This window comes from Anopheles merus, chromosome 2R (genome assembly GCF_017562075.2).
Source record: "Anopheles merus strain MAF chromosome 2R, AmerM5.1, whole genome shotgun sequence".
Taxonomy (NCBI): Eukaryota; Metazoa; Arthropoda; class Insecta; order Diptera; family Culicidae; genus Anopheles; species Anopheles merus.
The window spans coordinates 1,950,925-2,020,429 of record NC_054082.1 but is presented as its reverse complement, the minus strand read 5'-3'; the positions used below and the strand labels follow the sequence as shown (position 1 = coordinate 2,020,429).

The 69,505-nt window shown below is 48.1% G+C and overlaps 4 protein-coding genes and 1 long non-coding RNA gene across 20 annotated transcripts; 1 reads left to right on the top strand and 4 right to left on the bottom strand.

Moving 5' to 3' along the window:
* Positions 1-14,519: 14,519 nt before the first annotated feature.
* LOC121589167 lies at positions 14,520-18,844 on the bottom strand. 2 transcript variants are annotated; one of them, XM_041907850.1, is made up of 7 exons: positions 18,678-18,844; positions 18,421-18,615; positions 16,394-18,097; positions 16,168-16,295; positions 15,689-15,798; positions 15,014-15,052; positions 14,520-14,945 (listed from the first exon to the last, which is right to left on the bottom strand). In XM_041907850.1, exons 3-7 carry the CDS (start codon positions 17,814-17,816, stop codon positions 14,738-14,740), a joined length of 1,908 nt encoding a protein of 635 aa, XP_041763784.1. In that variant the 5' UTR covers positions 17,817-18,097; positions 18,421-18,615; positions 18,678-18,844; the 3' UTR covers positions 14,520-14,737. The 2 variants fall into 2 exon arrangements, with proteins under 2 accessions (XP_041763784.1, XP_041763783.1); XM_041907849.1 differs by having other exon boundaries at positions 18,421-18,844.
* A 2,285-nt stretch (positions 18,845-21,129) lies between these two features.
* Positions 21,130-24,776, bottom strand: LOC121589166 (transient receptor potential cation channel protein painless-like). Of its 4 annotated transcripts, none has more exons than XM_041907846.1 (6): positions 24,281-24,776; positions 22,397-24,101; positions 22,177-22,304; positions 21,985-22,100; positions 21,713-21,773; positions 21,130-21,657 (listed from the first exon to the last, which is right to left on the bottom strand). In XM_041907846.1, exons 1-6 carry the CDS (start codon positions 24,503-24,505, stop codon positions 21,637-21,639), a joined length of 2,256 nt encoding a protein of 751 aa, XP_041763780.1. In that variant the 5' UTR covers positions 24,506-24,776; the 3' UTR covers positions 21,130-21,636. The 4 variants fall into 4 exon arrangements, 3 of the variants coding, with proteins under 3 accessions (XP_041763780.1, XP_041763781.1, XP_041763779.1); XR_006004270.1 differs by having other exon boundaries at positions 21,131-21,657; positions 21,729-21,773; positions 22,177-22,299; XM_041907845.1 differs by having other exon boundaries at positions 21,132-21,657; positions 21,729-21,773.
* Positions 24,777-25,482: 706 nt separating this feature from the next.
* Positions 25,483-29,174, top strand: LOC121589948. Of its 3 annotated transcripts, none has more exons than XR_006004365.1 (3): positions 25,483-25,616; positions 26,437-27,542; positions 27,662-29,174. It is a non-coding gene; the product is annotated as an uncharacterized LOC121589948 (long non-coding RNA). The 3 variants fall into 3 exon arrangements; XR_006004364.1 differs by having other exon boundaries at positions 26,437-27,588; XR_006004363.1 differs by having other exon boundaries at positions 26,437-27,600.
* Positions 29,175-29,427: 253 nt separating this feature from the next.
* LOC121588682 (hemicentin-1-like) lies at positions 29,428-54,048 on the bottom strand. Of its 10 annotated transcripts, none has more exons than XM_041906897.1 (8): positions 53,816-54,048; positions 37,633-38,548; positions 36,980-37,125; positions 36,685-36,895; positions 36,334-36,591; positions 34,346-34,443; positions 33,881-33,985; positions 29,428-32,445 (listed from the first exon to the last, which is right to left on the bottom strand). In XM_041906897.1, the coding sequence occupies exons 2-7, from the start codon at positions 37,742-37,744 to the stop codon at positions 33,881-33,883; spliced, it is 930 nt and encodes a 309-aa protein (XP_041762831.1). In that variant the 5' UTR covers positions 37,745-38,548; positions 53,816-54,048; the 3' UTR covers positions 29,428-32,445. The 10 variants fall into 10 exon arrangements, with proteins under 10 accessions (XP_041762831.1, XP_041762832.1, XP_041762835.1 ...); XM_041906898.1 differs by having other exon boundaries at positions 37,633-38,545; XM_041906901.1 differs by having other exon boundaries at positions 53,919-54,048.
* Positions 54,049-59,933: 5,885 nt separating this feature from the next.
* LOC121590199 lies at positions 59,934-66,714 on the bottom strand. Its single transcript, XM_041909657.1, has 8 exons — positions 66,573-66,714; positions 66,440-66,477; positions 66,194-66,327; positions 65,628-66,093; positions 65,447-65,545; positions 63,333-65,357; positions 62,681-63,233; positions 59,934-62,581 (listed from the first exon to the last, which is right to left on the bottom strand). The coding sequence occupies exons 1-8, from the start codon at positions 66,579-66,581 to the stop codon at positions 62,444-62,446; spliced, it is 3,462 nt and encodes a 1,153-aa protein (XP_041765591.1). The 5' UTR covers positions 66,582-66,714; the 3' UTR covers positions 59,934-62,443.
* Between the last annotated feature and the right edge of the window lie 2,791 nt (positions 66,715-69,505).

The following is a 69,505-nucleotide window of genomic DNA, read 5'->3' as shown; positions in this document are numbered from 1 at the left end:
AGGCCAATGAACGTCAGGGTAGGACGTTTTTCGGCCCAGGCACAGTATCGATTCGAGGGTGAAATGTTTGGTAAATCCTGGGGAAACCGCTCGGAACGGCAGCATTTGGCCGCATCGGGCCGAATGGATGTTCAAAATTCATGAATATATTGGATAATTTTACATTCGGCCAGCATCTCCCGGGGGGAGATGGGAGGAATCGGTTTTATGTTGTTATGTTTGCAGTGGAGCTTGTTGGCCCAGTGTGTGTTTGGGGGAAAGGGTCGTGAAAGTTCAAATCCAGCCACAAGCATGATAAAGTGTCGGTGGTGAGATGGTGAGAATGTATGTACTAGTGAACCCCCCTCGAAACAACGAGCGCTGCTGCACAGGCTCCTTTCCACGCTCGTCCAATATTCATCAATAGCGCAAACGGTGCTGTAGTCGAGCTTTGGTCGCTTTTGTTGACACACGAACGAAACGGCGGCCAGGCTAAGTCGACTGAGAAATTTAATTAAAATTCAATTAACCACTCGCTGTCCCTCCCTGTATAGGCGTTCTCGCGTGTAACTTTCTTAAGAGGAGAGGATTTGGTTTCACAACATTCGTTTCGTAATGAACAGCGCGCCGAAAATAGTCGTTATTGGGCCGGTGGTCGCAAGAAAAGCGCAGGAAAAGCAGGACAAAACGACAACGAAACGGAAAGTGTCAATTGTTAAATAAGTTTTGGGGTGGAATCAAACGAACGGAATGTAATTACTGCTGGGTTTGATTATGTTTGAAATCCGTGAAATATGGTGCCGAAATAAGAGCTTCAATATCACGCGTTCTAGTTGCAGAAGTTAAAGAAAATACTACAACGGTGGTTTAAGGTGCACAAATGTCGACTGCTGTTGACTTCAAAGTGAGCAAAATGAACGATGCGAGTGTAATAAAAATCGTAAAATCTTTAACATTTTTGTTTCACATTGAATCGGTAATTTTAAACATGAACTCAAAAGCTGCTGCATCTGCACAGCAATTCAGCAAGATTTGATCAACCCTGGGAGTTCGTTGGGGGTTTTTGGAAGTGCAATCAATTTTCCGCTTTAATGCAATAAAAATTATGATCGGTTTCGTTACACGCTACAAGCCAAGCCGTAAAACGTGGGGAAGGGTTCCATCTGATTTCGTTTCCAGCTCTTCGAATTTAGAATTCGGTTTCGGTACAATATGGCGCCGCACACACACCGGGACCGTCGGCTGTGATTTGTCCTGCAAAGTGTTTCCTGCCAGCGAAGCCACCAACTGGTGAGCGAGAAAACGGTGTTACACTTGTTGCTTTTACCGCAAATCATCACACAAAAAGGCGTACAGTGGGAAGGGCTTGGTCGATGGTGGCCCGAGAACTGCTGCTCCGTGTACGTGTGGTTCGATCGGAACCCCGTTTCCCCCCACTCCGCCGCTTTCCGCCGGCCATCCCGGACAATGGCGTTATAATCAAACCGTCTGTGGTTACGTGCACTATCGGCACACACTTGCTCGGTTCAGTAGCACCCATCGGTCGGAGACCGATCGAGAAGATGTGGCTGACACAGTTCCGCCCGCTGCTCGTTAGTGGGTTGAAGAATGCGGTACCGCTTGCGAGAAATGGCGTCTCCACTGACTGATAGATCGTCGTCATATGCTTCGCATAGCTCGCACAGCTCTTTGGGCGGTTTTTTTTACGTAATATGCTTCCGCGAGCCTGTGCAAAATCGTGCCAGTTTCATAAGGCTTTACGTAGTTGGTATGAATTTTACACGAGATTGCTTTCCTTGCAGACCCTGTAGAACGCCAGCGAAGTGCGAAAAGCCACAGTTTTGAGCTATGTTTTCGTGCAGTCCTGTTTTCGAGGGTGTAGCGAGAGCGGAGGCGGCTCCTCCATTGGTCTAGATTACATGGCTAATGGGTTTCGGTGTGGTTTTACGGTGGCGCAGCGGTTTTTCGGTGCGAGTGTGGTACCGTGCCTCTCGAGGTGTGATTCCATTGAAAACGGTTCAGCTACGGTGGACCATTTCGCTGCCGGTAAGACATTCGAGACATTTTTCGATTTACCGAGATTGATTGTGGTTGTCGGGGCGTTCCGGGCCGGCGTGGGAAGGAATCGGGGGGGGGGGGGGGGGGAACCCCCATCCGGCGAATCGGTTGAGCAGACGCAACAGCGTGTGCGCACGTGTATACAGCCACAGCCCATCCGTTCCGACTGGTTGTAGTTTTACAGCCCGGATAATCGAGCACGTGACGAATTAGAGGCACATCTTCTAAGGAAGTTTGTCAATTTATCCGAACAACTAACTCAACACACACACACACACACACACCGCCGGGTGCGGCTTTGGAAACATTTGGAGAATGAATATTCAGCGGTTCGAACGAATCCATCGTCAGCTACACCAGCGACTGCCGGCCGGCGCCTTCCGCCAAACCGCAAGAATTCGATTACACAAGCCCGATGCCGCGTTGTTTGTTGCTCGCGCGTGTTGAAAGTGGTTGCGAACAGTGGTGGTGCTGCTGCGCTGTGTAGTGCCGAACGCGAGGAAGATAAAGTTCGCTGCTGCTGCTGTTGATGTGAATAAGATGGCAGTCATTGGCAGTAAAACTTTGCCCGTGCCCCAATCGGCGGCGTATTAATTGAGCATTTTTGTAAGCGCACAATCGTATTGTGCCTTTGTACTGGGGATGGTTGTTCCGGGCAAGAGGAGAGGAACAGGATCGTATTGATGGTTATCTTATGGCTGTTTTCCCCTTTCTTAACTGTCGGGCGTGTTATTGGTTTAGCGCGCGCGCCCCGTCTTGGAATGGGGCGCACGCTCTCGATGTGTGTTATGGGGCAATATGCTAACGGTAATCAAATTGATAAGATTGATCATCGTAAATGAGTCTTTATGAGGCAGGGGTGGAGCTTGGAACCTCCTTTTTTTGTTGTTTGAAACGGGAATGTGAATGTGTGTGTCGTACGCCTCGATATGTACGACAACATGTGGCCCATAGTTTGGGAGTTAAGCTCGGTTTTATAGTTTAAGGGGCTTAAATGTAGGAGCCCATTCCGTAGGAGATTGACACTTCGCAAAGCAATCCAGTAAAATCCTAATCCTTCGAAAGGCTCGTCACAAGCTTGCGGTATGTTTTTCTTCGCTTACAAACTTCCCATTTTCTGTATTGAGCAAGCAAGAGCCTTACAATGGTACCGCCCGTTGCCCATCGATGATTGCAATGTCTCAGCTTCAATCGAAAATGCACTCACAATCGAGTTACGGTGATCAGCGACTGCAGCAGAAAAGGCACTGATTGAAAGAATCAAAGAGTTTGGCAAGCGGAACACACCGAAAACCCTTTACGCAAACAGCGTGCAGTGCAAGGGATGGGCAGTAAGGGGGGGGGGGAAACCTCGCAGCACGTACCATCGAGGACACTGGAAGTGAAACATTTGAATACAATCCCCTTCACTTTCATGTTTCGTATCGCATCTCATGTCCACGGCGTCGTTTGTGCAGCGTGGAATCCTTGACCGTTGCGCCCGCCGGGAAGGAAGTTATGCGCAAGCAAAGGAAAAACGAAAGAAAAAAATGCCACTCGTTACAGTTGAGTGGCAATCCGGCAAGCTTGAGAGCCGCTCGAACGCAGAAAGCTCACTGGACCGGGGCGAAATCGAACGGTGGATGGACACGGTCTCGGTCTGTTCAAAACTGCAGTACGTACGCTTGCGGATTTACTCGGGAATGCAATTGGGGAAATAGGGCAAACGGGATACGGGGTTCATCGGGGGCTCGGATGGGGGGCATAACTTCTCATTCAATAGAAAAGTCCAAAATTTGATTTACTTGAGCAAAGATGGAAAGGCAGCTTTTTTTGTTGTTGGTTAGGCGTACCATTTTTTGACGTAGTGGAAAAGTTTTGCCTGCTGGGCGTACAAGATGGACCCAACACACACAAACAAAAAATAGCCAAAGTGGTATATAATCTATAGCGCTGTGCTGGTCCACGAGCCACCGAGCCGGTTGGTGGTTGGTGGAGTGCCGTAATGGAAGATTGTTGACGGTGAAGGGAACACTTCTGCATACACGGGACCGGTTGCATTATTCCTCCGACGAGTCTGCAAAACCTGAAAAGCTACAAAATCATTTGAATGGTATCCTTGATTAAGCTTTCGAGTTGACCACCGAGATCCGAGATGGCCGGGAAAGTTGGCGAACGGTACGGAACGGAATGAACACAAAGTTTGCATACGTGCATGCCACTCGTACTCGGGAATATGCATGTAATATAAGGGTTTACGAGGAGGTAAGGTCATTTCTTACAAAGTACCACCAGGTACTGGTGCAAACTTGCGATTGAAATAACTTCGGTAAGGAACGCAGTACAGCGTGCTGAGCTTACGGAGCCGTAAAGTTTCGTCGTTTAAAACCTGTCATTTGATAAAGTTCCACAAAACGTCAATTAGACCATTAAGCAACAGTAGTGTTCCCGGAAGGCGACTGCCTACAATCGGAAAAATACTTCATTTTCTCCCCCCAAAAAGTAGCACATTACCGGGAGCCGGTGAAAAATAAACTTTTGCTACAAAAGGTTTTTGGGGTGTTTTTTTTGTTGTTCTTGTTCAGTCTGAGGTTTTGCGGTGAAAATTGAAGGTGTGCGATTTCACCACACCACCCCTCCCCGCTACAACCGGTTGGGAAAAGTTTCCTAATTAAAAGAAAACAGTTTCGGATCGGAGTGGCAAAAAAAAAACAAGAAACCCCATCGACACGAACGTTTTGCCACACGTCACCATTTTTCCGAAGAATCTCAGGTGGGAAAGTATCTTCAGCGGCCGCGTGTCTCTTCTGCTGGTCAAATTGCTGACACTTTGCCGTCTTTAATCGCACCAAGGTCCTGCAAACGCACGCCACTGCCGCTGGCTTTTCTAATCAAGGCGCTTTCCCGGGAAAGCTTCTGCCGCCTTTTGCGGTGTGTTAAGTTGTCGCTCGCTTGGAAATCACTTTTCGATTGACACTTTTTCCTGTCGCTTTTGCTGCTTTGCTGCCGCCGGCGGGAGGATAGTGCGTTCGCACGAATCGCATGCGAATCGATAGCAATGATACGACTTTAATGAGAAAAGTTTTGTCTTTCGGTGTGTTTTATTCTTCTGCGCTCCACCACTTCGGAGCTGTTTCCTTTCATCGCCGTTGACGCTCGGTACCCGTGATTGATTGGGTGGATCGATGTCGGGTACTTATAATTTACCGGTATCCTCACCGGATATCCGGATATTCTCTGCTCCGACCGATGCAATGCCGTTCCGGTAGTGCCCCGGGACTATCCAGTCATTTATCGCTGTCAGCGTACTGGGTACAGAAGTTGTCTGTCTGCGAAGTGTGGGTACGACAAGATGCGACGCTGCGTGGTCAGGCGATTGGTTGAGTGTTGGATACTCGTTGCGCTTTGCCGGTGCTCCCACTTGCAGAAGGAGAAAGTTTCCCATTAAAACACGATTATGGAGGCTTGATATCGGTTCGTGGAATGTGCGGACAAATTATGCAAATGCCCGCACCACCCTGGTCCACCTATGCACGAGCTTGTTTAATTTGTGTAAAACAGTGTCTGCAGCTGCAGTCTGGGCTAGAAGAAGGGGCTTCTCGGGATATGTCGGTGCATTTACGAGCTAATGAATGCTAAAGCGGCCAGTGGGATGTTCAGTGTCATTGTGCGCTTGTTAAGAACTCGAACTACATCGTGTATGCTTTTTTTTCCTCCTGGGAGCAAATCTCATTAAGTTCGTTAACAAGTAGCAGTAGAAAGAAGCAATCATTTCACTGTAAAACACTCATACGATTCTTTGAAAGCTTAACAACATTGCACCTGCAGATAGAAAAGTGCTTTCGCCGTAGATTTCTGTTTTGTGCAATGTAGATTGCATACTTTTAGGAGGAATTCGTCGCCCGTGGTGGCACAGTTGCGCATAACAGCGTTGTATTTTTAGCATCCTTCCAATAGCTTGTTTGTTGACAGTGTGGAGGTTCTCATCGCCTAGTAACGCCTAGTAGTTTGCAAAAGGGCTTTTATGTTTAGCTGTTCGTATAATTTGTTCCATGTTGTGCCAGATTTAGCGCTTCCTTTCCGAGTGTGGCTGCCACATGGTTTCCGGCACGAAGCTCTCCTATCATTAGCCTAGTTAGTGTGGATAGGGGAAAAAGGGTTGCACAAAAGCACTCCGGATGGGGTTTTACATTAGACGCAGCCTACGCAAGAAAAACCGTACCAACCCCGTCCCCGATTGAGTTTCGTTAACGAAGAAGCATCGCTGGAAAGGATGCATAAAATATGGCGCAGTTGTTCAGACAGCAGGTGCACTGCTGCTTCGCCTGGTTGGTGCGCCTTGCTCGCGCTCGGTACATGAAGTGAGGAAGGGAAGGAGACAGGGTGAGTATATCTTCCCTGCCCGACCACCCAGGTGATGGTATCGAATTAGCGCGTCCGCGTGCTGAAACTTGAGCAGGAAAAAGAACATTAAAATACAAATTGAATAGATAACAGGCGGTGGCGGTATCGTGCCACCTGGGCAAGGGGTGAGCCTTGCGGGAGCGTGGGCAGGCAGAGCACGACTTACGACGGCCCCCCTTATGTTCACGGCAAAGTGTTTGGGTGGTAGAAAATTAAAATTTAAAACATGCCCTGACTGAAAGTAATTAAAAATGTGCCTCCATTTTGTCAGCCGGGCTGGGGTCGGAACGGGTTTCGAATCCTCGTCGGTACGTTTCGTGTTTGCGGCAAAAAAGCTGTTCGGCCAGGTACGGTGGCAAAGCCATTTCCACCCATACCGTTGGGCGGTACTGGGCGGACCCTCCCTGTGTCGTTTTTCGTTTGGGATCGGCCCCGTCCACCCATCTTTTCCCAGGGTGTGATTTGTGTAACGAGCTTAACGAATGGCAAAATGGCGATGAAATACCTCCGCCACCTTCGAAGGCAGCCTGACTTGTGTGTCCACAGGATCGCGCTTAATTACGGCTCCCGGAGCGTCCGTGCCACGGAACGGAGCAAGGGGAGATGGCTGGATGGCTGTAGGAATGTAATATTGTCCGTTCGCAAGTAAAAGAAATGGTGAACAGAAATGGTGCGCTGGCGGAACAACATTGTGCGGCAGAAAGGTGTAGCGCATTTGTCTACGTCTCCCGGCAATACAGCTGTAACTGTCGCTCCTGGGCATGGCCTGGGTGTCTTATTGCTCGCGCGGGTGTTAACGCGCTTTCTGGTTGGGCCTCCCAACCACCAAACCAAACACGACAAATGGGGCAACAGCAGCACGGTTTGCAAATCGCGGCGCTGGGAATGTGTATTCGTACAGGGCGGCGTAGATTTTTATTGCACCAAACCCAAAAGTGATGACGGGTCATAAATTTCGTAATGAAGAGATTAGCCGGCACAGGACGTTGTTTATGCTTCGTTTGCTTTTGTGCGTGCCATTATGCCATGGCATTGATGTAAGCATTTGTTGCGCGGGAGCACTCCCAACAGTTTACCACAAGTTGCCCAAGGATAGTTTATTTGCCTTTAAGCAATGGCTCTTCTAAACTCATCATTATCCAATCATTCTGTATTATTCCGGCTATTCTACGGCGAAGTAAAGAGTGACTTTGTTCGCGAATAATCGAAGATTCCGTTAATACAATCTGCGTGATGGAAACGGTGTGTATCGCTTACAGTACGCCGTACGCTCGTGGCGGTCCGCGTGCATTTTCCCGTGTTTAAACTTCTGCCTCGGGTGGATTTAAGTAGATCATGCATACTTCATTAGTCCGTTTAGTGTAAAAGTGTGCTTAGTGTGCTGCGTCGTTACGTATTTCGATGACAGCCGCTGCTTTCCTGCGCTGCTGGGCTGCAGCAAACACAATGGAATCATGCCCGGGTTTGCAGCAGCAGCAGCACACCCAGCACATTGGCCCGGCCATACACACACATACAAAGGGAAACATGATGGTGGTTTCATCGATACCGAAACGACCATTAGGTGGTGTGAGCTTTCCCGCAATGCCACGTGGTACACGCTTTTATGTTCCCGCTCGGTGGCATTTTCCTAATCTGCCGTTATGCAACTCGAGCGGTGCGGGAATTCGGGACGGTGATAATGGAGAAGTTTAAAGTCCATTGAGGGCAAAATAGATAGAATGGTCTCGTTCCCCCCCTCTACTGCTGCTACTACGAACGTGAGGCGGGAAGTGGTACCGGAGTGCGGAGATGGGAGCTGTAAATTGATTGTCACGCTGTTCACGGGAGCTGCACGAGTTTCAACTTAATTTGCTAAACTTTCCAAAACCCGGGCTACACCTCTCTCCCGGGATGGATTCATCGGATCGGAAAAGTGGCACTTTAAGTTCTCCCACTGCAGCGTCAACCCTGGCAGTGTCCTGCGTTTTTCGCTTGTAACGTATCGAAAAATGGTGCGAGAGTCGAAGCGATCATGGGACGGCGCTGGTCCGTGGACACTGGGAAAGGGAGTATCTCCAAGTTTTCCACCATTCAATCTCTTTCGAATCCTTTCAAATCGTAACAAGGGAGAGGGAGAGTGAGGGTGAACTGAAGCGATTGATAGCAGGGAAATGGAGCGAAGAGGACCGAGGCTAAAGCGCATTTGACAATTTCCTTTCGGTCGTGGTAAGCTTATCCATTTGCACCGTGCCCTCGCTGCGTCGCGTTCGCTTGTGACAGTTGTCAAAAGTTTGTCCTTACCACAAAATAGTTAATCCGCTGGCATTTAACGAATTGATCCTGCTGTCGGGTTTTTGTTTCCCCGGCTTGCACTTGCACGATTGGTTTTGCAGTGTTCGGTGTTTTTTGTTGTTTGTGTCGGTGCATTCGGATTGTTTTTCAACAAATTCCCGGAAGTGAATCTTCGAGATGGATGAGGACTCTTTGGTTGGTCCAGTATTTTTTGTGTGCGTTTAAAGTACACTTCCTGACAAGCGCACCGTGTTGTGGTTATGGTAAGGATGGCTGTTAGTTTTTGTGTTTTGCCTTTTTTCATCATTTTTATTTCACGCTTTTTTATGGGGACCACCAGCCAGCCCACGGTGCACTTGTTGTGTCGTGCGCAACCGTGAGCCCTTGGAAACGAAGGCTAGAAAAGAAAGACTGGAGGAGCGCGACCAAAGGACAAGTTGAGCTTCTTACATGTTCCCGGCAGAGTGAAAGATACTGTTGCCATTATCCTTGCGCCAGGGAGACGCGTCAAGGTTTCCGAAGGCCTTCGCGTGACGTTTCTGTACGGCGATTATCGAGGAGTCTATTTTCCGGTTGAGCAAATTTTTATGCCACCACTATCACCTTGGCTAAGAGCGAAACAATGTTTACGTACGTCGATGGGGAGGTGTGAAGGCGTGTGTATTTGTGTGTTTATGTGTGGGTCGTTACGCGTGGGAAAGATTTTTCATTTCGTCCCAAAAAAGTAGAAAGTATGTGAAATTGGTTTTCCTCTTTCGAAAGCAAAGCACTGGCTGTACAAAAAGTGTAGTGAGATTGTTTCAAACATTTTTCGAAAAAAATGATCAAATAAACAACCCTAATGCTTTACGCGTGGCCTTCCATTTTCCCGTCCCCCTTTACGTGAGTGAGCTATGAGCTTGAGCTTTTGATGAAGCTTTTTGAGCCGCGTGCCTGATTATAAGATTACGTGCGGTGGGACAACTGCTGGAGCGTCTTTTATGGAAAAGTTTGATTTATTTACAACGCTCACGAATGGCGCCCTCTGCTACGCCGGCCGATATGAGTGCAGAAGATAAACTTCAATCAAGATTATTCAATAAGAACAAAGTTAGTCTTGCATGCTTTCCCCAGCTCATATCTTAGGGGTGGAAGGGAAGGGGGGGGGGGTTGGTTTGCCGTCCCGACGGAATTCTTTTCGTTCCACTTGCTTAACAGCAGAAGCTTTCTTTTTTACTTCCCAAATGAAATGAAATGAACCTTGTGGCTTTCAGACAGCTTTTTTTTGCTGGTGAGCGTTAGTCTGCTGCTTAGCGAACAAGAGTGTTACATACACAATTTCTTCGGTAATTTTCGGCCCTTAAAACCCCTTCATTCTATTCATTCCCCTTATCGTCACTTTCACCCGTTTGGGAGACAAATTTTGTCTCATATTCATGTTCGCTCAGCCGATGATGAGCCGTAGCTTGGCTTATGGTGGTGGAGTGGCCGCGGTTAAAACTAAAAAAATGAACGCGTTTAGCACAAGTACAAGTAAAAGTTAAGAGGGGAGGGGGTGGTTCATACAGTCTCCGACCGAGCGTCAGATTGGCTGCGATATGCGATACACAAGGGAATGATGCAGAAGGGCCGAAAGAAAAGCAGCGCAACCGGGAAGCGAACGAACCCGAGCAAGTAGCGATTTGACGATAGTTCTTTAGACGCCGTTCCCTGGAGGGTGGCCACTGCGACAGCGCTTCTTGGGAAGCAGCGCTGGAGGACGGCTGTGCGGCTGCGACTGTTCTTTTGATAAAAATCGTCTAAAGTTTTTCAATTCATTACGTGTTATCTTGCCTCTTTTAGTCGTTTTTGTTGTTGGTGCTGTTGGCGTCTGGCTGCAGAGCGTTTGGTAGCTCGGTACGTGTTATATGTTGTGTAAGGTAATATGAACCATGTTTCAAAAGGTTGGTGTAGATTGAGACGTGGGCAAGGTAAAGCGAAAGAGAAAGTAACATACATTAAGCTAAGCATATTAGTAGCATAGTTAAGCTAAGCTCTCTCTCTCTCTCTCTCCGAGCACACGGCACAGGGAATGAAGTGATTGCTGCAAAAAGATAAGAACGATCGAGATTTCGAGGCATCGAGTGTGAAGGTGAGTATGAAGTGTACGCGTGTTAAGGTAGGAGGCAGTGCAGCAAGTTTATAAACGCCTCGTACAATATCACAAACCATAGCTGAAAAATGGCTCTTCCCCATTTTTGCATGGGGAAACTCATCCGTTACATCCATCGCCGTGCTGCGTGGTGGTGCGAGTGTGATCCAACGCGTCCCAGCAAACCATCCGAGCCAGCTGGCCGCGAGTACCAAAGTTTCCCTTGTTTTGCTAATAACGCCAACAACCATTTAAACAAATGTCTGATTAAGCATAAAAAGCATCCACAACAAAACCACATCATTCCATTCCCGCACACGACTCTTTGGCGCAACTTTTTACCGATAAAAAGGAACGAAACGAAACCGTTTAGCGCTGCCAGTTGTCGAAGGGCGGCCGTGCTGATACGCCGATAGGGTGAAAGGAAATGTTGCGCTCGAATGAAAGCCTAGGGAGAGAGAGGGTGAGAGGCTGTGCGGCACGGCGAGCGAGCAAGTGGCGCATCAAAGTCGAAAGAAAGTTGCCTTCGCACAATGGCGAGAAGAAGAATCTCATTTCCGCTTTCTCGGGTATGGCCACAAAGGCGGAACTACAAAGGCGGCTGTTTGTTTCGATCGGATCGGCGGTTGGTTGAACGGATGGATGGAGCCGGATGGTTTCTTTTTAGCTTTAGCCCCACATTCTTCTGATATTGACGTGTGTGTGTGTGTGTATTTGTTGGTTCTTTCTGCCACTGGCACTGTATAGAGTGTAGTCAGCCGGAACGCATAACCTTGGCGAGTTGAGTTGGAAGTTGAATTTCGAAGATAGTTTACGACAGCTGGCGAGAGTATCGAGTGCGCTGAGTTGACTTAAGTAGCGTCGTTGGCGCGTGTTGTGGCAGTCGTTTCCATGTCTGGTCACGGCTCTACGGATTACAATGCTCGGCTGGATCGTTGTGCTGGATGGAGACACGCGGCATATGCGCTGGGGGCTACGGGGGTACGATTATACGGGAAGCTTTATTTTATTAACTTTCTTTCATTGTCGGTGTTTTGTATTTTTCTCCACCAAAGATGCCATTTTATGAGCAATTTCTTAAACCATGTCCTCTGAGTTAAATCCTCCGGTAAATTTACAATTTTGATACCAAATGCGTTTTGCAAATGTAATACTAAGTATGCAAGAAAGAGACAAAATAGACGATGTTTGTGAAAAGGTCTCATTCATCTGTTTATACTCAGTTGAATAATATTAGACAGGGGAACTTGCCATAGCATTAGCGTAACTTTAGTTCAAGTCGAACATGAATGAGCGAGTTTTAACGCAATCGATTGTGCCATGGAGGAAAGGTAGGAAGTAAATCGATTTCTATTAAGGCAAACTTCCAGTTGACAAAAGTCCAACCCAAACTCCTTCCTCGTGGGATGAGTCCGTCTGATTAAAACCTCCGTTTCGTTCGTTCGAAGCAACCCACAATCAGTTGCGAGTGGAACTGTTCAGAGTTGCTTCGAGTTTGCGCTTCTACGGTCGACTTTGAACGACGTTCGCTACACGGCTCAGACTAGGCCAGCAGGGGTTTGGGCGAGTGTGCTGCAATTCCCTAATTTAACCATTTTTACGATTTCACTCCCCCACTAACAAGGCGAGTTTTACGAGCTTTAAGAAAACTTCTGCTCCAAGCGGCCCGTCCCCGTTGGGAGCATTCGCACCGCAACCTCACCGTTCGCACCGGGGAAGCGATCTTTTTGATGAACATGAAATTAGTCGATTAATCTTGGCAATCTTCTTCGAGCATTATTACCATGGATGGGAAACAGCTTTACGGAAAACCCCAACCGATCTAGTCCCGTTCCCTTCGTTGTCTCCTCTTAGAGAGTGTGCGGGTTTTCGAGACAGCTGGCGGATTGGAGAGCCAGCCTAAGCTGGCTGGACCGAAACGAACATCGCTCGGATCATTGGGTGCATTGCTTATGACAATGAGATCGTAAAAATTCATCCTCGGCCAGGATGTCGTGGTGGGGTGCGGACTATTTTACGCTTCTAGCCTTTGGCTTTCCGGCCACCCAGGCTACCCGGGCGTCTCAGTGATAGGAAGCTAAAACCGATATTCTAAAGCTGTTATTTCTAAGCACAGGCCAGCACGGGTTGGGGAAGAAATCGCTGCAAGCTGTACGGTACCGGAAGGGCCCGAGCGGAAATGCCTTTGTTTGTCACAGCCATTCTCCGCTTTCCCATTCCCGCCGCCCAGGCCATAATCTGGGCACGATGAGGTGAGGCTCATCGCGATCATCACCGACCGTTCTTACCGGTAGCGAGACCGTGAAGTGCCATCTGCAGCCCTGGAAGCAGGCCACACGGATACACATGCATTATTTATGACCTTGCGAGCATTGGAAAATTTTATGCTAATACAAACACACACACACACACACACACACACACACACACACACACACACACACACACATGCAAAGGTGGTGGATTCCTTGCCTTGGAAGCTTACTGTTGGAGATGTGATGCAAGAGACGGTGAAAGGCTGGCAGCTATCAAACGATCGTTTGCCATCGAGACGACCGGGTTTGGTGATATTATACTCTTTACCCTATACAATATACTCCCTTCCCTTCCCGTTTTCCTCTACAAACACTCGTAGTGGGGTGTGCTTACGCTCACATTGTACGATACCATATCCGGTGAAAGGTAAATTTTCCATCCCGAGCGCAATGAGTATTGATTTCAGCTTCACTTTGACCGGTGCAGGGTGGAGGACGTTTTCCTCCCGCTTCAACGCTGGCTAGGAGAATGAAAAGAAAGCATTCCTGCATATTTGTAATGTGTTCCATCTTTAGCAGCCAGTATTGAGCGCTTTTGTCTTACGGTATATGCACGTACCCGTGCACAGCTTAGAGGAAGGGCAATTTTTCTAGCGGCAAAGCCATTGTTGCTACAATACGACCAACGGGATGCTTTGTTCCGGTGCTTTCTGCAGGCAGTTGGGCGGTCCCCGTTTAATATTGTGTGCGATTATTCCGCTGTACAATCATAGTTCAAGCAATACGGCCTTTTTGGACCGTTCCTCCTGAATAAAAAAATCATAGTTCGCGTTTGTGAAGTTCTCACATCACTCTTTGACATTGATGTTCTCAGCACATCTTTTCCGTTTGCTAATGAACATAAAGATTTCCTCTTTTACCAACTATCAATGCAACTGTTTCATTATTATTACAACGCGGACTCGGGCAATGAGAAGAGTTGTAGTGTGGTTCTAAGGCACAACGGCCAGCACGAGCCAGTTTTTTTGTCATGTGTCCATCACGACTGCTGATATGATGATGCATTCCTCTTGTAATATAAAAGCGACATAGCCGTTCTTTTAGATGTGAAATGACTTCATCACCAGCGAAGTCATTAATATGATTCATAATGGACGTTAGTTGCTGTTGCAGTTTTTAAGAAGGGGTTTGGCTTAGCAAGGCTTATCGTTTTGAGTATATGGTGAGGGCTAAATTGTATTAAAAACAAATTAATAATTTGTTTTTGTAATTAATAAGAGAACACATTGTTGCGAACTAATCGTCTACCTTATTTGCCTTAAATTATAATAATAATAATAATATTGCGGAATGTAGCACTGCTGGCAGAGTTTGGCACTGAGAGCGCGGAGCATGGAAATAATTTCGCGGGTTTACAAATATATATGAAATGAAATTTTTAATTTAATATGTAAATTTATTTTATATCATATATATATTTTTTAAAATAATTGTTATTACCATTTTAAAACATAAAATAAACAGTCAGCATAATGAAAAAACATCGTCATAATTAACAAAGCATGATATTAATTATTAATTAAGGAAATATGCCGTTTATCCAACCAATGTAACAATTTTGAACGCAACGCATGTGACACTATTTTGGGAGCAAGAGCATTAGGGTGGCCTACCATCTTCAAAGTGAGCTTGTCGCAAACCTCTCCTCTTTAAATCGAGAAGATTTGCGCAACACTCTCGACTCAGATTGAGGGGTCTTCTGCACTTTGTTAGCAAATGCAGCATTAACTAATCTTTTGGCAAATTGGCGGTCTGTTTGCCACAAAATTTCCTGCTTATTCCTGTTATTTACGTGAAGCGTGATTTCAAAGTTTTTTCCAGTGTCCCTAAAAACGATAAGAGAGGTATTAAAATCAAGCACTATCAGTAGGAGCAATACGATGTTATAACATACATTGCAATATATTTCACATCATCCCGGAGCATCAACCACCTTTAACAGTAAGAGATAAAAAAAAATGTTTAGAAAAATAGATTCTAGAAATGTATGCTGCTGATGACTTTCTCTAGATTTGATGAAAGCAATAAAAATCATCTTTTTATCGAACAGCTAGAGATCGCATCACCATTCAGATGAGAATATAGAAAAATGTTGAGATTTTAAATACGTTTCCAGCCAGGTACGAATATTTTGAAATTTGAAATGACATGCATTTTTAGTGAATCGAATATATATTTTTTTGAGATTAGAAAAACAGGATTTTCCAAATCACTTCAATATTGGACTGGGTGATTTCAAGTCTGGAAAATCAGCTCAAATAAATTAGTTTGTTTTTAAGATTGTAACATTATTTTTCAATTTTGATAAAGGCCATTTGTATTTGTAATTTTGGCAGGCTGTCGCCACTAGTTCAAAGATTTGTGTATTGCTTTTGAATGGTAGGGATTTAGTTTTAGGACTTAGATAGAATATTATGAAAGCTTTACTTTGTCTATTAGATTCAGTTTCTGTTTTCTGTTTGGAAATGGATAACATATTTTTAGTACTTCATCTACTGATATGATTAGTTAAGATGAGCTGGCTTTGAACCCCAAGATGTAGATGTAGTAGATTACAATGAATACTAACCATTTCCAATTTATAATATATTGAATAAACTTAAAAACTGGATGTTCTAAATTGCAAGCGTAGCCAAACCTAAGAGCAATGTCTATGCGCCTAGATTCGTCGTAGATTTTCTGCAGTCGAAAGAAAATTGAATGTCAATGTGTCTTATTTAGTCTTATTTATCTAACTAATCTAAGTTTGCATTGAAAAATATGAACAATGAGTTGTAGATTTATCAAGGGTTGGCGCGAAACATGAAGAGGAACTGATAAACATTTAGGTAGATCTTCAAAAAACATGTCTACACGCATGTTCGCCATAGCCGGAAAATTCAGGATAACTGGGGAAAGGCAGCTTGCAATGTCGTAGATTTATTTTTGCAATTAAGCTTTCAACCTAACAAAGGATATACATGGAAGGAAAGTATCTTAGTTTGTTTTTCAACAACTAGCCGCAAAAGGTTCATTTTTTAAATGCAAACTTTATACTATAATACAAACCATAACGTCTACAATTGCAGAAGCAGATATTAGGTTAGCCAAGGAAATTGGCACTATGATAAGAAAACTTCCAACGATCAGTTTATAAAACCAGCTGTCAAGTCTCTTGTCTGCTATGTTTAGTTCTCCTGTTGTGAGTGAAAAGAAGCAAGTAAGTGATACGTGATAGCAAGTAAGTGATAGTGATTTTATAAGTAATCAATAACAACAGGAACAGAAGGCTTACCAATAAACATCGCCAATTGGTCAAGCAGTTTGTCGACAATAGATATTGACGCTAATGTCGTATTTGTCATGCTTCCAGTATTATTAGACGCCAAAGACTCTATTTCAACGTTTAAAAATACAGCTTGAACGTAAAATACGTACGCAAATACTATAAATATGTATGCGTGATTCAAAATGTAGAGTATAATTTTCCCCATAACAATTTCTAGCGCATAAATGTTCTTGGCCGACCACTTCCAGCTGGCAAAGAATCGTTTTGCGTTGATTCCCGCAAGAAGAATGCAACAGATCAGCTGGTTCAATTGACTGTATGCAATAAATGTAAAATACATAAAATGTAGTATCATCACTATTTCTATCAACATTGTGATTGACTTTTTCGGCATCGATCGGAAAAGATGCTTGCGACGTGTATCGCAAAAGTACTTGAAGTAACCGAAGTTCAGAACGAATTCGAATATAAAGAGACCAAACAGCAATATAACTTCACACAAGATAAACCAGCTAGAATTGTTCAAAACGAACATTAACATAAACGGAACTAGTCTTATACATTTAAAAAAACACACGAATGGCGTTACTGGTGGGTCCCGAATGTAAAGTAAGGTAGATATCACTGGATGTTCAATGAGCTGCTGGCGTATTTTTTCCTCGGAATGTGAAATATTGGACACATTGGTTAACTCCATCAATGCAGGTCGCATGGTTTTATAGGATACATGTACATTTGATTTGCTTTGCGCACTGTTTTCCTCGTGATTGGGGGGAACAAAGTTGCTCAACATGACGTAAACAATAGGGGAGTTTGCACCATGCTCATCCGCTATCCGGGGACTAGTGTACACACAGGAATCAAAGTGTCGCTTTAGTACTAGTGGGTCAATTTGGCTAATCGTGTAAACGCCAAATATGTCCCTTCCACCTATGTACGCACCTTTCTGAAGAAGCAGCTCCTGCACGTGCTTCAGTTTCAAGGTGGCCGCATAGTGTAAAGCAGTATAATCCCAACCATTTCTTCCGTCGATGTCGAATTGAGGATAGGTCAGGCATAGCTTTAAGCATTTGAAAAACCGACACTCGGGATTCGATCCAGTTACACGCTGTACCAAAAACGACAGCCATGTTTTCATGGTTATCCGGGACTCTAATCCAGCCGCTGGGAGTATTTGGAATATATATTCCAACATTTCAAAGCATCCGCGTTCAAAACAAATGGAGAGTATTTTCTTGGATATGTATGGTGAGGTTTGTGGGCTTGCGTGCGATTCAATGATTTGTTTAGCCCTCTCCAAGTTCCCACAGGTGATGGCATTCTCCAATAACATGTGGTTATCCACAATCTCAGTCTCAGTCTCAGTCTCAGGTACGCCGCTTGCAGCCACCGGTACGAAGGGTTCAATTCCTTGCAAAAATTCAGCCATGATCTCGGTTTCCTGCTTCAACTTTGCTAAACGTTTCTCTAGGTTAGAGGTGGTTATAGTGGCCCCGTGTTTGTGTAACAGCTTTATACATTCAATATTTTGGCGAAGGTATCGGCGGAGTGTTCATCAGCGTGTGATGGACATATAAAATCAATTGCGCTATAGCCATCATCGGACAGTTGATTAACGTTGACTTCGTGCCGTAATAACAGTAGCTTCAAATTGTTGATGTCGCGTGATTTTGCTGCTAAATGTATCGGGTACTCTCCTCGGCCAGATTTCTGTAAGATACTCACATCATGAATCTTTCTTTTCAATATGTTAAATCATAAAGTTGTTCCACATTGAGCGCGATTGCAAACGCGATTGCAAAATTGCCATGCTGTCAGTCCTATGAGTTGGTTGCAAAACTGTCATAATCATTTCCGGGCATGATTCGGTGCAATCGAAGCGCAAGCGTGTCTTCAAATATGCAACACCGTTTTCCGTCTAGGTCAGCCTGTACCACTAGTGGACTTGGCTTTCAGTGAAATACTGATTCCATGCAATCGCAACTCCGCTGTGATCTCACTCAATGTGGAACGTACTATACACCAACACTGACCTTATGAGCGAGAGCACCATTATCTAGACACTCTTTGATGAAGTTTTCACTGTTTGGCTGGGTTAAAACAGCCTCAAACACAGATTGTACGACTGTCGCCAAGATGGTTTGTAATTGTGGATCATTTTTTAGCGTATTAAGAATCCATTGGAACGAAAACAGGTCTTGATTTGCAATACAGTTTTTCAACATCTTCTGAATAAACAAAAATCATAAATAGAATCACATTCTACAATACATTGCAAATGAAGCTCTACTTGGAATATTTGTAACTGTTGAGCCATATTTTTCCGCCACGAAGCACATAGAAATTTCACTTGTTTAGAAAAGAATTTGCAACTGACCGGACGGTGGAAGGAACCAAACTAGTTGAATTGCAAATTCGGCTGGCTAATTATGCCATCGTTCGCTTACTCTGTAGTTCTTACAAAGAGAGTATAAATAGCAAGTTGTTATCAGCCATAAAGTGAGTAGCTGCCATGAGAGCCTTATCAATTTAGTGAATAACGGTTCAACGCTGATCCGATGAAACAAAAGCGACACAAAAACCTCAATAACGATTTTTTAGCTGAATGCAAATGTTTGCAATTGTATCATACATAGATTAGGAATGTAATCATAACCTGCATCAACATTTTGCACAATTCATACATTCACTGTTCTTTTTTATGTATCTCCTCCAGATTTTCCAGAAATCGCGAAAAAAACGACTGTCCGTATAATTATGGTAGGCACTGTATTTTACCAACTGATTCAGAGGCTCGACCAAACAACATTCAACCATTTTAGGTTCAATCTCGACGAAGTCACTTATAGCCAATAGGAAACCCATAATATTTAGCGAAATTTTGATTAAAAAATCACCCCCTTCCCTCACAAAGTAAAAATTTCCCATTTGATGGGTATTCCGCACCAGTTGAAAACCACTGGCCTAGAGCCTACAACAGTTGTTGCGTGAAATACGAAGAATTAAATGATGGGATTGAAGTGACTCACTGATTCTGAGCTAGCATTTGCATTTTTTAAAGCGATCTAAACATTATTGAAAACACTTGATTTACATTTTGCTATATATTTATTACTTAACTTAACTTACTTAATTCATGAGATGAGCTTGGAGGTGGCAGGAGAGGCACCGACAAACCGACGTGACACTTCGAACAAAATGAGCTTCAAAAGTTGTCTCCTTATTTCAAATGAAAATACGTTAAACACTAGCGCCATCTCTGTAATGATTCGCTTACTACACTGACACAGAGAAGAAACTGCTAAACCCCCTTTTTGTTTTCTTTGCAAATTCCATTGCGTATTGTTTTATGTACTTCTCACATCTTTTGCATTGATTTAGAAACTTATAAAATGATTTTCCTGGGTGTTTTTTCCAATAATTCTTACAAAATCTTGCTTCACGCTTCCTTCGTAATTTGTATTTAGAAAAATTGTTTACATCGAAGCAGCAGTGAACAGAGCTTTCTTTGACAGAAGTGTTCGCCTCACTGGTAAATGACAGTACTTTCCTGTGGGACACTTTTGTAACACCAGTGTCACGTCGGTTTGTCGGTGGGAGAGGTCTGCCAAAATACCTACGCACCGTAAGGAAAACAAGCCACACAAGGAACAAGGACTTACACTTCGATGCTCGGAACGCGGAACTGCAGAACTCTTTCGTGGGATGGTCATATCTGTACTGCGTTGATGGTGCTTTATGCGATGCAACAGAGAGTGATCGGGTGGTGGCTATTCAAAGATATATTTGACGATAGGATATTTGAGGATTCTTCAACCTGAGCATTATTAAGGTGCACAGTCTGCACCTTGGGAGCACCAATGCCGAAAAGGTAGTCTTCTATACGCAGCTGGATAGGAAGTACGTCCGCTGCCCGAAACACGGTGTGAAGATCATCACCGGAAACCTTAATGCACAGGTCATACGTTTCACGAAGAACTGCCGGAGGAGTGGAAGCTGGGTGTCACTCACCATAGAGTGGGTTCAAAAGATTGGCAGGCTGGATTGCTCCAACTTTCGAGCCATCACAGTCCTTAATGCCACCTGCAAGATCCTGTCCCAGATCCTGTTCAGCAGAATTGCGCCTCTTGCTACAAATTTCGTTGACAGCTACCAAGCTGGGTTTGTTGGAGGCAAATCCACCACCGATCAAAAAAAATTTTCTACGGCAGATCCTCCAGAAGAGCAGAGAGCGAAAGATCCTTATGCACCACCTGTTCATTGACTTGAAGGCAGCCTACGACACCATAGACCGCATAAAGCAATGGAACATTATGCCGCGGCTCCACATTCGTAGGAAGTTGATCGGGCTGTTTGAGGTCACCATGAACGGGGTGCAGCGCAAGCTGAGAGTATCGCACTTGATCGTTACTTCGAAATCGTTCGAATCTCACCAGACCCTGTGAGGTCTGAGGCAAGGTGACGGATTCTCCTGCCTGCTCTTCAATATCGCCCTGAAAGGTGCGGTGCTTTACCGGTCTCTCCAATGTATTGGATGAGAGCGAGAAGACTTCGAGGCCGCACGAAATGTGAGATGTCCTCTATGACTACGAGTCATGAACCATTCGAGCGGTGGATGCAAACGATCTAGGTTTGTTTGAGCGACGCATTAGCTGGAGTTTGTGAGGAGAAGAGCTTCCTGAGCTCAGTAAGGCGTACAGCTCAGTACGGCGAACTAAGCATCCTTACGGTGGCTAAGTTTAGCAGGATACTATGTGTTATGTTTGAAACGTTTTTTATTTATAAAACAATTTTCAACAGTTGGACAGTTGACGCTCCCGAACTCCTTTACCCGGTACTGTTCCGTGGTAGCAGACGGTTTTAAAGCGCCGTCGGGCCCGGCACACTTATTGCTTACTTAGATTATTATGACTATGCTATATGCTATCCTAGACTAAGTAGAGTTCCCTTACTTCTAGATAATTCTTCAATATTTAGAAATTAGTTCAACCGGTATGTTTCTTCTTTGGTGTTTTTTTTAAATAAAGTCTATCGCACTTATCACAAATATATCCGTACAGGTCAGAGACTGAACTGTGAACTGTAAACTTTGCTTGTAGTTTAAATGAACTGGTTTTAATCAAAAACACAATCCTCATGTGATTTCATCAGCAAATGCAGCATCTATTAATAATTTGGTAAATTTGTCGTCTGCTTTCCATAAAATTTCTGGCTTCTCGGCTTCGTCGTTTACTCTGTGAAGTTCTATTTCATGGTTTCGTCCAGTGTACCTAACAAAAAATGAGAAAAGTGATTAAAAATCAGTACTGTACTACTGACACGCACGACACTTGTAACATACATTGCAATGTATTGCACATTATTGCGGTTCCTGAGAGAGAAACATCTGCAATATGAAAGTATAGAAAGAAGTTGTATAAACAATAAACAAAAGTCAATAATGTTTAGCTGGTTAGTTACTGTTTAGCGTTTGAAGATTTACTACTGTTAGTGTTCACTGCTCTATTTGACAGCCACCAGCTCAGCAGAGAGCTCCTCCGAAAAGACAATACAATGTTTGACGAGGTAGGCTTTGGAGGTTTGAGGTGGAAACTTACTTTTCTTCCACATATTTTGACATTCCTCTGCACAGCTCAACGGCCGGATGCTCTGGCACAAAAGCGCTGCTAGTCCTGAGAGCAATTTTTACACACCTCGATTGAGCGGTGAGTTCCTGCAATCAACATGCAAGGAATTGTAATATGTTGTGTTCGGTAATGCTCCTATCCATCTACCATACCGTTACTTACCGAAACATCTGTAATTGCTAAAGCAGTTATTATGTTCGCCAAAGCAATTGGCACTAAAATAAGAAAACTTACAACATCAACTCGATAAAATGCCAAGTCTATTTTCTTATCCAACACAACTATCTTTCCTGTTAGGAATGAAAAGCAACGAAACGCAAATTAGCTATTGCACGCAACAAGCAACACATACTAACGGGAACAGGGAATGAAGGAGTCTTACCATCAAACATCGCCAGTTGTTCAATCAATTTCGCGGTTTTGGATGTTGACTCAAAGGTCGTATTAGTTGAGCTAGCAGTGTTATTCGGCAGTACAACCGTTTGCCCAAAGTTTGAGTCGTGCACGCAAAAGGAGAGCGCAAATATTCCAAGTATAAACGAATATATAAAAATGTTGCATATAATGTTCGTCACAACTATGTCTAGTGTATGGATTTTCTCAGCTAAACAGTCCCAGCTGGCAATGAACCGTTTAGTGGCGAATCCAGTGAGAAAAATGCAACAGCTCAGCTGATGGACCTTGCTGTGTTCCAAAAATGTGAAGTATATCAAACACGCTATCAAACCTATCTCCACCAGCATGGTGCAGAGGATTGTTGGATTAGGAACCGATTGGAATTTGTTCTTGTTGCGTTTATCAAAAAAGTGCGTGATGTAACTGGCGTTCAGGATGACTTCGAATATGAAGAGACAAATGAGCAGAATCGACTCGCACCGAATAAACCACCAGCTGTTCAAGGGTACAAATAATAAGATAGCCGGTACTAATCTGATAAATCTCAACAACAATCCCACTGTAGTCGGTGGTGGTTCACGAATGTAAAGAGAAGTAGCAATTACTGGATGTTCAATGAGCTGCTGGCGAGCTTTTTTTTCTTTTTCATTTAACCTGGACAATTTGGACACATTGGTGAACTCCATCAATGCAGGTCGCAAGCTTTTATAGGATTTATCTTGTGTTGAGTGTGTGAAGTGTTGCTCGTTTCCCTCGAGCTTGGGAGGAACAAAGTTGCTCAACTCAACGTATACAATAGGTGAGTTTGCACCATGCTCATCCCCTATCCTGGGGCTAGTGTACACACAGGAATCAAAGTGTCGCACCAGCACTAGTGGGTCAATTTGGCTAATCGTGTAAACGCCAAATATGTCCCTTCCACCTATGTACGCACCTTTCTGAAGAAGCAGCTCCTGCACGTGCTTCAGTTTCAAGGTGGCCGCATAGTGTAAAGCAGTATAATCCCAACCATTTCTTTCGTCGATGTCGAATTGAGGATAGCTCAGACATAGCTTTAAGCATTTGAAAAACCGACACTCGAGATCCGATCCATTTACACGCTGTACCAGAAACGACATCCATGTTTTCTGGCTTATCCGAGGCTGTATTTCAGTCGCTGGAAGTATTTGTAATATATATTCCAACATTTCAAAGCATCCGCGTTCAAAGCAAATGGTAAGTATTTTCTTGGATATGTATGGTGAGGTTTGTGGGCTTGCGTGCGATTCAATGATTTGTTTAGCCCTCTCCAAGTTCCCACATGTAATGGCATTCTCCAATAACATGTGGTTATCCACAGTCTCAGTCTCAGGTACGCCGCTTGCAGCCACCGTTACGAAGGGTTCAATTCCTTGCATAAACTCAGCCATGATCTCGGTTTCCTGCTTCAACTTTGCTAAACGTTTCGCTAGGTTAGAGGTGTCTATAGTGGCCCCGTGTTTGTGTAACAGCTTTATGCATTCAATACTTTTGGCGAAGGTATCGGCGGAGTGTTCATCAGCGTGTGATGGACATATAAAATCAATTGCGCTATAGCCATCATCGGACAGTTGATTAACGTTGACTTCGTGCCGTATTAGCAGTAGCTTCAAATTGTTGATGTCGCGTGATTTTGCTGCTAGATGTATCGGGTACTCTCCTCGGCCGGATTTCTGTAAGATACACCCACATCATGAACATTTCCTTTCATTCTGTTAAATCATAAGGTTGTTTCACATTGAGCCAAATTGCTAAATTGCCATGCTGTTAGTCCGATTAGTTTGTTGCAAAACTGCCAAAATCGCTGTGATCTCGCTCAACGTGGATCGAACCATGCATCATTACTTATTACCTTATCAACCCGAGCTCCATGAGCTAGACATGCTTGTAGATATGTTTCACTGTTTGGCTGGGATAAAACAGCCTCAAACACCGATTGTACGATGGCTGGTTTAAGTGCAGAATTTTTTGTTCGATTTAGGATTTGTGTGAATTCAGCTAATCTTTTAAATCGAAAACTATTAAGCAGATCATTCTGGGCAAGGGTAACATCCTCTTCATTTATGTTGTACAGCATTTTTACAATATGTTTTAACACTTAATCTGTGTTATGCACTTTTTAGATTATATGTTTAAAGCAGCTACGAGAGAACCAAGCAGTACCAGTAATAAAATGATGACGACAAAGCAAAAGCAAAAGAAACACTGATGAGCACTATTTTAGATTTTGTTTTTTTCCTTTTCCTCCGATTTATTTTTGGTTTTGAACAATTGTTGTATGGCACTGTTGGTGTTTTCCCACACAACATTGTCTCACAAGAGTGTGAGGCAAACTAACGCTTTAGAAATAAGCTCTTTCATCTCAGCTAGCCTGCTGCGCAAAGCGATCGAAAAATCTCCGAATCTTTTCCCATATGATAACAGTGTGTGCTCTAGTGATGGGCAAAACGGCTCCCGAGCCGGCTCCCCACCCACGGCTCCGAACCAACGGCTCCGGAGCCGGGTGGTTTTTCTAGTAGAACATGCTGCCTTAAAACTATGGCTATTCTATTTTACATAACATGTGGCTGAATATGTAATGCATATTTTACAAATTATGAACAAAAACGAAACTATTTGAGGGGTTTCGGCTGCACTCACGGCTCCAGAGCCGCTTTTAACACAGCGGACCAAAAACAAAACCTTTTCAAAAAGGGTTTCAATCGAGAAAATCCGTAAATAGCCGAGTAACTCATGTTTAAAGGAATGTATAAAAAAATAAAAGTTTTGTTAACATTGTTAAAAAATACGCGACAAACGAATGCTACACAACGTCATTCATGTCAATACTGCAATCACATCGGGTGTTAGCTACCATACTTGCGAGCAGATATATTCGTTTTTTACGCTATCATACGTCTCGATTGAACCGGTAGTCCGAAGCAGTTGGAACGGAACCGGCTCCGGGAAAAAGTCAGAGCCTGCTCCGCAGCCGTTGGTGCGCTCCGAAACGCCCATCACTAGAGTGTTTGCATCATTCACTTGAATGGTCCAGTACGCGTTTCCGTAGTCCGTGTGTAATGCTGTAAGGCGATGCGTTTATTTGTTTGCGTTGAGTTGTTGCGGGAACTGTGGCACTCGTCTTGGAGAATTCGCCCAATACTTACCTTTGTCATACACAGTCGGCTGGCCTCACTTATGGTTTGTAGGTAAGTATAAGTAAGTATCAAATAGGATGATGAGTGATTTCCGACGAAATTTAATTCGAAACGAAAAAGGCTACGATCGTGTGTATGTAATATGGTGAAGATTTATTCGAGTGGTAGCGGAAACGTATTGGATTGTTTTGTCGAGCAAATTCAACGTTTGATTATCAAACTGAGACCAGTAGGCAAGTGAAGCTCATGTGAAGCAGAAGAAACGTGTAGGTTCAGTGTATAATGATGATGTATAATATGATAACACCGTGTGGGATGGGGATGGGAAGTGGTTTAAATAATAAGTGAAATTAATATACATTAATATTAATAGACAGAAAGCGATGGTGCTGCGGTTAATGGCAATAAACCAGAGAGTTTACTTGTATCAAGACAGAGGGAAAATGTCACTATACCGAAGCGGGATACAATCAGAATTCAAAGATGTCGTATTCATCCTACTAAATATTTACAAATGCATACACGTGTGTTGAACTGTTACTGATTCTTAGGATTTATCTTTAATGTAACGTGTAATGAGTCAAAGAAGAAGAAAAAACGAGTTCATAATACATAGCCGTAATCTGAGGAGCTTCATTGGCTCCATTGCTGAATCAGCAGAAATCCGAATAATAAAGGATGTTGATTGGGATTTTTTTTATGAGATCAACGTGTTATCACTTTGCTTCAAGAAGGGGATGCTTACAGTCTATCAGAGTTGTTGTGCTTTCATAAGAAAATTGTAAACACAAGTCATGCCATCAAGTGCATATTATTGCAATAAATGACCGTCAATTAGGTTATAGACTTCTTTCTTCTTTCTTCTCCATAGCAACGTCATCTACCATTTCTGCGAGACACCGTTTTATTTTCAAGGCACACTAGATTTGGTCATGCAACGTAGTGCCAAATCGTTTGTCGGTGTATTAGTGAGGAAGACCACTATAAGCCCATCTGTTATATACACTCACTATTTAATTTACATGAAATATAGCTGGAAAAAAGTCATAATTGGTTGATGACAAGCAGTGTAACGCTCAACTATTTGTTTTGGATCTGTAAAACATATAAAATATGAGTAATAATAGTTCATCAGTAATGAGCGACTCATGTTTCCTAGAACATCTCAGAATGCAGGCAAGAGGAATTTCGAAATGTCGTGCATTCATAGCGAGCGAGCGTTATCAAATTAAGATAGTTTTCTTGACAGCCACGATGTCTTGCGTGGCGGATGTTGATTATCATCATATTTCCGTAAGCGAAAAAAAATGGTTAAAATGAAATTTGTACTAGTATAAAAGGCACAACTATACCAACAAATTGTAGTTAAAGTATCAAAGATTTTGTTGTTGGCCTGCATTCTATTATCAGTAATAATACGGAATGGAATAGGGTCAAAGTCTGAGTGGGTCAAGCTGATTAGGAAGTTACACGTGGCAAGATTAGAATTCTATTCAATGGATTTAAAACCAAACGATTCGAAGTAACGCTCTTATCATCTCAATTGTTATAAAGTTGCATTAAAGCAACGTATTTTCTTTCCTTTAAATGCTTGGATGCCATCGTTTTAGAGTTTTTTTTTAATTTTGTTGCTCAAGATTTCAGTACAATGCTATTTACAGATAGCCGATTCAACAAATCAGATTTTACGCAATACATTATTTGGACAGAAAAAAAACAAATGATGAATTTTCAATAAAATAGTACAAATACAGCTCTTTGTTTCTGCAAAGCAAAACTCCAAGATGATGCTTTTATTTAATGCTCAATCAAAGTATAGAAACATTGCGAAGATCAGCTTAGCAGCTATTTCTTTACTCATCACTGTTGTGGACAGGCGTGCCGAGCCCTGGACTCGTCGTAGCAGTTGCGCTCGATCGCTGAACGTTGCGCTCACGCACACTACGACGCACACACTAGCGATACGTGCTTTGTGTTGTGAGTTTGCGCAAAGTGCACAAAAGGAATTAGTGTGCATCAGGCTGTAGGGCCGACGGTGCGTTTCGTGTGCGCGGCATAGTCCTAATTTTTGTGTATTTTCATATTGTTTATTACAGTGGAACGCCGTTTATGCGAATTTTTGAATGACATGGATAGTGAGCCCAAGTAGAGTAGAACATCGACTATGCGGGGCGGATTAAACGGCGGGCCGCTAAACCGTGGACATAAATTTGACAGCTGTTCAAGCGTGGAGAACATTTGCAGCGTTGGTCAAGTTGCTAAACAATATTTATGTGCAGCTATTTAGTGTCTAGCGATATGTTTGAGCTTCATTTGTGTGCATGAACAATTGTTAAACCTATAGTTATTGATTTAAATAATGTTTTACTAGTGATTAATCGATTAATCGGCTAACGCCCGGTCCTAAGCTACACGGATAATCACACAAACAGTAAATGTTTATTTGCTACACATTTTTTGGGATTTTTTAAAATATTGGTAAATGCACTTTTTTCAAATATCCTCCTCGGCATGCAATGTCATCTGTGTCGTTTCTCAATAACAAAGATATTGAGATAAAGATATATGGACAGCCGGATAGACGGTACTCGGATAACAGCGTCCTCCTTTTTATTTTGTTAATAAACTGAGTGAATTCAAAACATAAAAATTACGCGTTAAATCGATACTAACCATGCAGATCGACAGATTCTACAGACGGTAGTGCTTTTCGATGATTACCAACAGTCCCGTCATTGCTCGACGACGGCCATTTGCTTACCTGTGCAGCTGACTAAATAAATAGTATCGTGCCAATGTGTACGATTGAACCGTTCCGACGTGTCTTACCCTTCTGAAAGCTCTCGGTGGGATGGAATTTACAAAACGCTTCACCTCACGGTGGTTGTGTTTCCTCCGGAAGTAGTGACATGCCTTTGTTTCGCCCCGAATGAAAGTAAATTGTGTGTAAATTGTTTAAAATTGTAGATTACACCATCGCCCAATTACGTCCGGATGCATGAAGCCTTTCCTACATGAAGATGTTTCCGTGCTCCATGCCTCGTCGGATCGCTGTACGGAGTCGCAGGATGATGAGCAGCTGCGTCCCAGAGCAAGAGGAATCACCGCACGGGGTGACATTTGAATATTCAATGTAATCACAACCGACCCCATCCGACCAACAACGATCTCAAAGGCGTTCAAAAACAATTCAATGCACTTGAAAAGATTGCCCAAAGTTGCCTTCACCAGGAGCTTTGCGGCTAGAGAAAGAAAGAGCACCATTGCTCCAGCACACTGGGCTAGTATAATGTATTTTACGAATTTTCAAAACCTTATCCAGGATCCAGACACCGGGAAGAGTGTAAGGACGGTCTTCATTAGAGCTAAATCGATAACAAGGCTCATCACGCTGCTGGCCTTCCGGCCTTCGTTGCTTCTCTACAAGTGGATTTGTTGATCCCTGAAATCGGCATAACGATGAAACGTGTGCCGCTCATCCCGGATCCCTCCCTCCCCCACCCCCAGGATAAAGGGGCTCTTGACATCAAGCGGAAGTAGTAGGTCACGGGAAACTCGTCGAGAATGTACCAAGTAGTGGGATGGAATTGTGCAAAATAAAAAAAAAATAAAAATAACGAAACAGAACTGTATGTTTATGCATGAGTAGAACGAGAATTCATAAAGCTTCATAAATAAACATACATTCCATCGTTTCCATCGTCAAAAAGGACGCTGCGCTTCACGTCACCATTGTCATCGTATCTCGGGGGTTTGAGCTTTTCTTTCTTTCCATCTCGATGCTCTGGTTACCATCTCCTCCGAAACAAGCGTTTGCAGCAGCAAAGGTGCACCGAAGTAATGAACGTCACCGAACACCGACTTCAGATCGTTACGGTATTTATCAATTTTCTCAGTTTTATTCATTTATTCAACCTAATAGTACTTAAAACATTCCCCACTTTACACACTTCCATCTCATTTGCTATTTGCTTTTTTGTGTTTCTTCTGCGTTAAATTCTTCTTTCTTTTTCCCCGCTTTTTCCCCGTTTTTCTCAGTATTGACTATTATGTTTCATATTTTTCACCATATAAAAATGCCTCGCCACCATCGCAGCCGGAGAGGGAGGGGGATGGGGGTGTGGGCGCTTTGGTTGCCATAGCATTCCTGTTTGACTGTATTTTGTTTCGTTTTGCCCTGTGCTGACTGAGCGGCCCTGTCTCACTACACGTGTTTCTTGCTACTCTGCTGCTGCTCTGATCAGAGTAGGCCTTCTTCCCCTGGTGTCACCGGGTGCTTGTGGAGGCATGTGTAGGATTTTTTGATATTTACATCGTTATTTACAGTGGTTTTTGGAAATGGATGGGATAAAGAGGGGGGCGAGGAGGTAAGGTTGGCCACAGCAAACAACAGGCGGAAACTGATGAATGATGAGCAATGTCACTGTCGATGTGTGGACCCTTACTCGATGGCACAAAGAAAGGGAAAGAACAATTCGTGCAAACTGGCTTTTGTGACCGATTTTCCACTCTCCTTTTATTCTTACCCTTTCCTTCAATGAGCTTTCTCCAGTTGGGAGAAGAAAAGCGCTTTTCACGGCGACCGCAGTGCGACCAATTTCGCTGAATTCGAATGTAGAGACGCGCTGTTTTCCGATGAAAGTTCCGAACCCACCGGGCACCCTTTTTTCCAGTTGCGCCCGGTCTTGCCTTAGCTCCAAGTATTGGGTACCGAGGGAAAACTTCCGAGCGATTGCGTCTTTTGTTACCACTTTTATTATGGACTTTCGCGAAAGCTGCTTGCGCGGTGCGTTACCCGGGTTGGGTAAATAACACATACGCTTGGAGGACGGGGGAGGGGGGGGTGTCTTGGTGCTCGCTCGGCCCATTGTCCATGATTTATTCGCGCCGTTCTCCGATTCGCGGTGTGTTGTTGCGCCCCCCAGGTAAGCCGATTTCAAACGCTTTCCCTCCAGCCGGCAGCGGGAGCATTTGGAAAGATGTTATTTATTTTACTTATTTTTCCTGCACTTTCTCTGAACGAGGTGGCGAGCTGGGCCAAAAAAAACCCACATGTGGGAGCACAATATTTGCACTCCTGGGTTTGATTCATTGTGGATAGGGAGAGAATGGGGTGCGAGTCGGAGGGCACGAAGAACGCACCCCGCCATTCACCGTTCGCGGTTGAACCGAGAACGGCCAACTTTCGCTCGTGTGAGTGATGTAAAAAGTTAGCGGGGGTTTGATTTAAATTTATCGATCCTTATTTTAACTTTGTACAATTTTATCCCACCAAACTGCACTCGAAGCGTTTTCCTCCCCAAGGTGTTGGGCTCCCGGTTGTCGGGCAGAAGGATTTGTGTTGTTAATGTTATGTTAAGCTATCCCGCAGAATAACAGCCACACTCACACACACACACATAGCGAGATTGAGGAGTAAGCGAAATACCCATTAGGTGGGAAAACTTTCACACCGTACCGCACCGCGTGGTGCCGCTCCAGGAAGGATTTTGGAAGTCGGCATCGGCGAATTTGGCGAACTCCCCAAAGCTTTCGTCATACACGGTGTATGATAAAGTTTTCGACTCGAGCTCCACCGTCTGTCCGTCTGTGTGTGTGTGTGTACATGTGTAAGGGAGAAAGAATGATAGAAAGGGCACAACATCCTTAACCATGTCGAGTGTACGAGCACACCGGCAATGTCTCAGCAGTGAAACCAGCAAAGCTCCCCTACAATGTACCGCGCGTATGCGTCTCGTTTGCGCGACACATGCACACAACACGTGTGTAAGCTCGGCAGCAAATCTTCCCGCAATTCGTGTCAACTTGCGATGGTGATGGTGCATACGGGTGCGCTTCTCTCTCGGGCAAATCCCCGACTAGTAGGCTACGAGCGGGATAAAACAACAGCCACAACACTTCGTACGTACTCGTGATCGAGGAGCTGGGGCCAGTATAGATACAGCGCTGAAAGGACGACTTTGGCGTCCTTGAAGATGTTGCGAAGTCGGACGAGTTTTTGCCAACGCGAAGGTGCAGAGGACCAACAAGAACACAGCGCAACGGCACCGGAGTGTCAGTATGTCATATTCAGTGCGCTTAGGTACGGGGTCGTTTCTTCAGGTGTTGTTTTCTTTTCATGTTTATCTTTTTATCAGGTCTACAGGCGAAAAGGATGCTTTCATCATCGCTGCTGCTGGTGCTGGTGGTGATGCTGCTGCCTCCTGCTGAGACTTAGGTGCGCTGTCGTCGAGGACCCACACACACGCACAATCTTCTCCCCAGCTGCAGCCAATGGAGAGAATGCGCGATGGCAGGTGTGTGTGTGTGTGTGTACTTGCGCGAAGGATATTATCTCAGCTTTGACACGGTGGAATTTAGTTATCTCCACGCCTCGATTCGATGACGCTCTGTGGCCACAGTGTTTTGGGTCGCTCTTTTTTTTTTTGCTTTCACCCGAACGAGATCCCGCTAACTACAACCGGAAGTCCTCCTAAGGGGGACTCACCTGCAAGTACAGCTGCTCCTGCCCGCTGCCTCTCCCAACGTGGTTTGTCATCACGTTCGTTGGTTCATTCATTCGATGCTTTGGAACCTTCCTTCCTTCTGCCCTCCTTCCCCGTTATCCGTGTACTTAGAGGGCTGTCGTTTGACGTATGCGGATGGAAAGATGGATTCCAGTGTTACGGTAGAGAGATGCCGACACAAACACATCCTTCGTTCGTTCGTTCGTTGGCACGGAGGGGACCGTCTTGGAGCTGACACTTCCACATGACCCACCCACCCACGATGTCTAATCGTAGGAGGAGGGTTAATGAGGAGGCAAGTCCTGACGAGGGTTGGCTGTCGCTTGATGTTACTGAATACTTTGTAGATGGTTTCGCATTTCCCGTAGCGTTATCTGAAATTAAACGTAACGGAATAGAAGCGATAAGTTTGTTCATTACGTTTGTGTGTGTGTGTGTGTGTGTTTGATACATTCTTCAATTCTTCGTCAATTCTACGCCAACGATCGAACGGAGCCGTGTATGAATGGAATCGGGCGAAGGATTCATTAGCAAAATCCCGTAAATTGAAGAGCGTTCGCCCAAGAGGGGGATGAACATGGAAGCAAGGGGAACATTCCCACAGCCACGATTAGACTTCTAGGATTTCTACCCCTCCCCCCGGTAAAAGCAAACCTCCACACAGGGAAGTATCGTGATTTCCTGGCGGTGCAATTGCTGGAAATTGGATGCCGAGTCCCCGAATCGAATGCGGAATGCGAACGGACGCGTTGGCACAGCAGGCTGCAAACGGTATCATTCCCATTCGCCATTGCCGACACACCAGTCGTGGTCCGATCAGCTTTAAATCGAGCTTTAAGCAAGCTCGCCGGCCCCGAATCGGCGTGATGGTGAGTTGGAACTGCACCGTTTCATATTTGTCTGATCATTTTTACCCACACAAACAGCTGCAACGTGCTGTTTGCACTAACTGTATTAATTTCAAAAACTAACAGACCGTTCTCTATCCACTCCCGATACCCGGAAGGAGGGGGGGTCTGAGGGAGAGGTGGGTCTGTTTGCTAACCGTCTGATCGAACGCCACCGCCACCGCTTTCCTTTGAACGATCTATTTTCTTTGAGCGCTGGTTGGAAGGCAATTTATCTTGCGGGCCAACCCGCTCCCAGGGTTAGTTAAATTCCACCGGTTAATCAATCTTTAGCTAAACACAACTTTTTGCACGTTGTTTCCATTACCCGGCAAAGCGTTCTTACGCTTGTTTTCCCAACCGAACGGCGGCGGATCAGTGTCGTCCTCGTCGTCGTCGTCGTCGTGCTCGTCGAACGAGCAACAGCGTATAGTTTAAATAAATGAGTTTCAACCCACCACCACCAGCAGCAAGTTCACCGGCCTGGACACTTTGTTTGGAAGAAAAACAGAAACCGAACTACCCGAAGGGGGGTGTATGGTTCGATGCTGAAGCACATCCGAAGCGAACAACTCGGACTGGGAGCAGTTTTGCTCGCTTGTTGATATTAGCTCAGCAAAGCAACAAATCCAATAAGCCTCGGTAGCCGCTCCCAGGGCTAGGAGAGCCTTGCGGGGGCTCAGTTTCCGCTTCGATATCGTTCCCAACCTGCCCACCAACTTCCACCGGCCACACGCCATTTCCTTTCCCTACCAGTGCTAAATGGTCGATATATGTGACGCCACAGCTTAATACGCTTCCAGCCCACCGGCAATGTACCGACCGGTGGGCGGGCACATAAGCGATAACCGATGTAAATTAATCACATTATGTTGACCTAACCCCGACTGTCCGAGCCTGCCAAAGCGACAGAAACACTTACCTATCGCCCGACCGGCCACTCCGGTGCCGCCGCCCTCCACTGCGTTGGCCTCCGCACGAGCAGAAGAAGCTGGAAACAGGCCGATATGATCGCCATAACTATCTGCTTTTCCGGCCCAGATTGTCAGCGGACCCGACCGAGATGTGGGGGCACAGGTGCACAGGTACACAGGTGGCAAGAGAACACGGCAAGAGAGGCAGGTAAACGGGAAGAGAAGAGAGATAATTTTAAAAAAAGTATGTCATTTAAGCGTAACATGACATTTCTGCCATTTGACCCCGCACCGTTCAGGCGTTCAGGTGGGAAAGGATATAAATTAATTAAGTAACCCTGCTACACATCGCCCGGGAGCATCCCGGAACGTGTGGCGTTAGGAGGGTGAAGGAAGTGACGGGGGGGGGGGGGGGAGGAGAACCGTCGCATGGAGTGACGGTGGGAAATAGAGTCGTTTAGACTGATAATTACATATGTTGATGAATGTGCCACGTTAGCGCCATTTATTCCGTGTTGCATCGCGGCCGGATGCTCTCCTTTGATGACGTGCACCACCACGCTGGCCGAATCTGAAAGTTGGGTGAAGAGAACAGGTGAAGAATATTGTTAGCTGGGAGGAGAAGCCAATGGAGGTCAAACAAGTTTCACTAAACAATGAACCGCGGTCCCGCGGTAACGTCGAGCTAGGTCAAAAGCGCGCGGGGCTTTTCATTAATTATTATGCGCATACTATTAGTACCATTAGTGTAGTGCGTCGCGGCTGGTGGCTGGTGGCAAGCTTTCGGACGACATTGCGCTAGGACTTTTATACGGCGATTACGGCGACTAGACGAGAAGACTGGTTTGGCTGCGTTCGGGCATGGTTGTGTGCGGCGTTCAATATCCACGCCACGCCAAGGGGATAGCGTTCGCGGTGTTGTTTTTTGGCCGTTGCGAATTTGTCCACCCCACTGTGGGTGTGTGGCGATGGATGGATTAGTGTATCTGTTAAATCTGTGCCAGTAATGGCACGACAGGGCTGCTGAAGTGCAGCACGCCACGCCACGCCAGTGGAGGATGATGCTTCGCGTAACGATGTTGAAACAACTTCATTAAATTCATTGCCTGCCCGTGGTCGTCGTTGTGTAGTTTCTTCGCGCGCGCACACACTCTCCCCCCGGGGTGGGGTGGCTTCTTTTGGCGTTTTATCACCTGCCAAGCTTATGGGGTGGATTTAAAGTGCGCCGCTCCTGCTCCCCGGCCGCTGATGCTTATCATCGTTCGGGACACCCGCTGCCAGTTGGGGATCGTGCTCGTCGAACGGGGAGGTGTCAGGGCATAAAGCAGCGTGCCAAATGCGCTATAAACTGCCAACCAGAGCCGGGCGGGCTTGGGTAGCACGGTTCGTAATCTTTACGATCGGCCACTGTGATGCTGGAGCAGCCGCACTCGGAGAAAGCATTCGAACGGGTTGCTGTAGTTCATATGGCACGAAGATTATAGCCATTTGCTGGAGCAGCAGGAGCAGGTTATTTGCTGCCATCATACGCCCTCCCATGGGGAGCGTTTGGATGGCTCGAGGGGGGGACAGGAGATGCTAGTTCTTATTTTTCCATTTGCCAGTGTGGTTCATCGGGAGGCGGGCTTTCTCTGTGGCCAAGCGCGTGCGAGTGCTTCGGAAATGATACGATAAATTGGGTTTGGCTCACCGAGTTTCTTGATGCGCTCGTCGTTACCGTAACGTACCGTACCGTACACGCTCGGACTCGATCCTTTGGTTCTTTGGGTGGCGCCATGAAAGCAGAAATCAACGACTGCGAGTCCTTGCACATACTCAAACACACACGAAAACACAACTGGGAGCACGCTGCGTGCTGCCGTTGGGTAAAACAACCCATCCAGCACGGTGACGTCGATATAAACTGCATTTAATGTTGTGCATAAAATTTTTAAACGAACCGTAATATATCCCCAACTAGTCCCACTAGTGGAATCGTGAATCGTTGATGCTGCTCCGTTCCAACTGGATCTTTCGCAGGATCCAGTGCAGGTGATTATGGTGTAGCGAATGGCTACACGTGTGCGCGTCCCGTTGCAGTCCGTGCTCGATAAAGTGGAGCTCCCGTGCTGGTGGTGGTCACGATGGCATACACACGACCGTTCTCGGAACTGCACCGGCCAAGGCAAACGAAGCGAATTATGTCGTGTGTCACACACACTCACATACACACACATTCCGGCATTGGGTTGGATTTTGATACGTTGCCAACAATTGACAATTTGCATCGGTGCAGCAAGGACCGACAAACGTGGCCACCCAACTATAACGGGCCGTTCACGGCAAGCAACTCGGGATTCTCGGGAAGCAACAAAAGGCCTGCCAACATGTCGCATAAATGCGCTCGTTCATGCGCAATTTACAATCCCCTCACCGGGTCGCAAAGAAAGCCGGGAAGTGTGCGACCGGGAAGCTTACTTACCGGAGTTACTCGGCGCGCAGGTATAATTCCCGGAGTCGGACGGGGAGGCGCGCGATATGACCAGCCGGCTGGTGCGGGTCTGCTGCTCGGTCAGCACGCTAATGCCGCCACGCTGCGAGTAGTTGATCACACGGCCGCCCTTGTACCAGTAGATGAAGGACGGTGGTTGCGGCGATTGGAGCGCCTCGCAGGTCAGGTTGATGTCGCTGCCGCTCTTCACGAACAGTTCCGAGTTGCCCAGGATGTTCGCTTTCGAGACTGAAAAGAATAGACGACGGTATTCGTTAATTAAAGAAGGAAAGGTGTGTGTTTCTTCTCGGGCATTACAACAACAGCAGTGAGGACACGTACCGACAACGTTCACGCGGAATGCTTGACTGATCTTCGGCTCGGTTGACACCTGACACTCGTACACGCCCGAGTCCCGGGCCTGGGGCGACGTTATCCGCAGCGTCCACTCGTCGCTGCCATCGGTGTGCAGCGACTGGAAGCGCTGGTCGTTGGTGTAGGTGAGAATGCCCACCGTCAGTATGTGTAGATCTCGCTTGCGAATCCACGATACCTGGATGGGAAAGTACGAGAACGACCGTGAGCTGTGGTACGTGGTTTACATTGAATCCCAAACCACCCAGCCATCCCTACTTACCGCCCGGTCGCCGAGGCTCTTTACACGGCAATGCAGCTGGCAGGTCTGTCCGGCGATGGCCGTCACTTCGCGCTTGGTCGTGTTATCGAAGTACGGCTGCACCATGTGGTTTTCCCAGTACATTTGCATCTCGGGGCTGAGCGTGTCTGTGAAGGAGAAGGGAGTGGCGATACAGGTGAGTGCAGGGGGCAAGACCACCGTATATCCGTTATTAACATTCATACGGAGCTCGGGAATGGAGTTTCCGCGTTTTTCCGCCCGGCTCTGTGCAACACATATTCCGGAACGCCCCTTTTCCCCAACACACAAGTGACGCTCGTGACGTGCAAATGAACGTTTTCCTGTACGCGAGCGAGCTAAGGTAAGGCATGCATGAAATCGTGTTTCCACGTCCGTTTTTCCGCGTACGATTGCTTCATTCCGATCGTGCGTCCGTTAATGGACCGACGGACGGCAAACGTGGTGAATATTTTAGAAGCATTAATGGGGGGCGAACTGTGACGCGGTACAATTTTAACGGCTGCAACAACACTTCTGAATGCCACCAAAACAGCTCATTTGTGGTGAAAGATCGGAATGACATTCAAGACAAGCGTTTAAAACCACAAAATACCGTTCCAGCTCACCCACCCACCCGGGGGGGCGGTACTTACCTGCGAAACAAATGACGATAAAATTGATAAACGCTGCAATAAGCGGCAAATTTGCGTTCATGGTGTTGCATTTGCACTTCCGATGGGCTGTCCTAGCTGCGACTCGAGTCATCGGCCACCGTTTCTGCTGTGGTTTTGCTAATTTCCGCCCGAGCGGAAGCTCCTTCCGGCCCCGGATTGCTACCGGTGTTTGCACAAATCTCTCCTCACTCGCTCACTTTACACTTTTTCACCACGCCGCACCCTAGCCACCCGGCAACCCGAACAGGAAGATTGTTTTCCGTAGGGACCGCAGTGGGTTGTTTGTGCTTGGTGGGGTGATCCCTTTTTAAGCTGCTCACTTGACACTTGGGTCACAGAACAACGGTTTGCTGGGATTGCTCGCAAGGTGCGGGCACACTCGGTGACACTCGGTTGCTACCGGCAACAAGATGACACGGGCACTTGTTCACGGGCTTGGAACGCGACTGGAATTTATTTTACAACGATTCTCCCGCAGTCGAGCAACGAGCAAGGTGGACCCGAAATGCGGTGCTATTTTCTTCCTTTCTTTTCTTTCTTTTTTGTTTCTAGCACTTTCACTGCCGGTGGTTGATTAACGGTCAATTTCGTCCCAACACGGGACGACTTGGAATCGGTTCCGAGAACCACTGGACCACTGTCCCTTATCGTCTACGCCGGACGTCACTTTGATGTTTTTTAAGCAGATTCACTTACTCAGATGAAACGATGCTCACTTTCTCTACACCAGTCTCGCAGTCTCACAGACTCACAGGCCGACTGCCCTTTTCGTTCGTTCTTTGTCCACTTCACCACTCACTCGGAAACCGTTGGAGTTGATCCGCCGCGCTGATAACACGCTCCCTCCTCCTCACTTCACTGCGAGTGAGCGTTTTTGACGGTTGTTTTTTAGCTGCTGGAATTATTTATCGTTTCAGTTGGTTGGATTCATTTCCTTTCTCACCCGTCCCCGTCCCACAGCCCACCAAAGTTTGTCATACTATCACCAAAGCGTGACCACCATGTGCGCTACTACCAAACATCGCACAAACGCGTACAATAGCAAAGGGAAAGGGTTTTTGTGCTGTTGCTGTGGTGGCACTATCGCACCAAACGAGAACCTCTCGATTGCATTACGGACCATGTCGGAGCACCCAGCAGCAGGTTTTTCAATTCGTCCACACCAATAAATGTCAAATCAATTCTATCAGGATGCTGTAATTGAGTCACGTTCCTGCGGAAGGCGTGCTGGTTACGCTGGCGCAGAAGGTTGAGGCGTGTTGGGCTGCGTACGCGCGTGGGCCTCAAGGGTTAGCCCGTACGCAACACGCCACACAGCGGAATCAATACACGGTCTACGGACGCCCGAACGTGCACTAGTTTCGTGTGCTATAGCGTGTGCGTGTGTATGTGTTTTTATGGTAACAAAATTCTTGAGAACGGCCGGCACTCTTTCTGCGTGCACCACTGGACGTTATATTGCGTACGGGATGAAGGTTGTTGGGAAATATGGGACCCACTGCACACAACTGGGCTGTGTGGGCCAGCGCGGCGTCCATCCAGCAGCGTCGGTTGATTGGCAATCGGCACCGGCCCAAATGGGGGATTAGTGCCGTTGATGAGACTGTGCGACTGTGTGTGGGCAGGAGGCTCTGGGCTCAGGAGTATGATGTAATCCTCCTTCTCGGGTCCGTTCGGGTGGAGATGCGGAAAACAGCGCACCACACCAACGACAGATCGAAAAATCAACCATGAGAGAGAGAGAGAGAGAGAGAGAGAGAGAGAGAGAGAGAGAGAGAGAGAGGAGCAGAAAGAAAATGAACCTGTCTTTTCGACCTTTCGCTTCGTCCCCTGATCGACCTGATCGCACTCGCATTATTGGCAGGACATGGAACATCAAGCACCCAGGTCCTATTACGTGCCAGCTATCGAGCTATCGCCTGTCAACATTTTATTACCAAAACGCAGCACTCCTCGCACACACTGCGCCACAATGGGTCCATGGGTCGTATTATGTTTGTTTCGTTTTTCTTGTTTCGTTCGAGATGGTTAGGATTATTATTTGACCGATGAATGGCATCCCTCTTTGCGCGAGGGAGGGTTCGACGGCTCCTATTGGTCCTAGTGGTCCAGTTTCGGGGACTAATTTTCCCCCCAGAAACCACGCTCACCAGCAGGCGGCCTTCCTTCCTGCCTCATGGCCAAATCTTTGCCTTTATGTGCGTTGTTTTAATGTGTTAATCCAGTGATTGATGGCCCTAACGTGTGAATCGTGGTTCGTGGCTCGCAAAGCAAAAACCCACTCACTCACACACCATATTACACCCCAACCACACACACACACTCTCTCTCTCTCTTTCTGTGTGTTATCAATCAGAGGTAATTTATGCCATCATAAAAAGGCGACGTGTTTGAGTTATCGATTGTGCTACACGCGCGTCCTTTAAGCGGCAAAGCAAAACTAGCAAGGTGTCTAAGGGTGGCCCTGGCCCTAGGGTGGTAGGTAGTTGGATGGGGTGACAAAAGTTCACCTCCCCTCGATAAGGAAGTGGGAGGCGAAAATCCTATTTCGTTAATTAGAGTTTTTACTACCGTTTCCCACGACCCGACCGGTTTTAGTGCAGTGCATCAGTCAGGTTGACCTTTCGCATCGGTTCTCGGTCCTTTCCGTGTCAGACGGATTACAACACACACCCGCCGGAACGATCGAGGGCTGTCGATCCACGTTGAGATCTTTCAATTATTTCAGCTTTTACCATTTGCCCCTCGACCTGTTATGTGTTTCTTTTTTTTGTTTGCTTCCCAGGCGCGTGGGTCGCCAAAGGGCGTAGAAAGTATATTCCGGCAGCCATTACCTTCGTGCTAAGCGGGGAGCCTACCGTAGGTAGCGTATCGCGCTGGGAACGAGAATTGATCCGTTGATGTGCAATTAATTAAAGAGAGCGAAAAGCGAGAGAGAGAGAGAGAGAGAGAGAGAGAGAGAGAGAGAGAGAGAGAGAGGGAGAGAGGAACGGGTGAGTCTGAGATTGTGAATTGTGGCGTCCAGATTTAGGCCCTTCAATGTCGGTGGATATTGAACCGATGGGTTAGCCTTTTTCCGAAAGGGACAGCCTTCCCAGAAGGGAATAGCGTGACGAGTGTTGGCTAACGTATGTGTGTGTGTGTGTGTTTGTGTTGTTCGGAAAGGTACCATTTTTTTTTTGTTTGGGGGGACCATAAACAAAGCGTAAGACATCGCACCATCGAAAGATCTATCGATTCAGCCCTGAAAGTCGATGAAAGTGTGTACCTTTCCGCTCTTTTTTGTTCGTTAATTTAGTAGCCCAAAGCTCCCTCACTCCCCTCGCCGCCCCTTTTGTTCGCCGATGTGTTCCAGATTCCCTGAACTACCGTGTCTGGTTTAATGAATTCGTAGACCTTCTTCGTTGCCGATGGAGTGGAAAATGGGAAAGTAAAACATTCGTCCCCCTGGCAGTGCCCACCGAAAAAAACAAACGCGCTAGATTTATTTTTGGGGAGTGTTTTTGTTTCACTTCCATGCAACTCCTAGCAGAAAGAAGGAGCGGCGGGGAAAGCAATGAAACACAAAACACCCGAAGAAAATGAGCGAAAAGTGTCGACCGAAAGCAATCCGACCGAGGGACGAAGAAACACGCTGGAAAAGATTTAAATCGCAAGCAATTGGAACCATCCAAAACCAGCCGAAAGTAGGAAGCCCCACTGCAACACTACACGAAAAAAAACGGCAAACAACGGCCGAAAATGTGGGAGTTTTTGCCACCGTGAACCGTTTACACAGTTGCTTTCGTCCGTCCCGGGGTGGTTTTGGGTCCCCGCGTCAATTGGTCCCAGAGGGGAGGGGAGGGCACGAGAGGGCAGTTAATTAAAATCGCATACAATCACATTGCAGCAATCGTTCACACGCCCCAGCACACGGGATGGACAGAATGGCCCTTAAGGGGAAAGAGAGATAGGGAGGACACACTGCGATAAACGCTGCGCGTTGAGTGGTAATAGGCTGAGAATGAGCACGGGGCGTGTTCGGAGGACATCGCTCAAAATCTACAACTGAGGGCTCTTAAGGCGGCGAAACATTTCCGTGTACATCAGCGGCGCGGGATGGGGATGGGGATGGGGGTTTGGCATTAGCTGAAACTGACGGAATCGCTCCCAACCACCCATCATCATGAGCACCGAGCATCACCGATCAACATCAGCATCATCATCCATAATGTGACGAAGACGGGAGAGTCTCGCCGACACACACACACAATTGGGGAAATGATGGAAAGTTTTGTTTTGCTGCCATTTTGCCTTGATGACGCATTTTCCTCTTTCTACTTCTCTTTTTTTTCTTCTTTTTCTGTTGGTGCTAAATATCAACACACACACACACTCAGGCAGGATGGAGGAAGATTAATGTGTTCAGACGCAGCATGCTATGCGAACAAAAAACCACGCACAGAGAATATTCTTCCCTGTGGGATACTGATGGATTCATTGTCGTAAAGTTTCGCCTCCTTCTGCATTCCTAGTCATTGCGAGTAGCTAAACACTAGGAAAAAAGGACGCTGAAAGAACAGAACAAAACTCTCTGATTTCCATTTGCCAGGGACACCGGAGCTGGAGGCTGTTTTGTTGTTGTTGCTGTTGTCCGGTGGCAAGTGTTGAAAGCAGCAAGGAAAAAGATTGTAGCAATAGTGCACCTCCCAGGAGATGTGTTGGTGACGGCAGTTAGGCTTGAGATTTACTTTTCCCCTAACCCTCTCTCTCTTTCTCTCTGCATGACCTTGATGGCATTATACACTTACACAGCAGCAACGTGTTTGTGGGGTGTGCTTGTGTATGTGAACGAGCTGAGAATTCAGGTGCAACAACAGGCAAAAAGGGGACAATTGTGCATACGCAGTGAATGGGGACTAGTTGGGGACTAGTCGTTAGTCTGGTGCCTTCCAAATCGGATAACAAACACACACACACACACATACTCCCAATGGATGTCCGCAATGCTCTTGTAAACGTGGTCAGTGAAGCGACAGTAAGTACGAGCAAACGAGGGAAAAAAGGATCCAAACCGACAATCGCTTCGGTTACCGGCATCGCCTACTACGACAAAGTTCAGTTTGATTTGGTTTTTCGTTGGGTTTTCCCAGTGGTCCCCAAATCCGGAAAGGAAAGAAAAAAAAACGAGCACAATAAAATAAAATAAAAAGGATCCGTCCAATGCCCGAGCCGGCGAAAGTGCGAGTTTATGTTTAGTTCGTGATAATTGGAGACCCGGGAGACACGATAAGGGAATTTCGGAGCCAGCCCCAATCCGCATCCACGCGTCCGGCGTCTGGTCTGGCGGACAGTAAATTTTAAGCCGATTTCAGGCCCGGCTGAAGAAATTGATGTTTTCCTTTTTGCAGCAGCACCAGCAACAACACTGGTACGGCTGGCCTTAGACTCGCCGCCGTGTCGATCATTAATCTTTGTCCGTTCAATTTCCTTCCAGGTTTGGAAGGCCGTTTTTTTTTGTTTGCCGGTCGTACCCCCCTTCCTGTGGAGGCTGTTCCTGAGGAAAGAAGCCACACCGTGCTTGCTTGGTTTGCTTCTTCTTTTTGATCAGCACCGACAGTCCGACAAACGCTTCAAATGCTGGGTTCAACTCTCGCCCAAGGTCACGGTGATAGGGCGTGGCTCACCGGGTGGTGGATGGTTTTCCGCTGGAAGTGGATCGTTTCCCGAGAGAGTAAAGGTGCAAAGATGGAAGGGAACAATTTGCTCGATTTAATCGGTGGCCGACAAGACGCGGTCACAAAATCAATAGCGCCTGATCAAACGACCTGTTTCCCCGGGAAGCGCTTTTTAATAACGGTTCAAACCGGCAAAGGGAACAGAGCTGCTACATTGCTGTTGACTTAAAGAAGGGTTGCATGTTTATTTAAAATTAACCCTGTTCGCCCCTTCCCAACATGTCTATTTTCTTCGCACGAAGCAAACGCACAAGAAGTTGGTCTCGCTTGCCAAGTAAAACATGGCATTCGAACATGGCATCATTCACTATCACCGTGGTATGCACAAACCATTTGCACCAGTTTGACGGTACGTACGTAGTACGCTTTCGGGGAGCCACAAAAGTTTCCACTGCAAGCCCTCAACCCTCCACCCCCTTGTCGTCCCAGAAGCCCTTCCAGCTCGCGACCGGAATCGGAATGTGCAAACCGGGCACAAGTCAACGGGCAGCGCAATGAAAGGCGAACGACGAAATGGCGCACACGCTCGGGCACTCGCTGTGAAACTCGCACTCTGAACGAAATGGGAACAAAAGTGACCCCAGCCAGCTGTGAAATTGGCCGGGTGGGGTAGGAAAAGGGGTACGTAGTTTGAAGTGGCGTTGGTTTTCGCTGGAAGCAGTTTTGGGCTTTCGTTGGTTGGCTTCTTCGTGCTAAAACTGCGCCAGGTGAAGCGAGGAGCAGGGAGCAGGGAGCAGCAACTGAGGCGTTAAATAAGTCGAGACGCGGTTTTCCTCGGTTTGCAGCCCGTGTAAAGTCGGAATCCTTGCTAGTGCCCAGCCCGGAACAAAGTCGGTGAGTTGTCGTAAGAAGAAAGTTCCATTTCGGTTTTCTTGCTTTTGTTTGTGTCGACTTCAGCGCGAACAGTACACACAAAAAAGAAAAAAATGCAGCAAAGCGAGAATACATTTAAATGTATTCTGGTTCTGCGAAAACCAAAAAGGGTAGCTCGAGCAGCCCGCATCCTCTAGCGAGCCGTCAAGAACTGCAGTCTAGGAACTAGGCCAAATGAGACAGCGGAGACAAATGGAGACAACCCCCGGAACACCGGAATGGAAATGCTTTAATTATTTTAAAACGCTTCTCGCTCTCTCTCTCTCTCTCTCTCTCTCTCTCTCTCTCTCTCTCTCGCTCTTTCTCGTCACGGTGTCTAAGGCGTGGAAAACGGCGAAAAAGCGCTATTAATTCCTTCAACAGAAACCGTCAATTTCGTTAATTATGAAGAGTTAATGGAGTGTAGCTTTCATCATCGGCAGTTCGATAGATTCTCACCAGCCTATTCGTCCCCCCCCCCTCCCCCCTCAAATACAGGCGCATTAAATCGGTCTAGCGAACGACACCGAAAGACCATTTTCCGATTCCCATTTCCTGAAGTTAATCCATTCCGTCCATTGGCGCTACTCCGACGGAAACTTTTCTCCGTGGCTGCGATATTAAAGCGACAGCGGGTGAAAGGGCTCGGCTTTAAAGCCACTGTCCCGGCGCAACTTAGTTTATTTCCGAACACGCCGCTGCTGCTGCTGCTGCTGCTGGTGGTGGTACTAGTTGGTAGATAAATTTCTCCCATTCAATCACTTCGCATCCGGCACAGAACCGGGCACAGAACCGAAGGGAACTTCATCCATTACTCCTTCCGACTCGTGTGTGACTTTAGTGTCAGTGGTCAGTGGCATCTGGCGGCCCCGGATTGAGCTGTATTTGTGTGTGTGTGTGTGTGTGTGTGTGTGTGTGTGTGTGTGTGTGTGTGTGTGTGTGTGTGTGTGTTCGTCCCAGGGTGTGATTGTTTGATTAATGGTGCCGTATGCTTTATGCAGAGGCAGGCACAGTTTTCGTCCATCCCTGACGGGAAGATGCGTCCTCGTCCGTCCGAGAGGCTGTCCGATTTCCCTCGCCATCGTCGTCGTTGTCGTCACAGGACAGACGTTCTGCTGTAACAAATGGATCTGTTTACTGTTCTGTTTCGGCTGAGTTGATAAATTGGATGGTTAAATATATGCAAATTGCTCCTTGGCCGGTGGCGCGGTCGGTGCTGTAAAAATACCAGCCAAGGGCCCCGCACCACACAGCCGTTGTTGGGGGATGTTTTCTTGTTGCCAAATTGTTGTTGTTGTTATGCTGCTGCTGGTGGTGGTGGTTATGGTGCCATACAGAAGCTCTGCTGCTGCTGCTGCTTGTGGCCTTCCCGATAGCGATCGTGGCCTTTAAGCAATGAGAAACTTAACCTTCTGCTGCCATTTGGTGTAGGGAGCCAGCCAGCTAGCCACACTGTCAATACCTGGATTTCGAGGGAGACGTTCGAGCGACTTGGGGCTTCTTTCGTTGGCAAAATGGCAAAGGAAGCCAACATTGTCAAAAGGAGCAAGATTCTTGAGTGATCATCATTAGGAAATTTAAATTTAGATTGGCTTTTGATGGCACGCGATAACAAGAAACGTATGGCGAAAGAGAGCGAAAGAGCGCGAGTGAGAGAGCGCGAGCGAGAGAGCGCGAGTGAGATAGAGAGAGAGCGAGAATACTCGACCTATTTGCTTTTCTTAGCAACCGGGGGGAAAAACTTGCTAATAGCATAGCGTACCGGAAGCATGTGTGTATGTGTGTATGTGTGTGTGTGTGCCTTAATTGGAAGGGCTCAAACTACACATCCCGTGGGAAACAACGAATCTAATATGACCTTGACAAGGATTTTTATAAGGAAAAACGGCTTGAAGAATTTTTCTCCAACCGCTTTACCTACCACAAGCCGTCTCCTGAAGCTTGCCTAATCACTCAGAAACTCCTTGGGCAGTCTAAATATGTATTTTACCCTCCAGTTTGAGTAATGCGCTGCCAGTCCTTCAAGGGTCGATCCGACCAGCGAGCAACAAGATCAAACTCGAAACAATATCATCAATCATGGGATGAATTTACATTTTCATTCGGAGGAAACTAGCGTCCACGTCCCGTCCACTGCTGCCGGTCAGAGCGCGCGCCACCTCCCCCCTTTTAAAGGTGTCCAACTCCGATGAAGCATAGCATAACTCAACAGCGCACCGAACAGGTAGACCCTGCCGGATGATAAATCGTGAACCGTCAACTGGTTGGAACTACCGTTAGCCCATTGACCGTTGGTCCGTCCGTCACGGAACCTGCCCAGCTGTGGCGAGCCTTGCCGAGTTGCCGTGCAGTGCCGTGCCGTTTCAATCTCAGTCAGGTGGGCAGCGACCGCCACAGGACGGTTGGACGGTTTGGACAGGCATTTCGTGCCGGTGGTCGTTCCAGTTCCGCCTCGGGAACATTAACACACCCAGCGACAGTTTAGTGCGACAAAGGGGGTGGGGCACGACGGTCGGGTGTTGGTTTGGAAGATTTCATTCGTTTCAGCTTGGCGCTGCTTTTATTTGGGACTGATTTCCGGGAACTTTTTCAATAACATTTGTTTCGTACACTTTGGGCGCGTTTCTTGAATGAAGCGAACGAACGAACGAGCGAACGAATGAACCCGCTCTGTCACGTAAGACTGACGCCGGGGACCAACGCAGGAAGTTGGTCGGAAAATTGTCGCACAAAACAATGGCCACGTGCTTCGGGGAGTTCTGTGTGTGCTGTGCGGACAATGTACCACACCTTCCGGAACGCGCGGAATATAAGAAGCGCTCCTCTGGAGGGCAAAAGGAGGCTCGCGTGTTTCGGACACGTTATCGTTGTGCCGTGTTCGTGTTTGGGCTGGTGGCAGGGTTGTGTTCCTTTATCTTTGACACACACACACACACACACATAAAGGGGGGTTTTGTGGGGAGTTTGTGCGTTTCGAAAACAAAGAGCATCCAGTGAAGGGGAGGGGAGGGGGCTTTTATTAGAGTGAAAATTCAACAACACAACAACTGGTTAATGCAACTCATTGCACGCCACTCTCAGGGAGACTCACACACTAACAGCACTTTTCGCCGCGTGAAAAGGGTCGTTTTGTGTTGTATTAGACGCAGACTAAGGGAGTAGTTACCCCCCTCCCCCCCCTCTCCCCACAGAGAACAAAAGCAACAATTCTTTAACCGTCCGATTGTTTCCCAGCCCGATTCACTTCTAAACACACAAAAAGATTGCTTTAGTGCGAGTTTGCTGCAAACAAAAAAGTGGCAAGTCACCTTTAAAGCTTCCACTGCTTCCAAATTGTTACCGAGTCAGGTTTATTTTTCCGAGTCCGATTTGTTCTAATGGCGCTGATCTAATTTAATGTATGAGTGTGTGTGAGTGTGATTTTTTACTTCTTAATCCCTCTCCCAAGCAAGCCCCATCATCTTGCCATTGGACGCCATTGCGACGGACAGGAATAAAACGACCAGCGCAGCTGTAACGGATGGCTATTAGACGATGAAAACGGAAATAAAATTTGAGTGTCCGAATTAGCGTCCCCGGGAGGGAGGGGGATGAAGCACCACACCACACTGGCAGGACAAAATGGTGGTGGACACCACACCAAAGCCGCGAATGGTTTTGGGATGGTTCGGAAAAACTCATCCATCCGAGCCGCGCCAACATCGGACAAGTGCTTAAATTTTATGTTGCCAGAGCCCAAAGCCAGTGGCTGGCCAGCGGGGAAGCCGCAGTGGTAATTTTTCTACGATTGCATTTCTCAGCCGTTCGTCATGCCGGTGCCCTGTTGGCTTTGCCGAGCGAATTTGCCTAATGCGCGTGTATAAAATAATTAAAGACGAGCAGCGAGCGGACCCTTATCGGGCGGGCTGCAGAAGCCCGGCAGCAGAAGCCCGCCAGCCCGTCAGTTGTGTTTGCTGGCGGTGGTTTCAGTCAGTGAAAATGTAATTAAACGTGGAGTCAGTGAAAATGGACTGGAAAAAAAGCACCAACCGACTCGAATGCTTGCGCACGGTTGCGCAAAGGTGCCAGCATCATCATTAGCGCGCGCCAACCAACGCCACTGACGCAGAACGGCGGTCGGTGCACGGCGCAAAAGGGCTGCTTTAAATAACGGGGAGATTAAAAGTGAAGCGGGAGGAGGGAGTGGAACACCATCGCAATTTTCAAAGATTGTTTGTTGATGAGGCGCTTTGGCTTCTCAAGAATCTCTGCTCTGCCTGTAATTGCCAGCACCGAGGGGGAAGGAAAACACTCCTCCCTCCCAGGCCCAATGATGTAACGGAACAGTCAATATAGCGAAAGCAGGACGAAAAAACTCTCGATAAGCATCACTCTCGTTACCGTGTGCATTGGAACGGGGAATCCCTTCCTGCTCTCTTGTCTCCTTTTGCATCAGCATTTTCTCAACCCTCGTTCGTTTGGTGTATCGTGATGGAAAATTGGAAAAAATCAGTATACCTAACGCTAGCCCGGCATTTCCCGCAATGACTTGCAACCATGCAAAGCATCCTAAAAGGTGCGGCCAGGTGCTGGATGGGACCGTGTATGGGGTCGTATTTGTATTTGCTTCGCAGCACAGAACATCGCACCTTACCTCCACTTCGCTGTCCCTTGTTTTTCCTCCCCTTCCCCCCCCCCCCCCCAGCCCAGACTAATGATGCATCGTAGTGCGATAGGGAATAGCTCATACATAATTTATGAGTCAACGTCGGCGAAAAATATTGCCTCGGCCCTCGTGTGCACCTACGCTCCTGTATGTGTGTGTGTGTGTGTGTGTGTGTGTGTGTGGTTTTTTGTTGGTTTCGTCATCATCCTCCTCCTCCGATTTGCGAACGGCTGTGGCGAATGCGGCTCGACGGATTGGGTTAGTAGAGGGTTTTTATTTCGGTATCGTCGTTGGATATACACTTCGGCCTGTTGGAGAGCAAGCATAGCCGTCAAGCGCCAAGCGGTGCAGCGGTCCTGTCTAGCATCGTGTTCATCGTTTTCCAACACATCGCTGCACGGGACGGAAGGGAAGCGAACACCTGCCGCGCCCGCAAACGGAACACACGGCGGACACACGGAGAGCGCCCCAATATATCGACAACATTGTCATCGTTATCCTGGTGGAATGATGTGAAAAAGGTTTTTGCTGCGCCGTACGTTTGCGTCTCCGTAGTTCCATTCAATCACCGCTTTTTCTTACATGAACCTATCTTGCCGTCTTTCTCTCTTGCTTAATTTAGCTCGCTTTCACTCTCACACACACAAGGTGGATTGCTTACGGAATGGATGGAATGAATTTTCCCGGCCTCTTTTCCTAGCATCAGTTTTATTTGCGGAATGTAAGCTCTCCAACGATGTAATGATAATGATCGACATCAATATTTTTTTATCTCTCCACCTGATCCATTCACCTCCGCGACCCGTTGGGGGTCGTTTCGCTCGAGCATTTCTTTTTTTTTGTAAATCAACACATTTCACCTGAAAGCCCGGGACGCTCACGCGCTAGTCAGCAGCAGCAGCAGCAGCAGCAGGTGCACGATGCCGGTGTTCCCAGTAGACCCTTGACGGTTGCACACCAACACACACACAAACACACACACAGACACGCCTGGCGCACGATGTCGTGTGCGCTTTTGTTTCGCACCGTACTGCAGCGTATTTCTGCATGGCTGGGCAAACGATAATTTCGTCCCTTTTCTGACTAACGCACTCGAGACCTGGGTGTGTGTGTGTGTCTGGGGGTATGCTGGCTGCAATCACGATTGAAGGTGGAACGGCTTTTTCGAGGCCTCAGTCATACATTTAACCGTATTAATACACGATGCGCAATCTCAGATTGCGCATATATTCGTTTTATCAAAATATATGTCATTTCCCGTAGCCAACCCTGAGCTATAAACGTCATTTCCATACAATTTCAGATTGCGCCAAGATTGCGCATAAATTTTCAAGATTATATGTCCGAGATATATAATTTTTTTTTGACAGATAAATATATCAAACCGACCCGTTTGACAGATAAATATATGCGCAATCTGAGATTGCGCATCGTCTATTGCTACGGTAAGGCCTAATGGTGCTTCACAAGGGCGCAAAGGGCGAAGAGCGCAACCGTTGACGACGCCGGTCGACGGTGGCAACGCATCAAGCATCGCCTGCTGTTGTCATTTTCTTGAAGCGGGACGATAAACAAATATCGGGGCCCATGCCATGCGTCCTGCAGTGCTAGTGCTTGACGTGCTTTGCCTTCGAGGCTGAGACGATGGCTCTCTTTTGTCCGTAGCAATTGCAGTGTATATGTGTGTGTTGTTCTTTCTTTTTTTTACTTTTAAAACGCCCGTACACCGCGCGGCCACGGTTTACGCTTTCCAGTCCCCATTTAGAACGTGTTTCGATCTCATCCCAAGCCAAAGGCAGGTTTTGCACGACAAGAAAGCATCTCTCTCTCTCTCTCTCTCTCTCTCTCTCTTTCTCTCTTTTTTTGCTACCTCCCGTGTGCTGCTGCTTGCACGTAGGCCGAGAATGTTTCCCTTGACGACCCGGACGACCAAGGCGACGACGTTGGCGCTTCCGCACCGCACAAAATGGCTACCGGTCACAGCGTGCGAATGATGGCGGGTGAGGTAACGCCTAAACTTTGGACTCGATGAACAATGGCCAACGGAATAGTCGACCGGGGGAGGGGGAGGAAAAGAAGAAAAAATTGTGCTGACGGGCATTTTCGCACCGTGATGGGCGCGCACCCGACTGTAAGGTAACGGCAACCTTATGGCGAAGGAAACAACATTTTGATGAGGACGAGCTGCGAAATTTGACACCCCGTCGCGTCATCGAGCTTCGGCCACAGTGGGGCGAACCACCACCTCCACCTCCTCCTCCTTCTCCATCACACTATCTTGATTTTCTTTGCACGCATTTTCGTGATAGAGATGGCGTGCCCGGGATAAAAATGTCACCATACCATTAAACGGTGGGCGGTCGCGGCGGGAGAGGAGGCTTGTGACAGGGACGAAACTCTGATGCCGCTTTAAATGAGGTGATGATAGATCTGAGGATAGAAAGAGAGATTTTTTTTTGCGCTTAGCTTTCTTCCCGCCTTCCCTCGGCGCAATAATTTACTGCTCCCCGGACCCATCCCGTCGTGGACCCAGTGAGACAAACACTCTCTATTAGCCGTCTTATTGTGCTTTAAACGAGACGAATGCCACGGCGCAGCGAAGGGAGAAGGAATGTGAAATAAAATTTTCATACGCGCTCGCATTTTGCTCGGTTCGTTTGCCACCACCGGCGGGGCTCCGTCGGCACGGGCGGAATGATTGGAACCGTAGAGAAGAGAGAAAAAAACAGCAGCACCGGAAGCCCTTCTAACTGACATTTGACAGTTTGTGAGCTTTGGCTTCGACGTTTCGCTGTTGTTTCGCGCTCGTGTTCTGTGACGCAAACGGGGCGGGAGGAGTGCGCAGTGGGAGGGCAGTGTTGTATGTTTTGGAATAAAGAAACGAGTTTTCGTCTGGTCCCTTCGTTTCTGCCGGGAGCTGGCTGCAGAAAGTTTCTGCAATCATCGCCCTAATTGAAAGCCGTTCCATCAAAAACGCAATGTTGAAAAACCATTTCCTAATGACTTAATGGTTGCGTCCGATGGCTGGTGCGGGTTTTGCGAGAAAACCCCTTTTTTCGTTAATTCTGTTCATCGGCGGGGCTGGATTGGGGCCTTTGCGGAGATAATTCAATTCCTCGGGTTGGGTGTCGCTCGCGAAGTTATGTGATGAAATCAAAACTCCTCTTCTGGATGAAGCGTTGTTTTTGTTGTTGTCCAAGCTCGGAATTCACTTCAAGTATCATTAAGGAAGGATAGGACGCCACTACAAAACAACGATCAATGCTAAATATTTGATCAATTCCGTACGCACCGGCGGAATTTTCGAACCTTTAACAGAAGCTCCCGAAAAGACTTCGTTCCCCCGTTGACCTTCGCGTCAGCGTAATGAAAATGGCGCATAGTTTCTGTCACTTTGGCTAAGTGGTACCGGCGATTCCTCCCACGCTCGAGTCGTTACTTTGTGCTTGCCGCTCTCGAGTATCAATTTCGCAGCAGCGCGAATTGGTGTGGAAAAGTTTTGCAAAGCACTCGCTCGCTGTTTGGGTGAGGAATCGTGGCCTTTGCGTGCAGCGGCGTGATATTTACACCCTCGGGGGCAAAATGGTGGTCCCCCGGGTGGGGCAGGAACGGGGGGCGGGCATTAAATTACCATCAAACCTCCGACGACCTGCTCGGGGGATCACTTGTACGATGCGTGGTTCTAGCCAAAGCAAACCGTACTGGCAAACGCAACTTTTACCACCGTGGACATTAATTTGCCTCTCGCTCTCTCTCTCCGGTTGGAGTCAGCCCCTCAGTCCGACTAAATTGGCGTGGGAAGAGTGGAACCTTCCTAGCTAGACACAGTTCCTACGCCTCGAATGATACGGCCACTTTCGAGGGTCGAGTAGTGTGGCCGAGTTTCGAGTGCTTTTTGTCTTCGGTTTGCCGGCGGGAGCCGGAGCCGCACTAGTTTTAATCCACTTAAAACACACTGAAAGAGGCAACCAAACCCCCGCCCCCCCTCGTTGCCCCCCTTTTAGTTTACAAACACTCCAAACAATATCCAATAAAAGTTTTGCCACCGCACAGCTCTCTTTACCCACCGCAAACACGCTTGGGGAGTCACTGACCTTCCTCGTTCCTGGTTTAAGCGCCCGCGAGACCGTCGGGCGAAATGTGTTCCGTGGGGCAACTTTTCCGCCGAACCATTTATTTCCACTCGGTCAGCGCACGGCTTGCTGTGATGCATCTTACACGCCCTCGACTTTGACCGCACTCTTACTGACAATCTTTCATTTTCCCAGTGCCTACTTTACACTCGCGTCTGATAAACGCGCGTTTGCTGCCGGGTTTGCGCGTAACAACTTCATGAATTATTCCACGTACGCACCACGACGGCATGACGGCGGCTTGCGACGATGATTATGATTATGGCGCCAGGTGAAACTTTTGCCGTACCGTGCGGCTGGCCGTGCAAAAAAAAAGGTTAAAATAAGCACAGAAAACACACACACCAACACGCACACACACGCACACGCACACATAGAAGACGCACGGTATGTATCCTTGAAAGCCTTCCGAGAGGGCGTAAAAGTGCGTCGTAAAAGTATTCTTACCGTGAAGTAGTAATACACGGCCAACACACTTGTCGCACGCTAATCCTGGTTGGTTGGAACTTTTATTTTTGCCCTTCACTCTAATCCCTTCCCTGCGCTGCTGTCCTCGGTCACTCGGTTGGGGGTGGTTCAGTGAGGAAGGTCACACACGCGCGATTACACGCACACACACACACACACGGAATGGCACAAAACATTCTGCCAAGTGCTCCACAACTACAGCTGCCCCCTTTCTGAAGTAATTTACTATTTACTTACACTTACACTTACACTTACACTTACTTACTTACATTTAACGGACAAAAAACGGTTGCAGTTTCCCCATCTCCACTTCCCTCCCAGCCCTTCTAGATCTAAAAATGATTCACTGAATGCCGATTGATGATTCGCACTTGACAAACGAGTCCCGCCACAAAGCAGCACACGCACGAGCATGAAACCGAACCAGGCCAGTTCCGCACCGTTACTAACCGTTCGAACCGTTGCCCGGGTGGGAAAGCTAAGGGAACGCAACACCGTTCCCCGTTCGGTTGCGGATGTTGCGGCGTGCGCTTCAGCTGCTCCGGGGGTGGAATCCCTTCACCGACTGGAGCTGGAGATGGCGTTGATGGAAGCATGTCGAAGGCCGAGTCCGAGTCGCCCAAGCGAGCTGCTGCTGGCCGCCCGCCACCCGCCCCTTCTGGCACGATGCAGAGTCCTGCGCAAAAGCGCACGCGGCAGGCCCGCACGGTTCGGGCGTTTTTCTCCACCACCAACACGACTGGAAGCGAGCGGGGAAGTAGCGCGCACTTCCAGCGGTGAGTGACCGGTAACTCAGCGCTCTGGGTGTTTAGTTTTTTGTTGTTGTTGCTGTGTAAAAGAAGATGTGTTTTTCTCAGATCGATGAGCAGCCGCTGCTGTGATGTTTCGTGGAACTTTGAGCAAAAAACGACTACGCGAAAATGCTTTCAGCGTAGGAATCTAACCCTTCTCACGTGATATTACAATCACTCTCTCGTTTGCACACGGTTCCATTTCCCATGTGTACAGCCTTGTCCCAGGGAGCAGCGATTCGCGTAGAACCGGCGGCGGAGATACGGGATCACCCGTGATAGGTCAGTGCCGTCAAGTGTTGCGCACTGCCCTGCTTCTCCCAGGTGGGCATGCCGTGTTGCAATCGTTCTTGTTGCCTTCTTCCCCAATTTTACACGAGAAATGTGGGTATGGGAGGTTTCGGAAGTGGAGAAATGTATTAAAATCGGACAATGTGGCAAATTCGAATATGCTGCTTTGTCTTTACGAGCGTTCGCACTGTACAAACACACAGATTAAAACGAGATGCGAGCTGGATTTCCGATGTCGTTTAGTCAACACCTAATTTAGAAATTTGTTTCACCCTCGGCACGATGCACGCTCGCCTTCGAACTAACCGCCAAAGCGGTGCGCGTGGAATTAGCGTGTAAAAAAAGCCACATTGCCACGGTTATAAATGGCACCCAGTTTATCATGGCACTGTGGTAATTGACATAATTAATTTTATTTATTTTCTTCCGGTCCACTGTCTCGCACGTCACGTTCCCCGTGGCTCTTCAGTGCACCACCACCAGCACCAGCTGGCTGCGGGTGATAATGCTGGTCGGCCAACGATCGTCTCGCAATGCAATATTATTATTTCTGTCCGGTCCCCTGCCCCAACGCAGCCGGCAAGAGAGGAGTGAAGAAAGTTCTATAACATCTTTATCACTTTTTCGTGTGAGCAGAACGGAACGACGCGAGCTATGTGTGTAGTTGTTGTTGGCTGCCGCACGCGAAATGGACACAACGATGTGCACTTGTGACGACGGTGTGATTTTTCTTTTCGACCACTAAGCTCCGTGGGTAACCGTACGGTAACGTCTTGTGTGCGAGACGGTGTCGTTGTCATGATTGTTTCACGAAATGCTGACAACATCAGCGGTACGGACGACCGTTTCCATTAGCAACGGCAAGCTGATGACAGCGCTCGAGCAGCAAGCAGCAATACTCCACGCGAACCAGTGAGCGCAGCGAGTGTGTGTGTGTGTGTTGGGTAAATTGTGTAACGTGCAACACAAGCGGAATGAGCCGAGGGGATAAAAATGCGAAAAATAATTCCCTTCTGCAAGCTAAGCCAGTGAACAATTGGTACAAGAACTTGCTTCTTTTAAGCAATTCCATCCTTCTCTCTGTACGTGTGTGTGTGTGTGCAAGTGTTAGTGTGTTTTTAATTTCCCACGAATACGGACACACACATACACCTTCAAACCGGGCCCTTCTCCCGGTTGCGCGAAACGCGCAGAACCAAGGATTAAGTGAAAATTAGAGTGGAAAATGTTGCGCTGATTTAATTGAATTGAATTCAATTTTCCCTCTAAACCCTCGTCTCGACTGTTGACAATGGCGAACGGGCTCGTGCGTCACCGGTACCACCGGTGATGACGAAAGCTCTCCGAGCAAATATGGACGATGTACGCAAACCGAACTGAAGAACGCAAGCAAACACGAGTCAACAAACTGCACGTACAGACAGACGCGAGAGATGGACGACGCGCTGTCGCAACAGTGGGAAGAATGTGACGAACTCGATCGACGCTCAGCACGGACAGCAAAAAAAAAAAAAAAACAAAAACCCTCCCCCCTTGCATGAAAGTGCACTGTATAAATATCCATATTTTTCCACCCATCATCTCGGGCCCGTACGGCAACGGGATTTTTGTTTTATTAAGCGTGTGGTATAATTTAGCTTCCCCTTGACTACCCCCCCCCCCGCATGCCACCTGTAAACTAATAATGAAAGAAGAAAACCATCCGCATGAAAACTACAAAATGCGCTCATGCGAAACAGTTTCCCATGCGCGAGAGCCGCGCGGGCAGCCGGGCGAGGGCTTATCGTTGGCAGATTTATGAAACTTTTCGGTTCAGGTAGCGATTTGGTGGATTTGCATAAAACGGTTACATTTTATTCCTCTCCCGCGTCCCGCTCTCTCTCTCTCTTTTTCTCTCTCTGTTATTATTTCTCTTTCGTTTTTTTGTGCTGCTTTTGCAGCGCGACAGCAAAAACATCACATTTAGTCGCATCAAAACTGCTGACATATGCTTTCTGGGCTGGCTGGCTGGTCGGCTTCCCGGGTGGCACACAGCAGGGCGCGGCGCCACATACCGATGTGGGTGTGCAGAAATTAATTTCTAAATGTGGCTTGTAATTGGAAAGAATTATAGCCTGCCAGATGAACTCAACGGGCTGTATAATAAGTGCCTTTAACGGTCCTGGCCTCAGTTTGGTGGGGGGGGGGGGGGGCGGGGGTCGGAAAGGTGTTTCAGATCAAACAAATCTCAAACCCAAGCACCCAGGACAGTACGTTTTAATGACCTCGGCCGGTGTTCTAATCCCATAAATTATGCTGATTATCATTCATGGTGTTAGTAGTGTGCTGCTTTTTTGCGTTTTGTGGAATCATTTTTTGGTTTGTTTGGTGCTTGAACTGTGTGTGCGTGAGTGTGTGTGTGTGGAGATGTATGAATTTGCTGCAAATTCCACAGAATCCAATTATCCCGGGCAATCGAGCTGGAAATGTGTTTGAAAACTACACCAAGGTACCGCAAAAGTTTAACAATGGTTTCCCTCCCCGAAAATAAAAGAATAAATTCCCTTCCCATGTCTTAAAGCATCAAACGCATCGTCGACTTTAAACTTGCTGTGTGTGTCTGTGTGTGTGTGGGAAGGTGGGAAAAAGCTCCGGTTTCGCATGCTCCTCTACCGTGTGAAGCAATTTCCTCCAATTCGGTCGCGAACAGCTGTGGCCAATCATAAACTAATTAACTTTTTCGATATTCATTATTTATTGTGTCGGGACAGGTTTCGCTCCCACTCTCGAGTGGCCCGGTGCCCTGACATTTTGCACATGAAATTAACGGACAAAAATGTCCATCTCTTCGCCTCTTGCCACCTTCTCGCGTACGGTGCTGTTTTTTGTGGCCGGGCGTGTCCAACACTCGCCAGTGGAATTCATTTATGAGTCCAATCGTCCAGGAGCAAGGATGTCGCCCGTCCGACCAGGTTGCGCACCGTTGACCGGTGCCTGTCGTCGATTATCGAGCTCGAGCCTAGCCCCCTTCCCCCCGTTTGAGTGCCATTGCACTCGATGCATCAAATCGTAATCGATGACTTCCATTAATTTTGCCCCACGCACATTGGCACAAGCGGCCCGTCGGTTGGGCCACATTCACCGCCACAGCCGTTCACACACTGCCGGAAACCGGATACACTTCTTCGTTCGCATGTGTGTGTGTGTGTGGGAGAGCATTTGGGCACGGACTTCAATCTGCTCCGGCACGTCCGGCATTGAAACTCGTGGCGCGTCGGTCAGCGCTGGGCCAACAAATGCATGAAATGAGATTGTTCCGAAAGGTTTATGATTTTTTTCTTCTTCTGCTTCTGCTTCTGCTGCCTTTTTGCCGGTTTTGTTTGCGTTCGCGCGTTCGTTTTCAATCCCCCCCCCCCCCCCCCCCCCCCCGGGGGGGCACAGGGCTGGGTGTGAAAAAAGGCAAATAAAGCGCTTGCAATTGCACATTCGCCAGTTGGTGCCGCCTGGGATCAGGTGCACGGCGGCCCAAAAGAGAGATTCGCCCCGTGCTAGTCGGCCCAACAATAACGCAAAAAAGCGCTCAAGCTAACACACTTTGCAGCCCGAAGGGCAATGAAAGAATGGAAAACGAGTCAACAACGGCACACAGGTTCCATTTCCCGTATGACATTCGCGAATATTAATTGCATCAATTTTGAACATCACTCACACGTGGCCGGCATCGCGCGGCGTCCCAGGGCTAGGGTGACGATGATAATTAATGTAATTTTAATTAAATTTGCAAATTCGAAAATATACTGCCCGGGATGAATTTATTCATGAGATGCGATTGATGTACATTTTTACAAGGCGAGAGCAAAAGCTACCAACATGGAACAACGGAAGTGTGGAAGGATGGAATGATGGTTGAATTTTTGCAATATCGCAAACACGGACAACGTGGCCGCAGCTCATCTCGCGACAGTCCGAAGCGCGGCAACATTAATCGATACTTTGGCAGGTGTCGTTGGACCCGTTCCTCCCCCCCCCCCCCCCCCCCTACCAGTCAGTCATTTATCAACGTCCGTCCTAACCTGCCATTAAGTTTTATCGATCAAAGTGAAGCGGTGGTGGTCAACGGTCGGGCGGGTTAGCGTCAACCTGCCCGACCGTTGGCGCAAAAGAATATGATGAATAGTGTGCCGGCTGGATGGCAGGATGGCAGGATGGCCACTCGACACAGCATTCAGACAGCGTTCTGTGCGCCTTTGCGGAGCTGTCCTTTGGTGACAGCGCGGTGCCAAAAAGTGATTACTTTTGCTCTTTCGCCGTGGCGAGACAGCTACTTCAGCGCGTGCTGACCGATGAAGAAACTATCGCACAAGGTCGCCACGTTGGATAAACGATGATGAACATGACGATGATGACGGTGGTGGTGGAGGCGCTGGCTGCGAAGAGAGCAAGAACGCAAGAGCAAGAGTCAAACTATCGATCGACTATGGTAAAAAGGGGATTTTGCTGCAGACTATCACGATACCAAAAGGGCAACCTCGCGGCTGTCATCGTCGTGAGTGAGTGAGTGAGTGAGAAAGCTTAGCTGGGATTTTCTTAAAGATAAACTCATAAACATTTAATAAAGCGAGCGCCAAAGGTCACGGCGATCTCCACCGATTCACTGATGAATATTTCCATACCGCCGTGGTGCCAAAATGCCGACCCACATCATCATCGCATCCCGCACGTTGGTTGGTCGGTCGCTTCTCGGAAATGGAGACGCCTGGTGCACCTCGGTCAGTCGAGTGATTTATTGATTTTCTCTAATTATGTAGCGGTAAATTTCATTCCAGCCCTGTTGATAACTTAATTACGTAACACGTCAGGCAGGTTGGAGTATCGAACGAATGAACAAAAAAAGGTGAACGACGAAGAGGCGACAAAATTGATCGCAATCGGTCGAACCCAGTACGTGCGCAGTATTACAGACAAGACAAACGGGCCGACCTGACCCCCCCCTGGCCATCCAGACTCCGACTCAGTGGTTCACAGTGCCTCACCGAGCTGATTGTTGTGCTTCCGACCGCCGCACACATCCATAACTCACCGAGTGGTTTTATGGCGCGGTGGCCAAACCCCGTTCGAATTTCAGCCCCGTAGGTGCAATGAGTGCGCCGCGCGCAGCGGAAGGATGATGGCGTTCGGGTGAGGTTCCGCTCCTTTTTTCTTCCTCTGCACTATCCCCTTCCAGTTTTACGGGCAGGGGGACACTCTAACGCACCTACTACGCACCTACCCACGCATAATGGGCTCAGTGTGGCCGCGTGGTGTCCCAGGCCCAGACCGCGGCACCGTGGGCCTAGCCGAAAGCAATCGATTTCGATTTCGTTCCAGACCGCTGAGATAAGGAAATTTATTGAATTTATCAATATAATTTTTACTGATCAAATTTATTACAGCCCATCCATTGTTTCGGACCGTCCCGGCGACGAACCGCACGAAATGCTGAACGATGCCTTAAACAGTTGCGTTTCGTGGGAAGGAAAGGTGGTGAAGGAGGGGGAGATGGGGGGATGTTCTCCCCACTACAGTAAAAAAAAAACTGTGGTGTGGCTGCGCTTACTCTACAAGATAATAATGGTACGAGCCTCCTTTTCAGCTCTCTATCTCATTCTCTCTCTCTCTCCCTCTCTCACGAGGGGACAAAAGCGACCGTTTCGATAACGGGCGCCAGGTGGGTGGGGGGCAGGCGCAAACGTATTTGTGAGTGAGTTTGTGCATCGATTGTACTTGTCCAGTCCCTTGCGAAGCGAAAGTTAAACAAAAACAAATTTTAATCGATATTAAATGTGAAAACTTTTTCGATCGTGTCGATTTTCGGGGCTGCCTCGGTTTGCGTGGCTGTTTTGGGGCGTTTTTTCCTCTCCTTCAGTTTCGTTAGCGAGGGGTGGGGGGGGGGGGGTGAGAGACAAAGCCCGCCCGATGTTGCCGTTTCTCCTTCCGTTTCACGCACCCAGCCCAACACAGCGCCATCGAGCAAGGCACATATTTTTATACAATTCTGTTTGAATAGATTGGAAGCACGCTTTTCTTCCGGTGCGTGCGTGTGTTTGTGTATGTCTCACTTCCGGGAACCCACGCTACCTCTCCAGACCACCCATTGGATGTTTTCCCCGCTGATCGGTCAATGTGTGATGAGGGATGTTCCTCGCCCTCACCATTTGCACTGTGGTGTTGATGATTGCCAGCTCCTGCCAGTCCCCGTGCCAGCAAAGCGAACCCGTGCAAAGATAGCCCTTTCCCACTACCGGAAGCGTACCGAGCGTCGCAGTACGATAACGCGTGGCGCGCGAGGAGGAAGCCTGGCGAGGTGAGTAGGTGACGGGTGAAAGAAAACAGCAAAGCAGAAATAAAACCATCACACTAACTTACTACCTACCCCCAACTCACCCTGTCCCCGTCCCGTCCCCCTTGGCCGGATGTAGCCACACCGCTCGCCAGTGCCGCACCGAAGCCGCAAAGAGTTTGGCGCATAAATCAACATATCTGATCGAACAAATTTGACCAACATGAACGCCCAAACACAATCGGCTATCGATAGAGGTGGGGTGTGGAAGGGACGGGACGGCACACAAGAAGGGAATGACGGTGGGTGGTACAAATAACATTGAAGTAAAATGAGAGCACTGGAGCATGAGAGCAGGGGAGCAAAAATTGATGAAAATAAAACTCCCACATGTGTGAGTATGTTGGATGTTTGCTAATTCCTTTGTTTATCCGTCCTATCGATGGTACTTGCAAGGGATAACAAAAGCACTACACAACGGGGGATGCGAGCGAGAAAGAACGATGCAACACAGCATCACAGTACGAGGTTATTTGGAAAGATATGTTTCAATTGTTTGGATGTTTGGATAATACCGAAAGAAAATAAAGAATTTATGATGTTCCATTGTGCATGTTGGCAATTTAAGTTGCAAGCATTACATCAAACGTAACACAAAATAGTTTGGGATGAAAAAAAAAATGCATTAAAAACACAACAGTTGCGTTCCAGTGTGTTGCAGCAAATCAATAACGTTTCGAAAACTGATGGATACGAGGGTTTACACTCCATTTCAAACGTTAAATCATTCATCGACCCATCAGCAAGTATCAATCACTCCGCCCGAACGGGAGTAATGGGCTCACATTTCGGCCCATGCTTTACAAAGTGCATCCGTCATTGTCCTGCCGACTAGGAAACCCTGCCATAATCCCTACCTCCGTACCCTGTTTTCTCCTCTTCCCCCCCCCCTTCACCCCGCGCTACAATGACACTGCTGACTGCTTGCAAGTACATCGAAAATACATCAGACGCTTTAGCGGAACGGATAATTTAGACTTTTGTGTAGGACTGCCCATTCTTGAAAGCTTCGTCCATTCCTTCCCTTGTCCACTGCACGCTTCCGCTAATGGCAGTGCTCAATTCGAATCAAGCCCGGCGATAAACAAAGCAACTTGAACATTGTCGAGCCAAAAAAGAAAGGTGTATCATGGGGGATGATGATGACTGTGTGCCGCAGTCAATGGTAATTGGATTGAAAACGAGTCGGACAGCCGAGCATGACGATGATTAATGCTTTCGCTGGAAGCGGGGGTTTCGAATGAATGGAAGCCCAAAAGCCTACGGTCCACTCACCCGGGGGGGGGGGGGGGGGGTTTGGTTTTTCCTACAGCAACCCATTTCCTTTCGGGCGATTCACAATTGGCGGCTGCACGAAATGGCGTGAGCAGTGTCGAAGAAACTCAGCCGCCAGAGCAAAGCTAACTGCAATTGGCGTGATTTTGTAATACATTAATGATAGGCCATTCCGTTCGGAGCACGATGATGACCGGGTTCGGTCGTCGTAGTGGGGGCGGGGGCAGCCCACTACAATCACTACAATTCGGCGTGTGTGCTCACGAGTAGCTGAGCAGCTGGAGCTTCTGCAGCAACTGCCCGACGTTCCACTGTAGCAGGGCGGGCGTTTTCGCCAGTACCTTGCGGGACGGTTCCTCCAGGCTGTCCTTCAGCAGACCGTAGCAATCGGCATTGTACTAATGGGAGAGAGCAAGAGAGACAGACAAGCAACACCGCAGCAAATATAAGTGACGTGTGTGTGAATCGCGCGTCGAGAGCTTGCTAACGCCACTCACGCTTTGCTCCTCGGGACGGGGATGGTACGCGAGCAGGATCTGCTCGAGCGCGTCCGAGCACAGCTCCTCCACCTCGACGAACTGTGACTTAAGTGGCGTTATCATGACGGTGCCGAATTCGGGCTCGTTCCGTCCCTCGATGAGCTCGCGGCCCAGCACGAGTGCGGTCCGTCGATTGGCGTACCGGTTCCACAGGCAGGACTGAAAGTTGTGCGTCAGACAGAAGACACCGAGACAGCGCAGATTGTGCGACTCCATCGACGGATGCTTCGGGCTCGCCGCCGCCCGCTCCATGCCGGGGACGTAGAAACAAGTGTCCACTTGTGGGAACAGGTGCACATTCATGCGCTGCAGAAACTTCTCCAGCTCTTCCAGCGTGAATGTCCCGTCACCGGGTGGCAACACTTCCGGTGCCGGTGCCTCCTCGAGGAACAACTTTTTCGTCTGCTTCTTCGCGTGCTCCTGCAGCGCCAGTCGGTAGCCTTGCGCCGTGACGTAGAACACGATTTGCAGCGATTTGGAGGAGAGCGTGACGGCCGTCGTAAGGTTGGCGCTGGAAAGAAGTGCAAATTGAAACAGCGGGCCCGGCGTGCGACCGAACAGTAAATGGGTTTTTTCCTTTCTCTTTCTTTCCTTCGCTCTCTCCACTTACATCCTGCCGTGGCGTCGCATGTCCCAGTGGACAAATGGAATGTTGCAGTACTTGCGCGCGGCCAGCCCGTACACGCCCAGCCGGTCCGTGGTGAAGGTTAGCAGCCGTCGCTCCGGATCGTACGATTGGTTGCGGATTGGCATCGTTGCCCATCGACCCGGCTCGTGCTCGATCAGCGACATCGCCTCCCGCTCTTCCTGCCCCTGCTGGGCGTCCGGCAGTGCCATACTGTCCCGCTGGGCCGTGACACTGCCGGCGGACTTTCTCCGTTTGCGCTTCTTCTTCTCGTCCTGCGCCAGCGACGCCTCGCTCACCCCGGACAGTGTGCGCGTTCGGCCGGCGCCCAGCCCGAGCGGGTACTTTTTCGTCGTCCGAATCTCCAGCCACCGTCGCCGGGGCTTGGGCTGAACCATCGCGGAAACATCGTCCGCCGCTTCCGCCTCCTCGCCCGGGACCGGCACGGGCGGAAAGTTGGGCTTTTCCTTCTCGCGCAGATGCTCGAGCAGCAGCAGAAAGGTGGAGAACAGTTTGCACAGCCGCTCGGTCGCATCATTGTCCAGCATTGCATCCGTCGATTCCATTCGCCGCACGAGTGCCTCCATTTCCTGCATCAGCTCGGCTGTGATGGCGGCCTCCGAACCGTCGTACCTGTCGCCCACCACAAGCGGCTGGCAGAGCGGCACGGGTGGATGCAGATAGTGGGCAGTCTCGTCCGCTGCTGCCAATGAAAATTGTTGCAATTTTTCATCCATTTCCTGCGCCAGCAGCGCGTCCGTGCCATCCTGCTCCTCCGTGTCATCCGTGCCATCCGTGCCGTCGCCGCTGTCGATGTCGGAATCGATCGGAAGGCGCATTTCCGACAGCCCCGCGTCTTGACCGTCGGTGAGAAATTGCTCGTACTTGCGCACCAGCCCGTCGCGTGCCAGCTGCTCCCGTTCGCGTGCCTTCCGCCGGGCGGTCCGCTCCGTCAGCAGGGCGTACAGCCGGTTCAGCTCCGCCCGGAATCGATATCCTTCCGGTACGCGCGGCAGCAGGTGGTCGCGGATGAGGTAGTGCAGCCGCACCTCCACCGGTATGTCCATCAGGCTAAAGTCTCGCACGACCTTCGGTTCGCCGGCCAGGGCGCGGGACAGCCGATGCTCCGGGGCGGCAAACAGGAGCGTCGCCTTGTGGGCCTCGATTTCGTCATACTGCAGGTGAAACTGTTGTACCTCCGGGGCGAGCTGGATAAACTGTTCGCCTTCCTCCCACCGCTCCCACCAGCAGACGGTCGGCTCCTCCCACCAGTGACAGTGGGCCGGCAGTTGGAGCTCAATTTTAATCAACTCTTCGGGCTCCAGCGCTCGGTATGCCTTTTCCGTCAGCTGCAAACCGTCCGGAACGTTGGTGTAGATGAAATCGGGCCTCGGCTCCATCGGCTGGGGCAGCCTGTCGAACCGGGCCAGCTTGAACACGCCACCGACGATGGCATACTCGCGCAGGTTGATGTAACCCGGCCGGAGGGGACGCGCTTTCGGCGATACGCTGGCTAAAGTGTCCCAAAATCGATCCGCTTCCTGCTGCTCGAACTCGGCGTCAATGTCAACCTCGGTCTCGTCGGTAATCACCGCTGGCTCCGGCTCCGGGACCGGTGGCTGCTTTGGTGACTTGCCCTTTTTACTACCGGCTTTCGGGGCGGTGGCGGCGGCAGGCTTCTTCGTGTCTTTGCCCCCTTTTTGAGCTTCGAGCGCTTCCGCCTCGGCCTGTTTACGACACTGCTCGGCATCGTAATCTGCCCGTAGCTTCCGCAGCGCTGTCAGCCGCTTCCGCTTCACTTCTTGCCGTTCGTTCCACTCCGCTTCCTGGGCAGGGATCAGCTCCGCCGTCGGCTCCAGCGCTGGGATGGTGTGCGTCGGGTCCATATTGCTGTGGTGATCGAACTCCAGCCACATTCCACGGATTAGGCAGTCCTTCAGATCCAGTGCCGGGGGCCGATGCAGCACCAAACTCAGCGGAACCATGTCGATAACTTTCATAAGCTGATTACTGGGGATCGGGAAGCCGGGGAAAGGGGGAAGATACAACGATGAGTCCCATACAGCCGACGTTCACATGCAAGCCCGCGTGATGCTTACTAATCGGGTGCAAGTGGAACCGGACGAAAGCTCCACAGATACATCGACAGCACATCGTCCTCCTGGAAGTGGAAATCACTCATCACAGGATCCAAAGTCCTTTGCGAGACAGTCCACACAAACAACGAGAGGATTTAGCTGGAATGACACTACCGAATCCACTTCACCGACCCTAACTCACTCCATATCCCGGCCGATGTTACTGCCAATGCGAAAGGTCATCCTGTCCAGCGAATCGCTAATGAACTTCCGGATCTCGTCCCGGGCGAGCGCGACCTCGGCGGGCATCGTTTGGTGGCGCGGGCCCTTTCCTTGAACACTGTCCTGGATCGATGCCAGCACGGCCAGCGCCTCCCGGACGGCGGGCAAGTAAAGGCCGCCTATGTTCCGGAAGACTTCCCTCAGATCTTTTCTCGTCGTTCGCTTCCGGCTCGGGTCTTGCGTCAATGGGCTCCGTTCGTCCGCTGCCAGCGTCCAGCTGACCGAACTCTTTTCGAGCGCTTCCTGCTGAAAGCGCCACCGGTACAGCGCCTCGCGCAGCAGCGGCGGGCTGGCCGGATCGGGTGCGGTCCGGCAGGCCAGGAAATCGGTCCACTCTTTCCGCTCCGCCTGCTGTCGTTCGTGGTCGAGCGCTGCCTTTTCGAGCCCTGAAGATCAGAGTTAGTTATTGTCCTGACCGGGGACCGAGTTTGTTCTGCTGACCCACGCGCATCTTCTCCCCATTAAAATAAAGCCCACTTTACTTACTGCGAAAGAACTTGACCGTCTCGACGAGCAGCATGCGGCGCTGGTTGTATTCCTTCAGCTCGAGGGCCACCTTCCCGTGCAGCCGGGCCTGCTCCTCCGCATAGCGTTCCTCCTCCGCCTGCCGCAGGGCCTCGCTGCATTCAAAGAAAACGCATACACACACACACAGAGAAAGCAGAATTGGTGATAATTCAAATCATAACAAACATGGCCGGGGGCCAACACTGTATCGCGAGAAATAATTACAGCAATTCTTCCGGCGAAACTTTCGGACTTTTGGCTTTCTGGAAAGAGCAAGCGAACAAGCGAAAAAAGGTCGTAAAAGTATGCGAGTGCGAGCGGCCGGATTAGGATTTATGATGGAAAGTTTCTCACTCACCTTCGGCATTGTTGGGGGGAACGACGAACAAACGGAGCGGACGGAACGACGAACAAACGAGCAAATAAAGAAGGAAACTGGCGCTCGCGCCTGCTTTGATTAGAAGTAACAATGCAATCTCGATGGAGCGTTGGAAACTTTCTACTGGCAGACGGCAAAACGGCAAAAAAGATACCCTTATTCGAGACTTTTCGTGAGCAAAAAAAAAAGGAAGGAAAACGGTCCGACCAGATTGGTTGAATTCTTAAATAATAGAGAAGTTTTCGATAAGCGAAACAATTGACAACTTCATCCCAAGTTGAAGCAGTTCGGCAAGTGGCCTTGTGGTTCGATTGCTCCGCCAGGTGTGTTTTCTCTCTCTTTCTCTCCGGCCTTCGCAGCAAGGGGGGAATTGTGGATAAATTAGACATACAAATAGCCCACCCCCCGACCCCCGTGGCAACGGTCTGCGCTGCACTCGTCAATAACATCCGTTTCCGATCGGACGTGACTTGGGTGCACAACAAAAAAAAAAAAACATTCCCCTCGACGGCACACAAAGCGCGTCCGGGATTGTTTCTTTTAGCGAACGGCGCCATCGCAACACGCGTAGCGATTACACACCCAAACACACGTGTGCTAGCTCTGTCGACGATACGATTGCGTAGTGGCATGTGTTTGTTGTGCGTTTTGAAGCTACATTACCGGCCGGATCGACCCGCTTTGGCCCCGTTTAATGCGATCGATCGAAAGAGCACCTTCAAGGGGAGGGATTCGTTCGCCCCTCGTGATTGGAAGGAATCCCTCCGCCGTTTGATGAACTTGGTCCCTCGGGACATCTCACTTGCTGAGTGTGTGTGTGTGTGTGTGTGTGTGTGTGTGTGTGTGTGTGTGTGTGTGTGTGTGTGTGTGTGTGTGTGTGTGTGTGTGTGTTGTTTTGTTTAGCGCAGCAAACCTGCCCAGAAAGTGTGGTTCATGAGGTTCATGAAAACGAACCCAATCGCACTAAATGTACTTTAGATCGAAGCGAGTAATCCTTCCGTGGGGAAGTCGGGCGCGCCTGTGTGTGTGTCTCGAGCATCCCCGTGGGTCGATCCACGTGTGCGGCCCAAGATGATTTCATAAATGATTCATGGAAAGCACATAAATATAATCCAATCAGTGTCCGGCATGGTGGCCCAAAACCCGAACCCCTGCCAGGCGTACGTTTCTTTTTTATTTGGGTCACTGCTGTTCCGGTCGGCTCTGGCAGTCCCCCCTCTCGCACTGAAAATTGAAGGCATTATTTTGGTGGCGGTTTCGGAAGATTCGGGCTCTAAATCTACCTGGCCCATCAGCCGGCACGCGATATAATTGCAAATAGATTGATTGAACCAGCATGGCGTTTTCCCCGGATTCGCGTGGCACGCAACACGGTGGGTCAAATGGCGAAGAGAAATGGCGGATTATTGCACGCTCCGAAGATGGGGAAGCGCATTCTCCGGCAGCATTAGATCCAACTCCCAGCGGAAGAAATCGATTTCTGTCCGATTAATGGTGTTAGGGAGACGGGAACTGGATTGAAACACAAAATCACAAATTGAAAATTTAGCCTCGTTTACTTACTTTAATAAAATTATCCGTAAAAAGGCTATAGAGAGCAACCAGCCGATTGTTGTAACTGCGTGCTAAAGCAACCGTCGCGGATGCAGCATTTGAGACATTTTAAATTCAAACGTTTCTCAACAATAAACGGCGCACTCATTCGCCGACACTCCGAGCTTACGAGCTTGTTCTGATTTGACGTTTATGACACGTTGGCGTCTTGTTTTGTTTGTCCACCAACGTGAACGCCAACGGAACGAGGAAGCGCGCCAGCAACATAGATAAAATTTATTTGTTTAGCCATCACCCGGGCGCGCCGCTTTAACGCTGCTGCAAGCGCACCGCAGGGAGGCGCCCCGGAAAAGCGGCATGAATGGCAGCAGCAGCAGTAAGCGTGTAAGCAGCGAGAGATTTATTCCCTTTCTGAAAAGGCTTTTATCGAGCGTATAATTTTAGCAGGCCCATAAATTGGAAGTAAAACTCGAGCAGGCTCCTCGAGACCACTCGGGCTGTTGGGGGGATCGGAAAAACAGATAAAGGGCGGATGAGCAAACGAGTGAGAGAGAGAGATGCCACAGTAAAGAAGATTGAGATAGCTTCGCTTTCAGCACGTGCACGCTAGATAGGAGAGTTTAAATTTGACCAAATCGCCTTACATCTTTACCCATGCCGATGGAAGGGATGCGATGCCTTGGTTTGTTCCATGAATGAACGGTGCATCCGGTTGCAACCACAGGCCCAGCTTTATTTAAGGCACCACTACTCCTTCGTAGAAGCCTACCACTGGCAGTGGTTTATTTTAAAGCCAACCTTTACAATTCAAGACACTCACAGACACGCAAGGCCCACAAATGGAAATGGCTACTGCTGGTCTGGCGATCGTAAATGAAATCATTTCGGCACCGGCACACATCCACCTTTTCCACTGAATATGAAAACGGAGACACTTTGGTGTGCTAGAGCTGAGAACAGAGAATGAACGCTTAATGGAACACCGTTCTTTTTTTGTTGTGCGCTTTTTTTTTTTTGCTCCACCACCACACCAGACTTCTGCGTGCTAAACCGATCCTCTCTAAGCCTTCCTTTTTCACCTCTTCCTGGGGCAGCGCTGGGGTGGGGTGTGAGCGCGCGTTTTGGCGGGTGCTACGCGCGTCGCTGACTGTGGTTATTTATTGTACAATAAATTACTTCCAGTATGAAATAAATGAGAATTATAATCGAAAACAAGCGAATTGCGAATTGTTTGTGACGCTGGTGGCAGCAGCAGCAGCCGCATTAAAACCCATCGCCGTACGGTGGCTTCACTCTGTGGTCATTTGCACCCTCTGCTCCGTGCTGCTGCTGTTGTGGGACCACAGTTTTGCTATTTT

Bases quoted from the DNA above. Each gene is read 5' to 3' on its own strand.
- LOC121589166 (XM_041907845.1), bottom strand. From the start codon at position 24,505: ATGCTGTACAACATAAATGAAGAGGATGTTACCCTTGCCCAGAATGAT. The intron at 24,102-24,280 runs GTAATAAGTAAT...TGTATCTTACAG, and splicing joins ATGGAGCTCGGGTTGATAAG to AAATCCGGCCGAGGAGAGTA. The intron at 21,658-21,728 runs GTATGTTACAAG...ATTTTTTGTTAG, and splicing joins AATGTGCAATACATTGCAAT to GTACACTGGACGAAACCATG.
- LOC121589167 (XM_041907849.1), bottom strand. From the start codon at position 17,816: ATGGCTGAATTTTTGCAAGGAATTGAACCCTTCGTACCGGTGGCTGCA. The intron at 16,296-16,393 runs GTAAGCCTTCTG...CACTCACAACAG, and splicing joins CCAATTGGCGATGTTTATTG to GAGAACTAAACATAGCAGAC. The intron at 15,053-15,688 runs GTTAGTATTCAT...TTACTGTTAAAG, and splicing joins TATATTATAAATTGGAAATG to GTGGTTGATGCTCCGGGATG.
- LOC121588682 (XM_041906897.1), bottom strand. From the start codon at position 37,744: ATGACTCGAGTCGCAGCTAGGACAGCCCATCGGAAGTGCAAATGCAAC. The intron at 37,126-37,632 runs GTAAGTACCGCC...TCTCCTTCACAG, and splicing joins TATCGTCATTTGTTTCGCAG to ACACGCTCAGCCCCGAGATG. The intron at 36,592-36,684 runs GTACGTGTCCTC...TATTCTTTTCAG, and splicing joins ATTCCGCGTGAACGTTGTCG to TCTCGAAAGCGAACATCCTG.
- LOC121590199 (XM_041909657.1), bottom strand. The intron at 65,358-65,446 runs GTAAGCATCACG...CCCGATCCCCAG, and splicing joins GTTCCACTTGCACCCGATTA to TAATCAGCTTATGAAAGTTA. The intron at 63,234-63,332 runs GTAAGTGGAGAG...ACTTCTTTCCAG, and splicing joins ATGCGACGCCACGGCAGGAT to CGCCAACCTTACGACGGCCG.